Below are 72,089 nucleotides of genomic sequence, written 5' to 3'. Positions count from 1 at the left end.
CCTGACAGGTTATTGTGAAGCTGTGCTATAATATTATCCATCAACAACCAACAAGTAATAATTAAACTCCTCCTGGCATTGGTCAATGCTGTCCTTGAATCTGAAGAGATAATTTTAACCGTGAGTCATGGTCAATGGATCCCAATATCTCTTGGTGTATCGAAGAGAAAACAACTGATAATAAAACAAATTACAGAGAAAATAAGTGTGTGATAATATGCACCAAAAGAGTTGAAACAAACGCATAATATGGTTCAAAAGCTTGGAAAGTCTTTTTTGAAGAAGTAAAACTTGAAATGAATCTTGAAAAAAAAAATGTCTAAGAGCTATGTCCAAGAGACGATAAAAGATTTGTTTATAATAGTTTCATCTACTGAATGGATTCAGTATCATTCAGAGCAGCAAAAGTACATTGTATATCTATAAATGACACTATAAATGTCATATTTATTTATTTTTTTAATGTTTATTTTTTTTTTATTTTGAGAGAGAGACACAGAGAGTGAGCAGAGAAGGGACAGAGACAGAGACACAGAATCTGAAGCAGGCTCCAGACTCTGAGCTGTCCACACAGAGCCCCATGCAGGGCTCAAACCCACAAACCCCGAGATCATGACCTGAACCAAAGTCCGGACGCTGAGCCACCCAGGCACCCCTATAAGTGTCATATTTTAAAAAAGGGAATAAAATTAGAGAAACAAGAACTTTGCAAGTATAATGTACAGTTGTGTGGCTCACAAAATAGCATATTGACCACATGAAAATTAAGATAATATAAAAAAATAGATAATATATTACATTATTATGCATTATAACACTTATTATATGACATTATATATATGTATACATGTGCATGTGTCTTTGTGTGTATGTTTATTCTGATTTGAACATCTCAACGGCAAAGAAGATATCTTTTGCCTCTCTCGATCCATAGAGACCCGTATGAATTTAAAAATGTATTGTGTGTGTGTGACTCAGCAACCATAAAATCACTTTCATTTATTTATTTTCATTTTGATGTTTCAAAATAAATGCATTTAAAGACGGAGATATTAAACCACTGCCTCAGCCAAGAGAATTTCTGAAACCAAGATACAGAGGAAGAGATAATCCCACAGAAATGAGCGATCACTTCTCATGAAGCAGAGAAAACTGCTTCATTCAAGTGATGAACAAGAAGCTGAGAAGCTAGGCAGAGCGTTAAGCAGATATATGATAGTAGGGACCCAAAACAATGGAGTTAAGGACACAAGAAGAACACACTTTTCTAGTAAGATTATCTACTATGGGATGGACATAACTACAGATATGGCTTATACAGTGGTAAAGAAGGAAGACGGCGCTCTTCTTTCATGGAACTTTTCTCACTTGCCTGATATTAACTTCTTCAAAAATTAATGAATTTTAGCAATTAAAAAGTAATAACTTGTTAGCAAGAGATCAAAATAGCAAATCATATTCTCATATTTAAATCTCAATGCCTCTTTTAATCAAGAGAAAGAGAAAGTTAATAATAAGAACCATAGTTTAGAAATGTAGTTATTGTATCTTGGGGTGCCTGGGTGGCTCAGTCAGTTAAGCCTCCAGCTCTTGGTTTCAGCTCAGGTCATGATCTGACGGTTCATGGGTTCGAGCCCCACATCGGTCTCTGTGCTGGCAGCTGCTTGGGATTCTCTGTCTGTCCGTCTGTCTATCTTTCTATGACCCCACCCCTCAAAATAAATAAGTTATGTAATTATTGTATCTAAAGTTTCTCCTTCTTTTTACACTTTTCTGTTTAGGCTTTGACCCCCACACATTATAAATAAAAGTGAATATGATATAGAGCAATTTTCTCATAGGTCAAAGCCCACCTTGGAAAGATCTCCTGATTGGATTAAGGCAACTATGAGATTACTAGGGCGTCTCCTTGTAACAAAAGTATATATTTCTTGACAGAAATAAACACTATTTTGAGTCTCAATGTACCTATAATATTTTCACATAAAACTAAATGCTGATCCAGAAGTTATCAGACATACTAGAAGATCAGGAAAAATGGAAAACTATTAGCAAACGCAGACTTAAAGGTAACATATATTGAATGTGGATTTTGATATTGTGTTTATAAAACATAAACCAATGTGTATTCAAGAACTAAAAAAGTAAAATGGACTTGAATACTTAGTATGCGTTTAATAGCAGATCACACACGTGAAGAAAATGAACAGGCAGGTAGGTCAAAAGTAAATATTCAGACAAAAGCACAAGGGATAAAAGGCAGGAAATGTAGACTACAGAGTACACATGTAATACAGTGAAAAGTTCTACCATATATTTCATTAAGGGAGGAGGGGCACCCGGGTGGCTCAGTTTATTAAGTGTCTGACTTTGTCTCAGGTCATGATCTCACCATTGGTGGGTTTGAACCCCATATCAGGCTCTGTCCTGACAGCTTAGCTCACTTTGGATTCTGTGTCTCCCTCTCTTTCTTCCCCTCCCCTGCTCGTGCTCTCTCTCTCTCTCTCTCTCTCTCAAAAATAAATAAACATTAAAAAAATTAAAAAAACAATAATTACAGGAGGAGAGGTGAGAAGGAATCATTAGGAACCAATAACTGAAGAGGTTCTATCTGAGAATTGTCTAAAACTGGACGTGATATAAAACCACAGATACAAGAAATACAACGAATCCTAAGTAGGAAATTAAAAGAATACCAAACTGCGCAGCAAAACAAGAAAACATAAAAAAAAAAAAGATATAGAGAAAAATAAAAACAGCCACAGGTTGGGGCAAGGAGCAGAGGGTGGGGGAGTAAGGGAATGTTTAACTGTAAAGTAACACTATTAGCGTTTAGAGCTAGCATTTTATCGGCAACAGTGGAAGTCAGACGATAAGGAAAAAGTGTGGTAATTTGAGTGTGAATCTAGAATTCTCTATCCTCAAAAAAGTATCCCCATGGTTAAGTTCCCTTGGCTTTGGAGTTACATCTTTGTGCCCCTTCTACACTTAATTGGCACAGTATTTATTGAGCAGGTTTGTTTATATTTTTGATACACCATGAAAAATATGTTCTGTGTCTCTGTATTATACATAGTGTGGTCATCTATCACAAAGCACAGCTTGTCATAAATCCTAATAAGTGTTGTTAATCATATGTGTAAGTTCCCCACTATCTCTGGACAATGTTCCCTTTTAGAAGCTAGTCTTCAGAATTCATCTTTAAATAAGATTTAAAGGGAAATACTGATTACTTTCAGGTAAGTATTCATTTTTTTATATTAATAAAAATGTGCAGCAAATTAAATAAATACACAAATTGATGGCATGCCTTTCATTGATTCAGACGATTTTTGGCCCAATCTCAAGAACAAGAACCAGTTCCTGATAGGTAGTCACTAAGCACCAATTGCCATATGGCAGGCAATTGGCCGTGCAATTTTCTGCTTCTTCGCTTAGCCCCTTTTCCTATGTCCATTCACTCTGCAATCTCTGCCTTCCCAATTTAATCAACAAAATCAAACTCTATTGATACACATTTATTTCTTTCTAAAGTTTAACTTCTATGTCTTCCTTTTGAAATGAAATTTGACTTTACTTTTCCTATTTTTTAACTTTAAATAATTTTGTACCTACAAAAAAACGTAAAAATAGTACCCAGTCCGTTTACATATCCTGCTTCCTCATAGAGCAATGCATTATAAAACCAAAGTGCAATTCCCAAAAAGAACAAATTAACATCGGCGTGACAGAGTTCACCGATCCAGAGATTTTATTCAAATTTTACTAATTGTGCCATTAAGGTTTATTTTTCAGGCCCAAATTCTAAGACAGGATCATCCATTGCATTTAATTGTCATGTCTCCATATTTTCCTTAATCTTTCTTTTATGACTTTGAAATTAGTGAATTTTATTGGTCAATTATTGCATAGAATTCCTATCAATCTGGCTGTATCTAATACACACCACAGAAATTCTGCTGTGTTCTTCCCAGTGCATCGTATCAGAAAATATCTGATATGGTATGTCACTAGTGATATTTATAAGGTAGGATGGCATTTCAGGGGCATGAGGTATATGACTAAAAGCATTTTGGATTAAATTCTTCCAGCTTTGATATTCCATCAAATTTAAGCTATATCGATTGTAAGATGCATATTGGCTTGTATGCAATTTTTTATTCAACCCTAATGAACAGTGTTATATTATTTTCAGGGGTACAATATAACGATTTAACAATTCTATACATTACTCAATGCTCATCACAATAAAAGTATTCTTAACTCCCTTCATCTATTTCACCTATCACCCCACCCACCCTCTCTCTTAAGATGTATTGATTATAAGATGTATACATACAGTTTTTAAACAAAAAACATACTTCCAATCAAAGTATGACACCATAACTTTCTATCACCTAGAAATGTTAGATTATTTGAAAACCTATTCTGTTTCTGTGGACACAATAGATATGCTGACAAGAGGAGCAGTTATAACCAAAATTAGCAGGAGCAGTCAGGAAATAGTGTATAACCACAACTGTTGCCTCTGCCAGACCAACTGATTGTGAGTGTCTTTTTTGGTTCACCAATTCTAAAATGGGAGGGGGAATTTTGATCTCAGAATCAATGAAAATGAGGAGATAAATACCCTCATATTAGAGTAAGAAGTCACAATGGATTGTAGACGGTGGATATGCATTAAAGCAAGGGAAGAACACAGTCAGAATTAGGTACATATGCTGGAACATTCTAGTCCTCAGGAACGGCAGAGAAGGGAAAAGTGTCTGTTGGAGTTTAGAGATTATATTGCTAAGAAAGAAAAAGGACATCTGTTTACAGAATTATACTATTTTACCCACAAGCCGCAGCCATGGAACTATGCTAATAGTATCCTACTTTAATTTAAACATTGGGAAAAGCTGAGACAAGTTTAGAAAACAATCATGAAGGAAATCTTGAAGCCAAGACCTTCAAAGCCGATCATTTTGCATCTCACAGTATGGAGTCCCCATGGAGGTTTGCTTATATTCTTGACCCAATGATTGAATAAGCAATACACCACAGTAAGAAATCTGACGAGACAATCAAAACAAATTTATAATGATGGACAGCAACTTGCTAGAGTAACAGCTTTTTACCACTGAAAAGTGTAAAATGTTCATTTCCCAAAATGTACTGTAAAGTATTAGAAAATCTAAATGAATTATTTTAGACAATCCATTGGTTTATGTTAAAGAAATGAGGACATTTTTGTTGTACATAAACATAGATATAGATAGATATAGATATATAGAGACAGACATAGTTATATAGGGATATAAATATATAGATCCATAACTAAGGTGACTGGATAGCCCAGTTTGCCCAGGATAATCCTCATTTATGCCTATCAGCCTGGCATAATCATCAATACCATCCCCTCTCACTCTCAAAATTGTCCCAGTTTGACAATAAATTATAGGATCGTTGAACTGATAACAGAATTATCTATTCCAGAGGGGGTTTACAGTTGTTGGTTTAGGATATACAATGCTCAAAAACATAATCATTTTCACATTAATCCCAATCAAGGTATGAGGGATAAGAACCTGAAATTGTAGGTGTTATACTTCCAAAATATCTTTTTAACTTCAAAAATGCATCTCTATGCTAAGTTTCTTATATTAGCTTTATCTGTCATGGTATTTTGAAGTGTATGGGATGCCCAGGAACTTTCCTAAATAATTTGAATAGGTACAAAAGAACACAGATTTTATGAAGTAAGTTAACAGCATGGACTTCCTCCAAAGCATTTGAGTTCTGGCTGAGTGACCTTGATGAGTCACTCAAAGTCTTCTGTGCCTGTTTTATCATCTGTTAATTAAAAATCATTACTGTGCTTACCTTAAAGTGTTGCTGCAAGAATTAAATGAGTGATAAATCTTTATATATAAGTTATAGATAGTACCTGTCATCTTGTTGGTATCATATAAGTGTTTAGATACAGATAAAGAGGAAAAGATAGATAATGGTAGCAAAAGGGGAAGTTGCGTTCATTACTGAGTGGTCTATGCAAGTTGAAATTTTCCTTGGAGAAAGGGGGACACGGATGGATTTTCAACCACAGCACTCTGAGAAGATGTGCTTCAAGAGTACAAACCAAAACTTGACCATGGAAAAGATAATAGACTTCGAGCCCTTTTAGGACTCAGCATGGCACAGGTCTAAGATAAGCTGTAGGAATGTGACACGGGTGCAACTTCCAAAAGCTTTGAATATATGTCTTTGAGAAGCTGAAAATTAAAGTGAAACAAAAAATGTTAGCTTCCTTGTCTCTTCCTTTTATCTCTTATTTTAGCAAATCCCGTTGCCGCTACCTTTAACACATTTTGAAAGTGTGCCCATATATGTGATCACTTCCTGCTGTACCATCCTATTCTAGGCCACCACTGCCTTGATTCCAGTTACCTAATTGGTCTTCCTGCTCTGTCCTCGTCCCACATTCAGTGTATTCTCTCTCAACAGCAAGAATCATTCAGTTAAGGTGGAAGGCATTCCTTGTCTCTCAAAACCATCCCATGGTTTCCTGGCCAGTTGCAGTAAAAACAAACAAACAAAACAAACAAAACAAAAAAAAAACAAAGAACAAAACAAAACAAAACAAACCCTTATGGTTGGACACATGGCCTTATATGATCTGATCCCTGTAACTCCTTTTTAAATTATACTCCCTAATAATGTGGTTCTGCTTTACTTTTGTAGAAGCCACACTGACTCCACGCTTGTACATTTCTGCTTCGGGCTTGTTTTTCCCTGTACATGAAAACTCTCTTCCCACAGAGCCATGTGACTCAAAGGGTCTTTCCTAAACTTCCCACAGAGCCATGTGACTCCTTTGGGTCTTTCCTAAACTTTCTTCATTTCGTAACCTTTTCTTGAGTCTTCTGAGGGAAGGAATTTCCGCCTGGTTTGGTCCCTGCGACATGGCCAGTGTCTGGAATGGTTTCTGACATATAATAAGTCCTCAATAAATACGTGGTGAATGAATAAGCACTGCATTAGCTATTTTATCAGTTCTTTTGATAACTAGACGATAGCCGTGTTAAGTCAGTATGTCAATCATGATTTAAGTTAGAGTTCAAGTCTTCATTTCAAATCAAATTCCAATGTCAAGTTTATTCTTGCCGTGTAACACATTCTGCTGAAATAGTGCAGAAACTGGAATGAATTGAAGTGGAATATAAATATTATCTGGGCCTTTACTATGTATTAGCAGCTCAATGCTAATGAACAAAAGAATAATAGAAAGTGTTTTATGTAATCCCCTAGCAAAATATAGTATACTGGCAAAATGTGTTGTAAACTGCTAATGAAAAAAACAAGTGGTTAATTATAAAGCGATGGCTATTGACCTGCACATTTGATTGCTTTCATTTCAGCAAGTAATTGTTACCACCCCAGAACCTGTAATGGCACTTCACATTCTTAATCTGCTAAGAAAGTGCAAAACACATCCCCATTACTTTTATTGAGTATGAAATTGTTTATCTATTAAAATAAGGATTATAGCCATTAACTACAAATTTCTTTTCATAGGCCCTTCTCATGCAGAAGCACCTGTGCTTACTAAGCACCTCGTAGAACAGGCCTGTTTTTTCTCCTTGTAAATTAGCAGAAAGCATTTAGAACCAGGTAGAATGAATATATGTTTCTGATACTGCCTTAAGGCGTCTTAAACATTGTTCTTTTTTGTGATTAAAAATGTATAAATTGCTAAAAAAAAAAACAAAACCACACATACATTCTGAGGAGTGCAGCTTTATGGAATAAATGATTCCGTTTTCCAGGTTGCTAGAGCTAACTTCATATCTGAAGTTGGACAAGCGCATGTTTTGCATAGTTTGCAGGCTCTTCTCTCTTCAAGTACAGTATCCATCCTGGCAGCTCCCTATGAAGAGAGCCAGCCACCCTAAGGAATCATTTCCTCCTCTCCAAAAAATGTCTCTTTTCAAGAACACTTGGTCAGCGGCCACTTAGTATACATCATGTTGTTGACTGAATTTATGAACATACTGAGCCAAAATGTGCCGCCAACCTTCTTTGCTTCAGAAGGTCAAACTTCAATTTATTAAATCCAAAAGACAGGAACAATATCATAATTTAAAAATAATAGTAATTCTTTAGAGAGTATGTTCGTCTACAAAACAAATTTTGACTAAGCTCCTTAAGGGTAATTACTATATGATCATAACATGATTTCATAAATAAGTGAGAAGTAGATGTGTTGCTTCAAAATCTCATAAAATAATATCCTAAGATATATTTTCTAAAATAGATGGGTCGTAGATACTAATCTAAAATCTACTAAGTGAAAGGAGAGATCTTTGCATATTAATTGAAATGTTAGTTAATGTTAAATATGTTATTTTCTTGAATGAATATGTTTTTGGTCTTTTGCTTACTTCAATAGTGTTTTGTTTCTCTGGATACTTCCCCCTATAAAATGATTACTTACTTCCCTCATATACCATGTGTTAAATCTGAGACAAAAGTTGCCAGAAGATATTGAAGGCAGTCAGATATTCTAGGAGGTCAGCAACCTCTTTAGTAATGGCTCCAAGCATCAGTTATTTTGGTACTGTATTTTCTGCATTTTCACAAGATGAAAATAAAGAAATATTTATCCTAATAATGTAACTTAAACATTAGTGGTTGTTTTGGAATGTTAATTCATCTTCTGTATGAGTACATAAAAGGTTCAGTGACCTAATATGCTTTATTTTGGAAGATACAAACATGTTTATTGCAGCAAACCTTGCTCTGGTAAGAATGTAAATAACATAAGGCAAACTCGACTCAATGCACTACATTTACCCTCTACATTCATTACTAAAATGTCTTTTGAGTCTAACTTTCTTCATTTAAGAAACAAAGAGCAGTACACGAAAGACACCTTTTATTTCCCAAAAGTCACACCCTGGAAAATTCTGATGTAGGATTTAATTAGGTAAGATGCCTTCAAGTGAGTAATTGGTTCACCCAACAGATGATTTCTAAAGTGTTTCTCTGAAGACAGACCTATTATGTTTTCACCTTCAGATACCAGAGGTAACATGTCTTATTAATGCCTTGATGAAATTGTTCCGGTTCCACAGGCATAAAACCAAATAGATAGCTCATCAAATAAAATGGATCCTTTTTTATCAGTTGTTCAATAAAGGATTTTATACACAGTTAGGCACTTTATGAAAACAAGTTTCCATTTTTTATGGAGAGACATGAAAAATTTTGAATTCACTGCATCATTTTGCTAAGTAGGATGCCAACTTTAAGAAGTTACTACTAGGAAAATGTCAGAGATTGTTATTTTATAGAACACTACTAAACAAATAGCATTAGTTATCCTATAAGAGTTAATTTCTCAGTTTCTGTATGAGGCCCAGTCTCTTTTTGTATAAATAAATGCAATAGTAAGGTCATTTAATTGGAATTCAGCTTACCTCACAAGTATGGTTTAGCACAGAAAGAGATCCATGCATTCTTTTTTTTTAATTTTTTTTTAATGTTTATTTATTTTTGACAGAGAGACAGAGCATGAGTGGGGAGGGGCAGAGAGAGAGGGAGACGCAGAATCTGAAGCAGGCTCCAGGCTCTGAGCCATCAGCACAGAGACCGAGGCAGGGCTCGAACTCACAGACCGTGAGATCATGACCTGAGCCAAAGTCGGATGCTCAACCGCCTGAGCCACCCAGGCACCCCGAGATCCATGCATTCTTATTCCAATTTAAATAACTTACAAATTATAACACTAAAAGATTAAGGCATTTTCCCTTAAATCTCAGTGCCAAGACGACAAGCCTTGTCAAGCTGTAACTTAGTCATCTATGTCACTCCCATCTATATGCTGAAAACATCTACACGATGTCGTCAAAAAATTATACAGATTTTCATACCCATGAAAATGACATGTGTGCCCGCCAGGAAAGAAAAGTAATATATTCAATTTCACGGTATCCAAAAGTTAGTTTACAAGTGGGATAAAAATCTCAGACTCTTCACAGCTTTTGACAATCTTGGCAATGAACATGTGATACCAACAGACATGTGGCCTTCTAGAAAAGAAAGGATGAGTGCCTTGCAAATGGATTAAGAGGATCTGAAGGAAATCTGTGGAAATCAAAGGTGAAAATTAACAATGGTGAAAATGTTCTGAGGTCAACAGCGAGATAAATAATTAACTACATTTTTCCTATGAGGAAGGAGAAATCGGACAGGTGGTTGCAAGCTGAGTACCATGAAGCAGAATCAAAGATTGAACAGTATACTGGATTGCTGCTACCTTTTACTCCCTCTGAAGAGGGAGTCCTACTCACCAGCTGGAGGTCAATCTCTGGTCTATGCAACGTAACAACTAACACTGAGCTCTGACCAGGGTAGGTTGAAAAATCTGGACACTTTTCAGCTGTCGTTACAAAGAGTCATACCTAACTGAACATCAAAAAGGGGATTTAAGACTGCATAAAATGGGCAGAAACTAGGTAAATTAATCAATCTTCTGTTGGTTTTTTGAAAGAAGAGGGGCAAGGTATATAATGCTTATAAGGGAAAAATGGGAACAGCTGGAGCCTCTTAGGTAGGGCTCAGGACCTCCTACATCCTTGGTTAATTAGGAAGTAACACTAAGAGGACTCAGAATTTCTGTGCGGTAAATTATGGCTGCCAGAAGGACACTTTGGCTCTCTTGAGATTTTCCTTTAAGAAACAAATTCTCTTAACTGGTATTCAAGTCCTTGTAATCTTGGATTGGGTTTATGATGCCAATGATGGTGACCCACTACAGAATGTGAAAGAGCACAATCTAGACATATTCTTGTGTTCATCCCTGTCTGCCCCGGAACTCCCATAAATCTTATTTAGAAACCCAGCAAGAGTGTAAGAGATGTCATCTTGGAAACAGGGGAACAGATGCTCAGGATTAAGGTAGATTCCTAGGAAAAGGTCACAACTGCATGAACCAAAACTGGGTCACCCCGAGGGGCATAATCCCTGGCCCCAAGCCAGAAAACAGTGAGGGCTGTGATTATTGAATCAAGGAATCCTCAAACCTGAAACAGATAGTGTCAGTAAAGATGTCCTTACGGTATATATAAGGTTTCTTAGAAGTCTGTTTGAATGAGGCATTGGAAATTTAAAGTCAGTTCACCTTACCTACTGGCTGTAAGCCACTCTCTACTACTGCATTAACTTTTCACCCCAACCTCAGATGCTTTAAGAAAAAAAAAAAAAGATGATTACAGGTTGGGCCCAAGATCTTGCTAACTCCAAAAGAGACTGAAAGCTATATGCCCATCCTCAAGTATGCAGGGAAACTGTTACCTTGGAAACTGAAAGCTGAAGGTAAACTGCAGCGGAACATAGAGCAGGCTACACAGGAAATGATTTCAGTGAACTATGCATGAATCTTTCTGTGTGTGCCCACCTGGTGCAAGCAATGACTTAGCACATTTTCCATGATGCTCCTGTTAAGCGTAAGTTCAAATTGTAGGAAGGGCATGAACTCAGCCGAAGAAAGGTCAGGCATCATGAGCTGGGGGATAAAAAAAAAAAAGAAAAGAAAACAGCAAACGGTTACAAGAGATTGAAGCAGTCAATGAAGTTGTACGTGGAGGGGATATACAAAGAACCAGCAAGGCTCGAACTCACCACAGCAAAGGTGGAAAATCAGGGAGAGATTAAAAGAACAGGATGAGACTTTGGGCAAAGCAGCAGACAGTAGGGTGTGCAAGTGACAAGTCACTGGCACTGCTGCGATAAAATAATTCCCGCAGAGCTAAGAAAAGTGATTCTTAGGAGGTTTCAAAGCTTATCTCTATCCTTATTATCGCATAAACTCAGCCTCAGTCCCAGTCCCTAAGCACCATGATACTTACTTACGTCTCCCTTTATTCCGGCTTCCATGTTTTTTCCAGGATTGAGGCTATTCTCCAGTTTCCACTCTCTCTTTGTCCATGTATAGAAGTTGTTCATGGCCTTTTCTCCAGCCTTTATTCCTAGTAGTTAGCTCATGTTTAATTCATTTGGCATATCATTGCCTACAGAAAGGTCCAAATAAGAGTCTTTTACTACCCTCTCTCATTTCTCCCACAGAAACAGTCCTTCTACTTGTCCCCCATGGTGAAATGTTCGAAATATGAGGAAGAGAAACAAAATGTGACAGAACAAGTAGACCATGTTAATAAAGAGAGAACATTTGACTCAGACAATTTCACTTTATGTGCCTTTTGTGAGGACATTTACCAACCTTGTTTAGACCAAAATTGGGGCCAAAAATATCGGTACTCAATTGCAATTATAGTTAAGGGGGAACAACAGAGGGTAATCAATAACACTCTGGGTAGGAAAATTGGAAGATGCTTGTTTTTATTATATTTAAAAACTCCAGTCATGGACATAAAAACTCTCAGTTCACCTATCCCATGAACAATTACTGAATTATGCATTTGTATAGCATCTGTTTCCATGGAATCTAAGTAGTAAATGTTATGTACATAATATATAAATGCAGATTTTTGTATACAAAACATCTTTTACAAATACATTTTCTTTCCATTTAGGTAATAGCCCCAAACTTAGCCAGATATGCAATAGTATTTTGACTGAGTGTCTGTTTGATGTAGAAAAACAGTGCTATTTTCCTCCTGTTCAAAATATAATACTTTTTCTTCCACTTAATTCACAGAGTGTTTCATTCTTAATGAATATTCTTCATTCTCCAATGCTTCACTATATCAATCTATGGCAATGATGCTTATTTCTTCAGGGAAAATATTATTCACTCAGATATATTTAATTTGCCCAGTACCAATGAAGGCAAAAAGAAAAAAAATGTTTGATAATATTTAGAAGTAGATAAACTTCACCTCATTATCCCACATAGTTTAATGTGATAGACAATAATAAAGAACAAATTCTTACTCGTTGTCAGCTTGTTTGGACGTGTCTGCAGTGAATTTCAGAAATGAGGATAAACCAGGTTCTTAGTGTTAACTTTGGAATGTGTTAGAGAGTACATCATTTGGGTGCATTTTCTCTAGTAAATCTCCTAGAGACTGGAAAGGCCAACTGTGGATTGGCTCCCAATAGAGAAGATATTTTAATAATCTTTAGTGTTCATTGAACTTCATTGTAAATGCTCTACTAAGTTACTCTTATGTACCGGGCCATGAAAGATGGCACCAATAGGAAAGTACAAGCAGGGAAACAGGTTATTTATCATTTAAAAATTAAGTAAAGAAAGAAAGTATCTTCCAGGAAAAGAAACTAGTATGTAAGACAAACAAAAATGTCTTCCTCATTTATCTTGAAGTCCAATCTCTTGAATTTACCTCCCATTCATTTGATAGCACCCAGGAGAATTTTTTCTAACATATAAAACTGATGTTAGTGGTATTGAATCATTACCCTAATTTCAAAAGTTGTAGAAAATAAATTTAGAATGTATTTCTTCTTGAGTCCAAGTTCCTTTAAAAAGAAAGAGACTGTGCTGACAGCTCGGAGCCTGGAGCCTGTTTCGGATTCTGTGTCTCCCTCTCTCTCTGCTCCTCCCCCGTTCATGCTCTGTCTCTCTCTGTCTCAAATATAAATAAACGTTAAAAAATAAATAAATAAATAAATAAATAAATAAATAAATAAAAGAAAGAGAAACCAATAAACAGAGGATTGAGTTGAGGCATAAAGGGATTGATAGCAGAGATTTCATATAATGCTAACTTAACAGCAGGTTTCCTTTTTTCTATATGGGTAACTGCTTCTGCTAGGCAGAGGAAGGGTACACTTAATTCTATTGCAACAATTACAAGGGCAATTTGATGGTTATGGCAAAATTGTATCTTAGAAGCCCTCATCCCCCCCCCCAAAAAAAAGATAATTATGTGATGGGACAGAGGTATTAGCCAAGACTAAGATGGTAATCATATTGCAATATATAAATGTTTCAAATAAACACATTATACACCTTAAACTTACATAATGTTATATGTCAATGTATCTCCGATCACCAACAAAATAAAACATAAACACAGAACTCAGAGTCTGGCAGTGCAATGTTATCACAAAGTACTAATTATCACAAACCTATCACCATGGGTTTTACTAACAAAAGATCACAGATTATTATAGGAAAAGTTCTCACAAAGGTAATAACGGGAGTCTAAATATAAGCGGGAGACGAGAGAAATTTAATACTAACATAAAGCCAATAATATGTGATTACTTTAAAACATGATTGCAAGTTACATGGAGTCCTCATTAAGAGCCATTTCCTAAGATCTGAAAGGACTAGCAACCACGTCAACCAATTACATATAATAGAAGTTATGCCACATTCTTATGAGTTATTAGCATTACTATATTAGAATTCTAGGGCTGCCATGACAGACTATGACAGACTGGGTGGCTTAAACAACAGAAATCCATTTTTCCAGTTTGGGAGACTGGAAGTCTAAGATCAAAGTGCCAGCAAAATTGATTTCTTCTGAGGCCTCTCTCCTTGGCTCACAAAGAGTGCTTTCTCCTTTGTCTTCATGCGACCTTTCTGCTGTGACTAGGCAGCACCGTGTCTCTTCCTCTTCTTATAAAGACACCCGTCATACTGGATTAGGGCCCCATCCTAATGACCTCGTTGAACCATTATTGCTTCTTCAAATGCCCTATTTCCAAATGCAGTCACATTGGGAGTTAGAGCTTCAACATCTGAATTCAGGATGGAAGTAAACAATTACAGTTCACACCAATGGCTTTTGAGGCTATGTTATAAAGATTTCCACTTTTGTTGCTGGAAATATTTTTTAAAGTTTATTTATTGTTGTGAGTGAGAGAGAGAGGGAGAGAGATCAAGTACGTGCACAAGTGGGGGAGGGGAGTAAAGGAAGGGGGAGATGCAAAATCTTAGGTAGGCTCCAGTCTCTGAGCTATAAAGGCAGAACCCAACATGGAGTTTGAACCCATGAACAGTGGGATCATGATCTGAGCTGAAGTTGGACGCTCAACCTACTGAGCCACCCAGACTCCGCATGCTGCTGGAAATTTTTATTATATAGTCCTGAGTTTCTATTAAGGAAGTTCAGCTATTCAAAACTGTAGAGGGGCAATGCAGAGAGCAGCCATTTCACATTTTAAATGAGAATCTCGGTGCATTTATAGGCATACAGTTAAGTTTATGTGGATGTGAGAATGTTACAACATAATGTTATTGACCTTTAGACTTTCTACCTACTGAAACTATATAGTTGGAATGCCTGGATCCAAGAATTCAGTTAATGTAAGATTGAATTTGAAGATGAATGCATGAAAAAGTAACTGATGAATATTATAATATCCCACTACTGGATGCTGGGCCTCTTTTCTACATGATGTCCTCCAGTAATGTAGCTCTAAAAAAATACCTGTTCTGATGACAACCAGAACTCTACCTTCAGCATGATCTTGCCTCTTGACGTCTAACTTGTATATCAAATTTCCAGCCCATATACTGTTCCTCACCCAATCTTCTTTATCAAATAAATGGGAACCACCAAGTCATTTTTTTAAGAGACTTACCCCCTTCCAAGTCATTCTTCAGGAGATATCATTTCTCACATACATTCAAACCAGTGAGAAAGCTGATCTAGACTCACGCTAAGATACTTGGCTTCTTACTGTCTGCAAGGTGACAGTAATAGCCCAAGACATGATGTTTTCTTGCCTTAAACACTGCAATGTCATCCACGTCGGTTCTTCCCACTTCTTCTCTTGCCCTTCTACCAGCACTTATCCACTGAGTATCCAGAGATTTAAACACACACACACACACACACACACACACCCCACAAAATTTATGTCATTTCTACTTTAGTGACTGTCCATTTCATTGAAAACAAACTCTAGATCTATTACTTTGTTTTACAAAGTCTTACTGAATTTCCTTCTTGACATTCCCACCATTCCACCATGATCTTTATTTTCCTCTTTACACACTTGTATTTTTTCTTATCCTCATGATGCGAAGCATGTGTCTGCTTTAGGGCAGTTATGTCCTAGAAAAGCCCTTCTCAAAATGTGTAAAGAGCTGCATCTGACCATTTAGATCCCATTTAGTCCCTTCCTAATCCACGCCTTATCTAAACATACAGTCAGAGACATGCCATTCATTGTCATATTATGGCACCTGCTTAATTTTCACTGTAGCATTTATCTATCACCCTTATTAGTATTCCCTTATTTATTTACATTTTTATTATCTTTCTGTCCTCCATCACCACCATTAGAATATAAGTTCCATGAAAGTAGACCCCTGTCTTCCTTCTTTACCACCATATAACCCGTATCTATAATTATGTCCATCTCATAGTAGACAATCAATAAATATATGTTGAATAAATTAACATTTGAAGAGTTTAAGCCATCTCAGAATTTAGCATGAACCACTAATTTACTCTCCAAAGATCTCTAAAATTATACCTCTAAATGTTCTTTTTTTGTACTAAAAAGGATAGTCGAAACATATTCTCACTTGCCTGAATATTAACTTCTTTAAAAATTCATGAATTTTATCATTTAAAAAGTAATAACTTGTTAGCAAGAGATAAAAATAGAAAATCATATTCTCATATTTAAATCTCAATGCCTCTTTTAATCATCAAGAGAAAGAGAAAGTTAGTAATAAGAACTGTTGCTTAGAAATGTAGTTATTGTATCTTGGGGTGCCTGGGTGGTTCAGTCAGTTAACCCTCCAGCTCTTGGTTTTAGCTCAGGTCATGATCTCACTCACGAGAGATCAGGGTTTGAGCCCCGCATCGGTCTCTGTGCTGGCAGCTGTAGAGCCTGCTTGGGATTCTCTGTCTTTCTGTCTCTCTCTGCCCCTCCCCTCCCAAATAAATAAATATTTAAAAAAAGAAATGTAGTTGCTGTATCTAAATTTTCTATTTTCTTTTATAGTTTTTATAAAATATAGAGTAACATTCTCACAGTGGCCATGTTTGTGGTTAGACATGACGAGTGTGAAAAAATAGTAATTTTCCATGTGAAAATACTTCTCCTTATCCTTCCACCACAACAGAACTAGGAACAAATATATGGTAGCTATTCCAATTAATTTTCTAAGGATGCTGTAAAGGCTGATGGTGACAATGGCTGATGGAATAATGTGAGGTGGTTGATCTTGACCCTTGCTTTAGTAATCTTAAACATAATATTACCAAAAAGCAACAACGACGACAACAACAATAAACGCTGATTCTTTTCTCCTTTTTTCCTTGAAATGGGCTTAGCCTCACAAAAGCCTAGTTGGAGAAAATGCTGATTGTTACCTGTGTCATTACCAGCACCTAGAAGACACCTCAACATATAGCAAATGCCGCAAGAAATATTTGTTTTAAAAATGAATGGAATGATGGGTAAATGATAATAAATACACTCACATGTTTTCTTCCAAATCCGTTAGTTGTACTGTTTGGGTCCGTGATGTTAAGTATTTCATCTCTTAAACCAATTTTTTCATTGAATGTTATGGACTGAATTGTGTGCCCTCCCCCCACACACATAATTCATATATTAAAAGTCTAAGCCCTCAATAAGACTATTCGGGCATTTAAGGAGGTAATTAGGGGCAAAAAGAGGTTTTAAGGGTGGGATTCTAATCCACTAGGACTGGTATCCTTAAAGAAGAGAAAGAGACACTAAAGATCTGCCTCTGTCTCTGCCTGCACATCACGCAGAGGAAATTCCATGTGAGGACACATGCCTAGGTGTGGTCTGCAAAGGCCTCACCTGAAACCAAATCTGTAAGCACCTTGATCTTGGACTTCTAGCCACCAAGACTGTGAGAAAATACAGTCCTGTAGTTTAAGCCACTCATTCTGTGGTATTTGATTATGGCAGCCTGAGCAGACTGATATAGTGAATCTTAGGATAATCACAATTATCCAATCATACTATATTCTGATTTTGGCACCTGCGATGGATGACAAGTAAAATAAAAATAACTGCAGATGTATCTCATTCTTATCCCGAGTCATGCAACTTGGGCTGGGTCATCGAGTGGACATGACTGAGGTAAATCTGAACACATCTGTTGGATCCTAAAACTTACTCTCTGACTTCACTATACGAGACCATCTCCAATTTGTTAACATATTTCCTAATGGACTAATATAGAACTAATATATTAGTAACTATGCTATAAAATATATGTGACATTGGGAAGTAATCAGGGTTATCAGAAAGCATAGTTTCCTTTGCTAGTGTTACCACATGGTAGTTATGACATGGCCTTGAGGTTCTCTGAACATCGGTTCCTTTTGATGTAAAGTGATGAGTGATATCTTTCCAGTAGATCAATAAAGGACTTAAATGGTAAGTGGATTAAACGTATGACAAACCATCCTTGAATCTAAAGTACCGTGTAAATACAATGTATTTTATTATTTTAAGAATACTAATGCAGTATAATTTCGTTGAGTATTCGTTGAAAAGTGAAAGCAAGTAAGTATTTACATGACTTTCAGTAACTCTCAAAATAGTGTATCTTGAAATGTGCCTATGATTTATTTAGAATGTTTCATAGTTCTTTGCATTTTTTTGCATTTCATGACACCAATTTTTGTAATTCTTAATTATTTGCATAAGTCAGAAAGAACAAAAGCATATTAAATAATATATATGTCATATAGAACACACATATACTTTTAACACTTGTATTAACTAAAGAAATAGGATTTTTTAAAGTTTATTTATTTTGAGAGAGAGAAAGACAAAGAGAGTGAGCACAAGCAGAGGAGGGGCAGAGAGAAGGAGACACAGAATCCCAAGCAGGTTCAACACCATCAGTGCTTAACTGAGAGTGCCACTCAGACAACCTCAAGAAATTGGGTTTGAATTAGCCTTACAGAAGAATTCAAACTTTCTACAAATATTTCTGCATTATTTATTACATATAAGAACCACAGGGGTGCCTGGGTGGCTCAGTCGGTTGAGTGTCTGACTCCGGCTCGGGTCATGATCTCACAGTTTGTGAGTTCGAGCCCCACATCGGGCTCTGTGCTGACAGCTCAGAGCCTGGAATCTACTTCAGATCCTGTGTCTCCCTCTCTCTCTGCCCCTTCCCTGCTCATGCTCTGTCTCTCTCTGTCTCTCAATAATGAATAAACGTTAAAAAAATTAAAAGAAAAAAAAGAACCACAGTAGCAGAAAAGGGTGGTATATTGTTGGGTTTGCTTTAATATTAGTGGAAATTCTTAGAGATTAAAATATATATATATATATATATATATATGGTTAGGACTTAGCGTTCTGTTTGCAAATGTATTCATCATAATCTGCTCTATATCCTGACATATGGCAAAGACAATATTTTACCAAAATAGTCTTATACAAAACAGATATGAAAGAATAAAGACTAGAAACATAATAGTTTTTTTCTTCAGTCAAATGTACTAAAATTCTTTTGTAAAACTAAACATAAATATTCATGAAATTCCTAAGCACAAACTTGTATTCCATTTATTTTTATGAGTAACAATTTAGTAGGAATATTATATATGTACGACTTTGCCTATCTAAAAACTGATGATTTTTTTTAAAAAGTTTATTTACTTACTTTGAGAGAGAGAAAGAAACAGCATGAGCGGGGGAGAGGGCCAGAAAGAGAGCCACAGAGAGAAAAGGACAGAGAACCCCAAGCAAGCTCCACACTGTCAGCACGGAGCTCAATGTGGGGCTTGATCTCATGAACCATGAGATCATGACCTGAGCCGAAATCAAGACTCAGAGGCTTAACTGAGCCACGCAGGTGCCCCTAAAAGCAGATGATTTCTATGTGATAGCGTTCAAATGAACAATTCTTAACCTCATTTTTTAAAAGGACTCTCTGTCACTTAGATGAATCTTTAAATATAACAACGTAAAATAAGGTTGCCAATGCCAAGCATTTAGGGTGAAGAATACTAATGAAGTAAAGGGGAAAGAAACATTTTTCCATTACCTATCTGTGTTTTTCTTTATCCAGAGTAATGTTTTATTCAGTGATACTCACTAGAAATAATTACCTTAGCCAAGAATGAGAGAGTTAACAAATAAGAGTTAACAACAGTAATTTAGAAATACTTCATCTTCCTTAAATGCTTACAAAGGTTAATAACAATGGAATACTACTTGGCAATGAGAAAGAATGAAATATGGCCTTTTGTAGCAGCGTGGATGGAACTGGAGAGTGTTATGCTAAGTGAAATAAGTCATACAGAGAAAGATACCATATGTTTTCACTCTTATGTGGATCCTGAGAAACTTAACGGAAGACCATGGGGGAAGGGAAGAAAAAAAAAAAGAGAGGGAGGGAGCCAAACCATAAGAGACTCTTAAAAACTGAGAATAAACTGAGGGTTGATAGGTGGGTGGGAGGGGGGAGTTGGGTGATGGGCATTGAGGAGGGCACCTGTTGGGATGAGCACTGGGTGTTGTATGGAAACCAATTTGACAATAAATTTCATATTAAAAAAATAGTAATAATAAATAAAATTACCACTTTCAAAAAAATGTATATTCAAAAGGCAGCTAAAAATCATTCAACTCCATGTGGTAACTGATCCCAGAGATCAATCCATTTACTTTTCTCCAGCAGCCATTAAAAAAGATTATTTTTGACTAATATGGATGTTTGAGAAAACCTTAATATTACCAAATCTAGCCCACAGACATGCATTGCTTATGTATGTAAACAATCTATAAAATGTAATATGGAAATTTCTATACAACATTAAAGAAAGTGGAAATGTACCATATTCTCCAACGGCATCTTTAAATTTTCTTCTTTATGGCTCTTTGGAAGAGAAGCTTCTGGTTCTCAGTGAAGGCTTTGTTCCCAAGATATTAATGGTAAAATTAAGGTGGGGGCAAAAATTAGTGAGATGTTATTTTTCTTACCTTTGACATAAGTGACCTTATTTTTTTATGTACTTTCCCAGCTTTTGGGGGGCTTTGTGTATTTATCTAGTTAATTACATTGACATATATTATTGTGTAAGTTTAAGGTATAGAATGTGATGATTTGGTATACTATGTATTATAAAAATAATTACCACAATAAGGTTAGGTAACACATTCATCACCTCACAAAGTTACCCTTTTTTAGGGTTAGAATACTTAATATCTACTCTCTTAGCAAATTTCAAATTAGTACACAGTATTATCATCTATAATCGCCATGCTGTACATTATACTCCAAGGTTTTATTTACCTTGAGGTAAATAAATGGAACTTTGAATCTTTTGACCAGTATCTTCCCATTTTCCTCAACACCCAAGCCCTGACAACCAATCTACTTTTCTGTTCAATAAGTTTGACTTCCTTAGATTCCATGTATGAGATTATACAGTATTTGTTTTTGTCTGTCTGGCTTATTTCACTTAGGATAATGTTCTTCCATGTTGTCATAAATAGTAGGGTTTCTTTCTTTTTTATGACTAATAATATATTACATTTTCTTTATCCCTTTCATCTGTGGATGGAGATTTAGGTTTTCATGTGTTGGCTATTATGAATAATGTTGCAATGAACATAGGAGTGCAGATATCTCTTGAGACAGTAATTTCCTTTTCTTCACATGTATAACCACTGGAACAGATAGTAGTTTTATTTCTAATATTTGTAGGAAGCTCCTTATTGTTTTCCATAATGATTGTACCAATTTACATTCTCATGAAAAGTGCTCAAATGTTTCCTTTACTAAACATCCTCATCAACACTTTTTATGCCTTGCTTTTTTTAATAAAGGCCATTCTAACATGTGTGAAGGGATATTTACTGGGTTTGATTTGCATTTCCCTTATGATTGGTGATGCTGAGCATCTTTTCATAGACTTGTTGGCATTTCTATGTGTTTTTTGAAAAAAATGCTTATTTCAGTCCTTTGCCCACTTTTTTTTTTTTTAATTTTTTTTTTTTCAACGTTTATTTATTTTTGGGACAGAGAGAGACAGAGCATGAACGGGGGAGGGACAGAGAGAGAGGGAGACACAGAATCGGAAACAGGCTCCAGGCTCTGAGCCATCAGCCCAGAGCCTGACGCGGGGCTCGAACTCACGGACCGTGAGATCGTGACCTGGCTGAAGTCGGACGCTTAACCGACTGCGCCACCCAGGCGCCCCCCTTTGCCCACTTTTTAATCAGATTGCTTCTTTGTTTTGCTATTAAGTTGTATCAATTCCTTATATATTTTGGATATTAACCCCTTTTTAGAATTTTTTTTATGTTTTTCTATTTTATAATACTTTTCAAAAATTGTTCAGTTTTTTATGTTTAATGTTAAAACTTTTGTCATAGGATAATTAGTGAAGTTCTATGTGAAAGAAAACATTTTTATTCTTACCCCTCATCTTTTTTACATTGCATTTTAAAGACTCTTCTATAAAAGCCTTATATTTGAAAAAAAAATAAAAGCACATCTGTTCTCTTCGGTAGTACCAAAACTAAAATCCATTGCAATTTGCAGGAAGCTAATTAACGTGTGAGGGTGTCAATTGTAACACCTTGGGTACTAATTTTCCTATTTATTCTTCAGGAATCCTCTCTAAATATAGTCTTAGTGACCATTTACAACCGTATTGAGTGATGGTGGCATGTTAGTCTCTATGGTGAATATTAGTAAAGTTTAATTTTTTCTTCAATTTTTTTTTCTTTTAAGCAGAAAATATATATGAAAATTCTAATATTTTATCCTTCCAAACTATTGACTTCTCCTGCACCCACTTATTCTCTTTGGAGACTATTACATTAGTATGTTGTGTATCTACAATACTGCTCTAGAAACCACATTAGCAACTTTAAGTATTTTGATAAATGTATGTAATGTACATACACAAGTGTATTTAATCAATAAAATACATGTATTATGTTTTCTGCAGTGTATGTTTCAAAATGTTGCCTTTTAGCTGTGTTATTTGATTACCTTTAGTTCCAATTCACTTAAAAATACCACTTGACTAAATAAAATGAGCACTCTAGACTAATACTCCCAGGTTTGAACTTTATTTTAAGATGGGGGTGTGGTATGTAAGTGTTCAATATAAGATGTCTCCAGAGAAAAAAGCTCACAGATCCTTTCTCCCTTTTTTCAATTCGCTTATTTAATTAAAGAAGGTGAGGAGGTTTGACAGTGGAAAGAGTTCTTCTGGTTTCCTCTAAGAAATCTTCATCTTTTTGGTCACTCAGCTACCTCCCTCCTGAGCAGAATATCTTTCATATTTTGATATATCATTTGAAGTTTCCTTTTAAAAACTAGTTAAATGTATGAAACTAGAGATGTTTCTCTGTACCTCTTTGCAAATAACAAATATCTGAAAAATTGTTTCCCACAAAATTAACTAGGCATCTCTGATGGGGGGATTTTATTGAGTCTTATATTTTCTTTTACTCTTAAATGTGAAATAACATTTCTGGAATTGTATGTTTTTCTCTTTTAACCACTATAAACTATGTGACTATTTTCTTTGTGAAAATAAAAACTGGCCATAAAAATGTATAATATCCCTGGAAGAGCTTTACAGTAATTAAACCATTTCTCAGACATTATTTCATTTAATTCTCCTAATATACTGAAAGCAAGTAGGATTATATTCATCCAAACTTAATATATTTGAAATAAAATATGTCACTGAAATTCAAAACAATAATTATTGCCTCAGGTTACTTATATATCATTTTATCTTTGGCTGGTCTTGTTCTGAGAATACTACAGAAAAACCCAAGCAAAGAACATGAACAATGATAAAGTCATGATTGGGAACCTTGTCCCTTAACCTGGCCCTTCTAGAATCTAACTCTGAGGAAACATTAGTGAAGGTTCATTTTACTTTATCTTCCCTAACATTGTTGTGACAACCACATCCTAACATTTAATAAGAAAAACTGTTACCTAATATGATTCTACCAACAGCCTTTTTATTCCCCTGAAATGTAGTTAACTTCTTGTCTTCACATATTACCTCCTCCTTGAGAGGAAAAAAATAGTAACACCAAGAAATTATTTCTATTAAAAGTTAAAAATGAACCCTGTTGTCATGAATGATCATGACAAAACATACATCACCTTTTCCCCTCTTTCTCATCTACCTTGTATGTGGGAAATTGAAAAGTTACTGAACCTTTGTCTATTTTTACTTTCCTGTCTCCTGAACGGACTGGAAAAAGATAAAATTTCAAGTAAATTCCTTCTGAAAAATCTTTAGTGAGACAGACATTTTATTTTAAAAATTAAGGATATAAATTATTCAAGCATCAGGTGGAGACCCTATTATATACTTTAACAAGTTAGGGGCAATTTTTAAAATTAAAGTATAATATTCAAATCTGAGGTAGTTTAACCATCTGTTTTAATTATTTTTGCCACATGAATTACAAAACTAAACATTGCTATCAAACTTTCAGAATTTCATTTCTTTTTAATATGGTAATCCAGTTGCAAAGAATTAAAAGTTATTGACTACCAAAGGGAAGTTAAAATACCTGGTTTGGATTTATTACTTCAAAGTCATAATAATGAAAAATGCTGTTACATAATCTTAAGAGAGGCCAAAATGATATTCAGTGTTATTATAGACCACAAACAGCAGTGATGGTTTCAGCTTTCTCTGCTTCAGATGATCTCCAGAAATATTGACCATTAAGTCCAAAACAAGACCAAGAAATACGGAAATGTCTGAATTAACCATCGATTACTGTATTTCTCTCATTTTCCTTGAGGATCTTCTTTTCCCCCAGTTTCTCCTGCATTTACATAAAGCCAAGATTTCTAGACACATGCTCTATTCTCATAATTATCTAAACTGATCACTTTTTCTGACTAAACCCTAAGTGATGCACATGACTTCTTTGGAAATATAAAAAATGTTAACAGGTATCTGGGTGAGATTTAACAAATGCAATAACACTTTTAGATTTATCACTTACTACAGCACTGTCTTTTAAAATTCTAATTTCAAATATATATATTTAATAACAAAAGGTCTTGACAGCCTTGAGGGCTAAATTAGACCCTTCAAGTTATTCAGGAAATTAAAATCTTAGCTAGGAAATAACTGTAGGCTTCTGATTTGAGGACAATGTTTCTTAAATTGTTTAAGAGAATTGCAGACATCAGAATCCCCTTGGGTACTTATTAAAATTACTAATTTCTGGTAATTACTTATTAAAATGACTTAGTCCTGTCTCAGACCTAATAAATTGGTATCTTAGAGGGGTGGAAGACTGAGACTATTAAATCAGCACATATGCCCAGATGACTTTCCAGATGCCTGAAGTCTAAAGAACATTTAGGTTTGTTATATTGCCTAATTCTGTTTTCCATATTTTTAAGCAAGCCATACATAAGTATTAGCAAGACATGACATTTCTGTTTCCAATAGGGTTGAAAAACTTTCCATTGTGTAAAACACAATAGAGTAATGGTTAGCACTCTTTTCTCCTACAAAGAGTAGGCTCCTACAACTAAATATTTTTCTTTATAAATATTGATGGGTTAGTCAAGACTGTGGGTGATAATAATTCTTAGCACTCTTGTTAGGAATCCTCTTATTCAATTAATACCTTATTTTTACTCATGATATTGTTTTAAAAATGTATGTATGGAGGCGCCTGGGTGGCTCAGTCGGTTGAGCGGCCGACTTTGGCTCAGGTCATGATCTCGCGGTCCGTGAGTTCAAGCCCCGCGTCGGGCTCTGTGCTGACCGCTCAGAGCCTGGAGCCTGTTTCAGATTCTGTGTCTCCCTCTCTCTGACCCTCCCCTGTTCATGCTCTGTCTCTCCCTGTCTCAAAAATAAATTAAAGGTTAAAAAAAATTAAAAAAAAAATGTATGTATGTTAGAAAAAATATATCACTTAAAATGTTAATAGTTTCCTCATCATTATTGTAATTTTCATAAACAGGGCTTTTATATTAAAAATGATTGAATTTGGGGCACCCGGGTGGTTCAGTGGGTTGAGCATCACACTTTGGCTTTGGTCACGATCTTACAGTTCACATGTTTGAGCCCCACATGGAGCTTGCTGCTCTCAGCGCAAAGCCTGCTTGGGATCATCTATCTCCCTCTCTCTCTGCTCCTCCCCCTCTCACGTTCTCTCTCACAAAAATAAAACATGTTTAAAAAAATGATTGGATTTGATTATCACAGAATTTCGGAAGAAATCAACCCTCAACTTGCCGCTAGGTTATTCTTAGTTGTTACATTCATCATAAAGAATATAACAAAAACTTAAATAACAGGCAGAATTCTAAGATGGCAGCCAAGATTTCTGCTCCCTGGTGTATATGCCCTGTCTAGTCCCTCCCGGGAGTGAGATGGACTTGTGAATATAATGTAAGTGTCTGGCCACAAGTGTCACCCATAGGCTGTTTGCAACATGGATGTGCACTTTTTTCCAGACCATAAAAAGACACCCTGAGAATACAGATAATCCATGCTTGTGCTTCTGACTCACAGAATCCTTGAGGTAATACATTTATATTGTTTAAAGCTGCTAAATTTGTGACAACTTGTTATGTAGCAGTAGAAAATTAATACACCTGATTCTAAAAATTATATTTAATAAGATTATTTTCTTCAAAATTAAACCAAAGCCATTGTTTTGTCTTAAATATTTTCGAAGGGTAATACTTTTATCAACATGAATGATATGTTTTCCCAATCAGTTCAAGTGGGCAGAAATTAAAATTCATAACGTAGAACAAGAATTTAAAAGAAGACTAGCATCTTAAAATAAGTATTGTACACTTAAGCAACTTAAAAAAACACGAACAATTTCCAGCCCAGAAATCCACACGTCTCTAGCTAAAATTTAAGTTCATGGGGTTCCTGGGTGGCTCAGTCGGCTAATCTTCCGACTTCGGCTCAGGTCATGATCTCATGGTTCATGGGTTCGAGCTCTTTGTCAGGCTCTGTGCTGACAGCTCAGAGCCGGGAGCCTGCTTTGGATTCTGTGTCTCTCTCTCTTCCCCTTCCCTGCTTGTGCTCTGTCTCTCAAAATACATGAATAAAGGTAAAAAAAAAAAAAAGAAATTTAAGCTCATAAACCATTCCTTCCATAAAATAATTTGAAATCATTTAAGAAGTATTAATACCGTTGTATTGTTTTGATGATATAAAGTTTGGGAATTTATTATATATTCAGCATTGAAATATTATTATTAGGAATCTATGATGTGACTGTCATGTTACCAAGTTCATATTTGTGCGAAAGTAGTTAAATAGATTAGCACTTCCCCCTGTTTGATGAGCATTTAGGATTTATTCATGGTGTGTTTCTTATAAAAAGCTATGATTAAAAAAAAATTAAAGACATCCAAGGCTACATTAGTATCTATTTGTTTAAGGTGTAGGGAAAATACAGTGCAGTTGGCTAGATATATTATATATATAATATATATAAAATACCTTAAATTTGTTCTTTTTCAAGGTGTAATTGACTTAAATTATTATTAATGTATATCTCAGCATCAACTATCTTTAAGTATGTTTCTGTTGAAGATTTTTTTTAATTTTTTAATGTTTATTTATTTATTTATTTATTTGAGAGAAGGAAAGAGAGAGACAGAGCACAAGCAGGGGAGGGGCAGAGAGAAAGGGAGACACAGAATCCGAAGCAGGCTCCAGGCTCTGCGCTGTCAGCACAGAGCCTGAGGTGGAGTTTGAACCCATGAACCATGAGATCATGACCCGAGTTGAAGTTGGACGCTTAACCGACTGAGCCACCCAGGTGCCCCTAAGTATGTTTCTGTTGTATAAAACTCTAGCAATACATTAAAATTTAAATGGATTTATTGTGTTTTGGTCCAAATACACTCAACAAATTAATGTTGGTCGTAAGAGCTATAGCCACACCATGAATACTTTGCAAAGAAAAGGGGAAGGAAAGACATTCTCATAGGCAGGTAGTGTTCATAAATAGAATGGTTAGTAAAAGATATTGATTGCTTAGCCATCTATGAAAAGAAAGGGTTGTAATATCAGAATTAAAGAAAGAAAACTAAGCTGAGAATTTGGGTTTGGGTTGGCGGAGGGGATTGTTTGCTAGACATTACAATAACAGGAAAGAAAAGAATGATGGCATATAATCTTTCTTTCTTTCTTTCTTTCTTTCTTTCTTTCTTTCTTTCTTTCTCTCAAGAAAAGAGTCAAAAGATTAAAGACGTAAAACGAATCATTAACTGGAAATACCGACTCAATGAGAAATGAGTATTACCTGACAGAGAAATGTTTCCTACCACCTGTGCCTCTTAATTACAGAGACAAAAGTAACACCTCGTTGTGAAACAAACAAAACAAGAGAAAAAACTAAGACATTCAAAGTTAGGGTCATCCCAATCCCAGAAATTTATAATGGAATGGAAGTTCCTTAAAGCATCAGCTAAACACAGGTGGGAAATGTGCTACTAGCAATGTTTTCTCACCTTAAGGATGGAGGAGAATAGTCATTGGAACACAACCTTCTTTAACATCTTTAAGTACATCTTTAGTACATCTAAAGTACATCTTTAAGTACATCTTTAAGTATATCTTTAACTTTCTTATAGGAAAGAGTAAATTAATACTTTAGTGTAAAGAAACATTTCTATTCTGGTCAGTAAATATCACTTGCAAAGATGCAGCAAACCATGTTTGCAGAAAGGGTTGAAAAGCCTTCCATTCATTAGCAACAACTTAAAGCAAAGGCACTAAGTTTTCTTGAACTTCTATAACAAAATACCATAGACTATAGCTTAAACAAAATAAATTTATTTCTCACAGTTCCAGCAGCTGAAAGTCATGGTGCCACTAAGACGGATTTCATTCTGATGCCTCTTCTCTTGGCTTGTAGGCAGTGGCTATCTCACGGTGTGTTCATATGACCTCTTCTTTGTGTAATCTTAGGAAAGGAGAAAGGGGTGAGGGGAGGGAGAGAGGAGGAGAGAGAGAGGGAGAGCTCTCTGATGTCACTTCTTTTAAGGGCACTAACCCCATCATGTGGGTCCCACCTTCATGATCTCATCTATTTACCTCCCAAAGGCCCCATCTCCAAGTACCACTACACTGGGGGTTATAGCTTTGTGAGATCATAGAAATTATATATATATATATATAAAATATATTATATATTATTATATTATATATTATTATTATATTAATAGATGCATGGAAACTTGGCAGGGAAAAAAATCCACAATCACCACTACCATCATCGTCCTTGTCATTGCCATCAAATTAATCCTTTGAACAATCTCAAAAGTTTTCTCAGTGAAGTATGAAGACAGTGATGAAGAACACTGATTTCTAGTTGTCTTGAATTCTGTGCCATCAAATGATCAGCATGAAATGGATTCAATGCTGAAAATTTCAAAACAACATTCCTAAGTGTGTGTATGTGTGTGTGTGTGTGTGTGTGTGTGTGTGTGAATTAGGATGCTCAAGTCAAATGGAAACTCACCCCTAACCCTTTGTAATTTCCTGCTTTGGTGGCTGTGATGATGATAAACATTTATCCTGGCTTCAGGAAATAAACAACTATTCAATCCTAAAAAAAACAAAAACGAAAAAAAATATATATTATATTATATATTATATTATTAATATATTATATATTATTATTATGATATATGTGTATATATATATATATATATATATATATATATATGTTTCTGCCCTCAATTCCTGGCACAGAACTTCTAAAACCCAGATAATTTCCTAAATGACATAAACACTAGAAGCATCTTTTGTTCTATATTTGATCTTTGGCGCCAGTCTTGATGCAGTGTTCGTAAAAACTTTGGAATTTCCCAGGTGATAGGAGTGTCTTCTGTTCTAATGAATGTCTTTTGTCCATTTGAAGTGGTTGCGGTGGTGGTGGTGAGGGGGACAGTCTTGTAGGACTGAGCATTTACCCTGTGGGATGTGATGCTATTTTCAGGTAGATAGTGTCAGAATTGAGTTAAACTGTAGGACACCTAGCTGATGTCACAGAGAATTACTTGGTGTGGAAAAAAAAAAACATACATATTTGGTGACTAGAAGTGTCAGAGGATTCTGGATGAGTAGAAAAGGAGAAACACTCAGAACAACACAGGATTCAACATACAAATTTATGGGAAACAATCATTCAATCCATAACAGGCACTGTCTATAGAAGCTATTAAACTTCTAGAAATATGTTTTCCAAGATTAAGATTGCCATAAAAATATCTATTTTTGGCACTTAAAATTTTAATATCATTATTTTAATCCATTTCATTCTGTCTATCCCATGACTGCTCAGGTCTAGAAAAGAAAGAAGGTGGTAGAAGTGACATCCTAAACGTATCATGAGTGAACTGGATGCAAATTAAACCTGGAAAAACCAATTCTAATTTCAAGGGTATGAATTGAGAGATCCTACCGATGTGCAATGGGAAAAAAAATGGAATCAATACATCTCTCCTGTGGTGAAAGAAAATATCAGTCTGGCCTTAAGTAGGACTTATGTCTTATCCTCAAATCTGTGGACACAAAAACACTTCAGTTCCTTTACGATAGAAACGGTATCAGATCATGAACTATTCACAAAATGGTGGCTAGCTTTAGATGGCAAAACGGTTCCACTTATAGGTAAATGTGTTTTTATTTTTAATAAGAGAGGAGATTATCTCTGTCACAGAGAATACAAATCTGTGTTAGGCTGTCTATGCATCTCCGCATATTCTAGTTGCTCTTTGAAACTTAATAGTTCCCTGCAGGGTCCAGGATAGATTCCCCAGCCTGTGGGATGGGTATAGTGGTGAGCATAGCTGCTGTCTAAGACGACTGCTCTATTTTCAGCCATTGCGTTAACATTTTGACAACAGGAAAGAGTAACAGATAGAAGAAAGAGTGGCCTATCTCTTATTGTTTTACTAAAAGAAAGGGCTTTATTTTTTTTTTTAACATTTGTTTATTTTTGAGACAGAGAGAGACAGAGCATGAACAGGGGAGGGGCAGAGAGAGAGGGAGACACAGAAGCTGAAACAGGCTCCAGGTTCTGAGCTGTCAGCACAGAGCCCGACGTGGGGCTCGAACTCACGGACCGCGAGATCGTGACCTGAGCCGAAGTCGGCCGCTTAACAGACTGAGCCACCCAGGCGCCCCGAAAGTGCTTTATTTTTTAAAACTAAGGTATGTGATATGCAGAAAAGTGTATAGATTCAAGTGCACATTAAGGGATGACTTATGACAAAATAAACATTTAAGCGTAATTATTTTCAAGATTACTAATAAAATATTAATAGTAACCAAGAAGCTTGGTTTATGCCCCCTCCCAAGTGCTAATCTCTATCATTTTATATATATATTTTTACAACTCTGAATGTATTCTAACAGCATAGATTAGTTTTGTCTGTTTTTACACGTTATGTAAGTGGAATGATACAGTATTTTTTAGTATCTGGCTCATTTTAGTCAAAGTAATGTTTGTTAAGATTCATCACAATTTTACACACAGAAGCAGATGTATTATCATGCTTATTAATTTTTTAAACATTTATTCATTTTTGGAAGCGAGAGAGACAGAGTGTGAGCGGGGGAGAGGCAGAGAGAGAGGGAGAGACACAATCAGAAGCAGGCCCCAGGCTCCGACCTGCCAGCACAGAGCCCGATGCAGGGCTCGAAATCATGGACCGCGAGATTATGCCCTGATGCAAAGTCAGATGCTTAAGCGACTGAGCCACCCAGGCGCCCCTATGATGCAATGTTATTAAATTGCACAAATATATTTGTCATTCCAGTGTTACAGAGTTGTTCTACTGCTGATGAATTGGATATCTAATTTTTTTTAATTTGAATAATTACAAATAGTGCCACTGTGAATATTCTTGTACCCACCTTCTGACCATATTTGGGGTCAGAAGGTCGTATTTGGGGAGTAAGAATGAGTATGCATGTGCATGTGAATATATAAATACACGAATGCACACACGTACATCTGTGATATGTGCATATTTACTCCAGTGCTCTCAAAAAAACCCCAATGAGATAGTTGCAGAGAAAGTGAATTCTGACGGGCAAGTGTTGAATTTGTTTTTCCACCTACAGGTTTGGGTAACTCTGCTGAATACAATGAGTGAACCCACAGCTGTCACTTCATTCTATTGATGAAATGCTCTGCAGCCTTGAGGAAATCAGCGTGGACAGCTTCTCAGACAGAACTTGTAAAGGGCAAATGTTTCCAAATGTGCACTTATGGCGAACACCCACCGCACAAAGCAAAGTGTGATCATCCACGTGGATTCTCTGAGGCGTCTGATCCAAATTGTACTTTGGCTTCAGCTTCAGCACGGTGATTTCTGAGTCACGGTTCCCTGTCTGTTACACTTCCATTCTCTGGGAGTCATCGTTCCCAAATCGCCCATACACGTTGGGAGGAACTGATGTGGTTGGAGAAAATGTGGCTATCACGATTTCACCTTTTAGTTCAAAATGGTACAAATGTAAAACCTGTGAGGATTAAAAGAACACAATCAATCCGAAAGAGGTAGTAGGTATTTCATCAAATATTAAAAGGTCAAATAGGGTGACATCCCTACATTAGGGAAATTTATTTAAGAAAATTCAACCTACTGAGAACTCTTCACTTTGAAATGTGATAAAGGTCATAGAATAAATTATTTGAAAGCAATTGCAGAAGTACCACTTGTTTAAAGCCCACTAACATTTTGGAGGTTTTTATGTTTGCTGCGCTCTCTTTTTTACCAAATAGTCCCTCCTCTATATGCAGTATCTCTCTCCCACTGCAATAAAATCACATTTCAAAGATAATCAATAACCTATTTACTGAGTACAACATCCACTCTAATTTCTCAACCACCCCAATCTCTCTGCAGTATTTGAGACTACCTGCTATCACTTTCTTTTTGAAGACCTTACATCCTTGGCTCTTTGATTATCTTTTTAATCTCTGAAATGTATCTCAAGTCTATTTGCTGCAACCTCCCAAACCCCCAGCGTGTATTCTAGGGTCGTGTCACACAAAACTTGTCTTACTGCTTCCCCTTGGTAAATCTGAAACTTTTTCAAAGTTGTTGATTTCTGGGGTGCCTGGGTGGCTCAACGGTTGGGCATCCAACTTCGGCTCAGGTCATGATCTCACGGTTCCTGAGTTTGAGCCCCACGTCGGGCTCTGTGCTGACAGCTCAGAGCCTGGAGCCTGCTTCGGGCTCTGTGTCTCCCTCTCTCTCTACCCCTCCTCCGCTCATGCTCTGTCTCTCTCTGTCTCAAAAATAAATAAACATTAAAAAAAATAAAATAAAAAGTTGTTGATTTCCATGAAATATATTCTTCCACCTTCTCATCCCTATACACTTTTGATGACTTTGTTTACCGGTAAAATCCCTAGGCATTTTCAATCCGGATGATAACTTTTCTTCTCTCGATGACTTACACTCTGAATGTAGGAGAATTTGATCACAGGGTCTCATTCGCAAGGCACAGGAAAGTCCGTGGCAAATAAGAGACGTTCGATTTATGCAGAAGATCAAATAAGGGCTTTAGATTCAAAAGTCCTATATTTAAATTTTAGCTCCCTGATGTATTTGACATTAAACTGATAAATCCTTCTCTGGAAGCCTTACTGCTTCATAGGAAACAGAGCTAATAACAACTTTCTTGTAAGACTGACATGAGATGACGTAAGAAAATCACCAAGGATGATGTCTGGCACTTAGCAGAATTTCTGCAATTGGTTGTAACTGCTGCCACTACTATTATCATTTCTCTGTTCCTCCACCTCTTCTTAAGAGTACTCAGCAGTTGGATAAATGAAAATCTTAAAATTTCCTTTCTTTGTGAAGTTATATCATGAGTCAAGATAATTGCTTTTCTATATAGCGAGCTGCATGGGCATAACGAACTCTATGAAATCCACTTGGAATTTGTTTCTCTTCTGTTAGAGGAGGTCATCAGGAGAATGTCACCACCGATTAACTAGTGAGCGGGATCTGGGCGATCAGACCTCACTGCATCCCTTATCCTTGGAAAGTGTATTCTGCCCACAGGGAACCATTTTCAAATATGTAGCTTTCATAGAGCAACGTGTTGTTGGACCAATCAGGAAGGTCCAAACCCAGGTAAGACCTGTATATAAGCATTTAAGATTCTGGCAGGGGGCTGCAGAGATCTACTTGACTTAAGGCAACAGAAGACAAGCCTCATCTGTAAGTTCCTTTGCTTATTAAACCTGCCCGCTAACAATATGGGGGTGACCTGCCTCTTTCTTCAGTCTCTCCTTGCCTTCTGTTCAGAGGCCAGTTTCAGATTTCACTCGGAAATTCCTGTGCTTGTGAGACAAAACTCCTATGGTGTATTTATATACTTACTGAATACCTTTCAAGTCAGTAATAATGAAACTGTACTAGCTTCTCCACAGATCATATTATATTATATTCTCCCACCATAGCAACATGACGATCCATATACAATTTATATATGTATATATATATATATATATATATATATAATCACTGTGATAAGTAGCAAAAGAATATTGATGCTTGCTTACAGATGTGTCATTCACCTACTTTTTTTTTTCCTTCTCTTCTCCCCTTCCCTTCCTTGGGTGTCTGAGGCATTTCACAGTTTATAAGAAAGCCAATTGAGCCGTTAAAATTCAGGCATATTTTCCAGTTCCTATTCTAGACATTTAGTAAGACCATTAAATTTAGTGTTAAGTTTTTCTTCCCCAGTGACCACTAGCCAGGCAAAAAGAAATCACATACTACAATACCTATTGTTTAACCTCTAGGAAAAGATGGGCACAAATCTTTGATCACAGATATTGGCCGCAACTACCTAAGGAGAAAGATAGAATATTGGAGACTGTATGCTTGTTTTAAGTGTCTAACTGGAGAAACAAAAGGATCGGAGGAGAAGTAGGGTGAGAACAAAAGAATAAGAAGAGATAATTAAATAGGCTTAGGAAAAAAATCATGGCTGTCTCTAACTGAAGGGAGAAAGAGAAGTCAACATATTCAAGAGTCTTTTGCCTTCCGGAAAAACCACACCTTATTTGAATGGAATAACAGTCTTCTGCAATAATTGTGGTCTTTTTCAACATTATCCATCTGTGACACTGCTTCTGCAAACCAACCTGTCAATTTCTCTTATTTCTTTTCATATAAATAAATGCTTTACCCATGGACATCTAAATATGTTAAAGACCCAAATCAAGGCCATGAGGAAATATGAGGATTCTTTAGCAATTAGAATAATTCCCTAAATGATTAACATTAATAAATGCCAAAGTCCAATGCTCTATTTACTCCTTGAAGATTAACTAGCAATATTTTAAATATCAACTTCCAGTACACTAACTCTCAAGTTGTGAGAACCACAAATTTATGAAGAAGTAAATCTTAATAACTTGATGAATAATTAAGGCTTAGTAGTTACCAGCATTTTTATCTACTGGTGAGAGTAAGTGATTTTGCAAGGTTAATGAATTTTAATTTGGATGCCATTATGTTACTCTCTCTGTTCTTGTCTATCTGGTGCACAGAAAATTCAATCTATTAAACTCAGTATGGGGCAAAGCCACAATGACCTGCTGGTAATTGCTGGTTAACAATGTTGCACAATAGTTAGTTCAGGAGAAGGCTCTCTTTGGCTGATCTGGCATGGGATCCTAGTGCATTATCACAAAGGTTACTGAAGAATGCTGATCAGAATTTGAATAACAATTAGTCACTATAGTAATAGAACAGTGAAGTTATGTTTATTCAAGTGGTAGCAGCATGGTTATAGAACCAAGCACAACCCTCATGTCAGGCAAATTAATTAGCTTACGCTTTTCCACAGCCACTTGGCAAAAATTGCAAATCGTTGGAGAATCCAATTATACCACAATAAAGGAGCCCATGCTGATCAGTTTGCTCATATATTATAGAATGCAGTGTCTCCCAAGCCTTTTCCCTTTGTGTATATCCACATGATCTAAGATTGATCCTGGCCAGGATGGAAAAAAAGAGACACTATTGAGACTCATTACAATGAGTTTTATGTATGGCATGTGGAGATGTAGTAAAATACTAACAATTTGTCACCTAGGTGAGGGAGTACAAGGGTGGATTTTACTTTTCTTGCCACTTTTATGTACATCTGAAATTATCTCAAAAGAAATACTGAAAACCATTTAGATCCCAAGGAATAAAAATAAATTCAAGCACTATGTAATAAAATAATATAGTAATGATAATAATAATAACAAATAGTGTAACAACCAAACTGCCATAATAGTTTTATTTTTAATCAAATCAACTAAAAATCAAAGAATAAAGAGGAACATGATGTATATTTACATTTATTATTGACAAAGCAGCTCTCAGTGAATCCAATACTTAATGAAAGCATAGTAATAGAAAAAAAAATAATATATTTAGAATATTTGAAAAACAGGTCTTGAATTAATTTATTAAAAAGGTTAAGAAAACAGATGCCTGTGTGGTTCAATTGGTTAAGCATCTGACTCTTGATCTCAGCTCAGCTCTTGATCTCAGGGTCATGAGTTCAGGCCCCACAATGGGCTCCATGATGGGCATGAAGCCTACTTAGAAAAGAAGAGAGAGGAGAGGACAGGAGAAGAGAAGAGAAGAGAAGAGAAGAGAAGAGAAGAGAAGAGAAGAGAAGAGAAGAGAAGAGAACCTAAGACTCATATTGTGGAAGCATGTACAATCATGTACAGTTAAGGCAGTGCATGACACAGAATACTTTTTCTGTTTTGATATTTCTTATACAGCTGACCAGCACTTAAGGAATGTAGATCAAGCATCTTTCAGGGTAAATCATGAATGTTAGGCATAAAATGTGAGCAACCGAGAAGCTTCTGTCTTTGATGCTGTTCACAGCCTGGATATGGGCTCATATGCCCTACTCCTCCCAGAGGACATGAAAAGCAGCTTGAATGACTTCTGAACGAACACTGGCGCTCTCCTCTGTAATCATTTTCCACATTCAGACCATCTCAGGAAGAGAAGATGAGCAAATTAGATGTTCAGTTAAGAGGAAAGAACAGGGGCTCCTGGGTGGCTTGGTCGGTTAAGTGGGGGACTTGGATCAGGTCATGATCTCACAGTTTGTGGGTTCAAGCCCAGTGTCGGGCTCTGTGCTGACAGCTCAGAGCCGGGAGTCTACTTCAGATTCTGCATCTCCTGCCCCTCCCCTCTCATGCTCTGTCTCCCTCTCTCTTTCAAAAATAAATAAACGTTAAAAAAGTTTTTTTTAAAGAGGAAAGAACAGACAACAGATTCCATTAATGAATTGCGATGAATATTTATAAAAAATCAAATCAGTTATTTTGTTGCAATTTCACTCTACTTTGACAAAAATATGTCACTTTCTTATATTACTATCATTCTTATGAAGATTTTCTCTCACACCCATACACGTACTTATTTGTTGAAAAATACGAGTTTCTTTTATTTCTGCGGTTAAAAAGTCTACATTTTCAAAGTAAATTTCATTAAAAACAAGGACAACACTTAAGTTGCATGATTCTTTTGCCCGTCTAATTTATGAAATGTTTATTAATTAATCTGTCAATTGTGATCACAGATTTTATTAAATTTAGCCCTAATAACCTCCTCTTTATTTCATCTGGGCAGCATCTTAAAACTTTCTCAAAACCCAGCTCAAATCCTAATCCTCCATTAAGATCACAAGAGCATGCTCTCAAAAAGTGACCATTCCAAATAAATGGTATCCAAAATCTATAAAGAACTGATCAAACTCAAAATCCAAAAAATAAATAATCCAGTTAAGAAGTCGGCAGAAGACATGAACAGACACTTCTCTAAAGAAGACATACAAATGACTAATAGACACATGAAAAAAATGCTCAACATCACTCATCATCAGGGAAATACAAATCAAAACCACAATGAGATACCTCCTCACACCTGTCAGAATGGCAAAAATTAAAAATCCAGGAAGTAACAGATGTTGGCAAGGATGCAGAGAAAGGGGAACCATCTTACACTGTCGATGGGAATACAAACTCGTACAGCCACTCTGGAAAACAGTGTGGAGGTTCCTCAGAAAGTTAAAGACAGAACTATCCTATGACCCAGCAATTGCACTACTAGGTATTTATTCAAATGATACAAAAATACTCATTTGAAGGGGCACATGCACCCCAATGTTTATAGCAGCACTATCAACAATGGACAGATTATGGAAAGAGCCTAAATATCCATTGACTGATGAACTGATGAAGATGTAGTGTGTGCATATATATGTATATATAATGGAATATTACTCAGCCATCAAAAGGAATAAAATTATGCCATTTGTGATGATATGGATGGAGGTAAAGTGTATTATGCTAAGCAAAATAAGTCAGTGAGAGAAAGACAAATACTATGCTATTTCACTCATATGTGGAATTTAGGAAACAAACAGATAAACATAGGGGATGGGGAGGAAAAATAAAACAAGATAAAAAGAGAGAAGGAAGTAAATCATAAGAGACTCTTAACTATAGAAAATAAACTGAGAATTGCTGGGGGAGGGGAAGCGGGGATGGGCTAAATGGTGCTTGACATTAAGGAGGGAACTTGTGATGAGCATTCAGTATTTATGTGAGTGATGAGTCACTAATTTCTACTCTTGAAACCAATGCTACACCGTAGGTTAATTAATTTGACTTAAAATGAAATCTCAGAGGGGAAAAAAATAGTAACCATTCCTCTTCTAGAAACAGAATGATTTCTAAAAGTTTGCTTCACAGAACATTCTGATCCTTGAGATGATTTTTCCAATTAATTTTATTTTTAATTAAGTTTGGAAAGTACTGTATATTATATCCCTCTTTTAAAGATTGAAAAGGCAGATTAATTATTAAAAGTTCTCAAATTTCCTGAAGTAATAATCTAAATTGGTTTGATTAAATCCAGGTATCTCTAAACGTATTTGGCAATGGAAGGTTTCCCCCATTGTCTAAGATTTATTAACAACTACCTAAATGGTATTTCACGTATCTCAACTTAAGAAATGCAGTATTATGGAAGGTAGATAACATTGGTTGGTTATTAATTTATACACTTGTCACAATCATGCCATAATGGAGCGCACATGAGATATCATGTTCCACAAAGGCAGTTTTATTCAATCATAAAGCAAGGTTAGCATAATTGCAAGGCAGCTTCAAGATTCCAACAGTGACTCTTCACTACACATTTAACTTGACTTCATTCATGCCACACAAAACAAAGCACAGCACAAAGTCACACAACAAACACGATTCAAGAAGAGGTAAGAAGTTAACAAACCAAGAGAAAAGCCTGTGTTAATGCGCACTGTAGGTGAGGCCTCTGTCCCATCCGGGTCAGCTCTGGGCTCACGCTGCTTATGTCCAGGCAGTGGGGAATCTCTGTTATGTTCAGAGATCAACCGCCCAGAGCCTTCCGCTGCAAGCTGCCTTTTTAATGCAGGCAGGAATGGCAGGGTCAGCATCTGGAGAGTCTGACGGTTTGCTGCAAAAGCCCTCCCTTTATAGAGGAATTTAATCAGTCCTGGGCCTTTGCAGGCTTCTTCTGGCTCTAGTGATTATCGGCTCTCAGTTCCTGCAGGCTCTTTTGGTTTTGCTGATTATCAGTTCTGGGTGCCATCAGCCTGTGCTGGTTTCAGTGATATTTGGTCTCAGCTGCAACGCCCTTGGCTGCCTACGTCGCTGCTTGACCTGAGCGACTCCATCTTGATGTCTACAATACCACTTTATGACATTTTTTTATTACACTGGAATTGGCTGCCTTCTTGTTTAGCTTTTTACACATTTATGACTACCTGAGTATTGTCTTTTTTCTTAAGTTTCCCAAATACCTAGCAAAAAGTCATATAAAACAACCGTAATTGTGGTTGTATGCACGCATATTATGTATATATATATATATATATATATATATGCAAAAAGAAGATACAGCAAAGCTACAAATAAGAAATAATGCCATATGTCACATTCAATCTATTAAAACTATTGAAATATTTCAGACAAATGGCATAAAGAATAATATAGGGAACAATATATCCATATCACCTTAAAAAATATAACTTTAGACTGAAAATTGAAAAGCCCTATATATCCCTCCCTGGGGGCATTGTATGCTTTCTCTTTAGAGGAAACCACTCTCCTGAAGTTATTATTGTCCATTTTCAAAAGCTTTCTTAGTAGTTTATTACAAACCCTATGTTCTTTTTTTTTTTTTTAATTTTTTTTAACATTTATTTATTTTTGAGACAGAGAGAGACAAAGCATGAACGGGGGAGGGTCAGAGAGAGAGGGAGACACAGAATCTGAAACAGGCTCCAGGCTCTGAGCTGTCAGCACAGAGCCCGACGCGGGGCTGGAACTCACGGACCGCGAGATCATGACCTGAGCCGAAGTCGGCCGCTTAACCGACTGAGCCACCCGGGCGCCCCACAAACCCTATGTTCTTAAATAGCAGTGTTAATTTATGTATTTTATAGTTTATATAAATTGTTACACTGTATACATTTTATTAGTTATCTTATTCATAATTATATTTTTTGATACTGGGTATACTGAAACTACTCATAAAATTCATGCATATTTAATGCTAAATAAAATTGTATTACATAAATGAAATATATGTATTCAATATTCAGTTGACGTATACTTAAGTATTCCGATTTGCTGGTACTCAACATAATACTTCTGTGAATTTTTTTAAGTTTATTTATTTATTTTGAGAGAGAGAGGCAGGGGCAGAGAGAGAGAGAGAGAGAGAGAGAGTGAAAATCTTAAGCAGACTCTGCAGTCAGTGCAGAGCCTGATGCAGGATTCGATCCCACAAACTGTGAGATCATGACGTGAGATGAAATCAAGAGTCAGATGCTGAATCCACTTAGCTACCCAGGCACTCCCTTCTGTGAATATTCTTTTTCTTAATGTTTGTTTATTTTTGAGAGAGAGAGCATGAGTGGGGGAAGAGCAGAGAGAGAGAGACAGAATCCGAAGCAGGCTCCAGGCTCTGAGCTGTCAGCACAGAGACTGAGGCCAACTTGACCTCAGGGACCATGAGATCGTGACCTGAGCGGAAGTTGTGTGCTCAACGAACTGAGCCACCCAGACACCCCCTTTCTGTGAATATTCTTAAACATAGTGCTGTTAGCACTGTGGAGTGCATGCCGTTATACTTATGGTCGTAGAATTTCTGCACCTTTATATATGCGTACCATTAACTTTGTTTACTGGTATTTATTGAGTGACAAATAACCTCCAAAATATGGTAGCCTGAAACAACAACCATTTGTATTCACTCACAAAATGGCAAACTGGGATGACTTGGGAGAGATAGCTACGATAGCTTAAACGCTTGGATCCTCTGGTTTGTGGGCTCAAAACTCTAATCCAGGAGTCAATAAATCACACATGGCAAACGAAATCTCGTCCATGGCCAGATTTTACACGGCCAATAGACTGTGCATATATTTCATTTCAGAGTTGTTGAAAACAAAAGCAAAAGCAAAAAAAAGAAAAAAGAAAAAAAAAAAGCAAACACAAAGTAGAACAGAGTTTTTATGTGATCTTCAAAGTCTTAATTATTTACTGGGTGGTCCTTTGCAGAAAACAAAACAGAGCAAAGCGAAAACAAAACAAAACCTTTGCTGACCCACCATGGTCAGCTAGCTGGGGCTTCCAAGGGCAGTGTCAAGGTCCTCAAAAGCAAGGGAGAAGGCCAGCCCCAGTGAACATTTTCCAATGTTCTGCTTGCTTTAAAATTGCAAGTGTCTCGTTGGTGAAAGCACTCACTAAGCTACCCAACAGAGACCCAGAGAAGTATGGTTAGTTGAGTTATTACGGCAACATTCTAGCACAAGTGGGCATTGCCAGTTGACTCTCCAAATTTCTTATAATAGTGCGCTTACCCATGAGTAGTAAATAAGGCTTCTTCTTGTTCCTCAATCTCTTCACTACTTGGTAATTACAGAGTGAACAATTTTTGCCTAACTGATATGTATAGAATTGTAACTCAGGATGCCTGGGGGCTCAGTGGGTTAAGCGTCCGACTTCGGTTTAGGTCACGATCTCATGGTTCATGAGTTCCAGCTCCACATCGGGCTCTGTGCTGACAGCTCAGAGCCTGGAGCCTGCTTTGGATTCTGTGTCTCCCCCTCTCTCTGCCCCTTGCTCATTCACACTCTGTCTCTCTCCCTCTCTCAAAAATAAATAAACATTAGGGGTGCCTGGGTGGCGCAGTCGGTTAAGCGTCCGACTTCAGCCAGGTCACGATCTCGCGGTCCATGAGTTCGAGCCCCGAGTCAGGCTCTGGGCTGATGGCTCGGAGCCTGGAGCCTGTTTCCGATTCTGTGTCTCCCTCTCTCTCTGCCCCTCCCCCGTTCATGCTCTGTCTCTCTCTGTCCCAAAAATAAATAAAAAACGTTGAAAAAAAATTAAAAAAAAAATAAATAAACATTAAAAAAAATTAGAATTGTATCTCATTGGGATTTTTCTTTGTGTTTCCTTGAATAATAGGTAATTAGTATCTTTTCATATATTTATTCATAACTTGTATTGTCCATTTTGTGAATCTTTGTTCATAGCTTTTAATTTTTTTTTAATTTTTTTTAATGTTTACTTATTTTTGAGAGAGAAAGAGAGACAGAGTATGAGCAGGCAAGTGGTAGAGTGAGAGGGAGACACAGAATCTGAAGCAGGCTCCAGACTCTGAGCTGTCAGCACAGAGCCTGACGCAGGGCTCGATACATATACATCATTATACATGTATAACTGTATATATGTCTATTCTGGTTATTAATTGTCTGATATATATGTTCCAAATAATTTATTTCTATTTTTTTCTTTTCATTTTTAACATTATAGTTTATATAGGTAAGTTTATAATTGTTATGAAGGAAGATGTATGTTTTAAGATCTTATTTCCCTCCCCAAGTTTATAAAAATAGTTTTCTATAAATCTGATATTTTTAAAGTTTTTCTTTTTCATGTTTAGATCTTAACTATAACGAGAATACATTTTTAAGGCATCCCTTTGGGATTTACAGGAATCCCATTTTTTTTCTGAAGAAGAAAAAACTGACCAAACATTAACTGAATATTCTGTTAATGCTACATTGATTTACAAAAATGCCAGTTTTGTCAAATATGCCCTTTTTTGGTAAAACTGGGTCTGCTTTAACTCTATTCTGCTCTATCAGACTATATTTGCTCTCCATTTCTATATATCCTAACATGCCACTTAAGTAGTTTCAGAATATTTCTGGTAAGGCTAGTCTCTGTATCTCTTTTGTTTTTATTTCTGTTTTTCCCAGAATTTGCCTGCCAATTTTGTTGGCCTATGGTGTTCTTTGGTCACCCACATGCACACAAACACAAACAGGTGATTTTTTCAAGTTTTGGGAAACTCTCATTGGCTTTATGATTAGAATTGTAATGATTTACGGTTTACGGTTTAACTTAGGAGACATGTACATATTTATGACAAATATTTCTATGGGTGAATATGATGCCTTTATGCAGAAATTCTTTACTGTCTTTTACAAAGTTTTATAATTTTCAACATTTAGGCGTCATACTTTGTTACTTCTGGGATTTTGTGGACTATTAGCTTGTTGAGTTTTAGTAAATTATTCATGTATATTTTAGAAGAATGTATACGTATATATAAATCACAGGTACAAAATTTCATACATATTTATTTGGTCAGATGTTGTAATTGTGCTATTGACCTCATTATTTTTTTCTTATTTTTTCTCTACTGAAGTTAGGAACTGGTAGAAGAATATTATAAAACTACCAAAGTGAAAGCCTGACTGTGAATGTATGAATGCCCCCTTGAGTTCCATCATCGTCACTCATGTTTCTTTATGCATTTTGAAAGAGAGAGAGAGGCGGGGGGGGGGGGCGCGGGGAAGAGCAGGTGCACATGTGCACAGGCACATGCGAGCTAGGGAGGGGCAGAGGAAGAAGGAGAGAGGGACTCTCAAGTAGGCTCCATGCCCCAAGCAGAACCCAGCACCAAGCCTGTTGTGGGGCTCAATCTCACAACCATGAGATCATGACCTGAGCTGAAATCAAGAGTTAGCTCCTTAATAAACTGAGCCACCCGGACAACGTTTTTTACAATTTTGAAGCTCTGTCACTAGGTACATTGACGTTTATTGATAATTATAGCTCATGAACTGAACTATACACTATTAAGAAGAAAACCTCCTTTTACTTAAGGATGATGGTTTTTGCCTTCAAATCTAATTTGTCTGTTATTAATATAGCTTTTTAGATTACTTTGTGTTCATATTCATTTGGTATATATTTTTCTTTTGCTTTATCTTGCATTCTAGGAATATCTCTATTATGGCATGTGATCGTTTTTTTAATATAATATATGCTCTGTCTTTACTGGTAAATGTTTTTAAATGTTTTTTTATTTCTTTTGAGAGTGAGAGAGAGAGAGAGAGAGAGAGCACGTGCGCACAAGTGGGAGAGGAGCAGAGAGAGAGGGAGAGAGAGAATCCCAAGCAGGGTACCCAACATGAGACTCGATCTCACAACTGCAAGATCACAGCCTGAGCCAAAACCAGATCAAACACCCACTGACTGAGCCACCCAGGCATCCCTTTTACTGGTAAATTTAACCCCATTACATATATGGTACTTACTGACCAGTAAAGAGTCTTTTCTGCCATCTCGTGTAGTGATTTTTATTGCTCTTTTTTCCTTCCATGTATTTGTATTTTTAGAATCTATTTTTGAGATAATTTACAAAACAAAAGAAAATTTCTTCAATATTCTCTTTCGTTTAAGGGTCAGAGAAAAGCCCCTACTGTTTCATTTCAAAATAATTTAAAACCCAGCTTATAATTTTGTTCCATTCAAAATATAAAGCCAAAATTAAAATAGATTTGTTTTTAACTCAGGACTGGAGAAAAAAATTCTAATAGTTTAACCTGGGACTAAACCCAACTCCTCATTTTTTATCCACCAATTTGTTTTTCTCTTTACATGCTGCAAAATTCTGGTATTTCATTGTCTAATATCCCATCCTCTAGGAAAAATACCAATTTACACCAATCTCCCTCTGATAACAGCCATGTGGGGCTACAAAGCTTGATATCATTGGGTTATTCAAGTTCTTAGCTCTCTAAACTAAACCATGTAGTGGGGGAGGGGAGAAGGACGTTGGATCGTGACCAATGGCAGCTGTGGGAAAAGGAATAGAAGAAAGTGATCTCGAAGGGACAGCCAATCAGTATGATGATACTGGGATTCACTTTGGGGTTCCTTTGCTCTTTCCCATAAATACTTTCTATATCTACTCTGCCTTTTCTACTATACCTTTGTGTTCTCTCCTTTCTTTCTTTGGATTGGTCAAGTATTCTAATTTTTTTTTCAATTAGAAAATTATTATGGCATACTTTTATTTATTCATGGACGTCTGTTAAATTTTAACACTCATACTTAATAGAATAGCAAGAACTTAATTCAGCCAACTAAATCCTCCTTCCAAATATTAATATAATAGCTTATTTAAATATACAACTATTGGTTGATAGCTAGTTATAGTCTACCAAAATTTTGATGATAATGATGTAACATCTTGTGCTTACATTATTATTATGGAGATGTCTGCTTTTTTATTCCTTAAGAGGTACCCTCTCCCTCTTAGAGAGAGGGGTTCTGGTGTTTAATTATAAAGTTCCTAAGAATGAACATTATATCATTTTCTATGATCCATTTGGGAAATGTAGTTATTTCTCAATCTTGATAATTCATGTACTATCTCAATTTTAGAAAATCATCAGCCTAAATTCTTTGAATTCTACCTAACACTATGTTTACTCAGTTATTTTCTTCTAGAACTCCAATTGGACACATATCTGTGTTCATATTTTTTCATATTTGTGCCACTCTGTCCCCAATGTCTTTTAACTTATTGTTCTTAACTCCCTATCTTTTTTTGTGCTCAATCTATGAGGCATTCTGTGCACGTCCTCATATATATTTCTGGAAGTCCACTAGTTCTCTTTTAGGTTATATAAATTATCTAGCTGGTATGCAAATTACCTTTTGTCATTTGTCTTTTATGTAAAATTGCAATGCATTTTAATTGCACTATTAGTAAATTCTAGAGGTTGTTTTTTTTTTTAAGTATGAGTTTTGGGACAATATTATATTGTCTTCTCAACCTTTTGCTTTTTTGAACAACCTATTTTATCTTATTTATCTTATAATTCAAGTTTCTGAAAATATTGGGATCCATTTCTGATATTTATTGTCTCTGCTGACTCTTCCAATTTTGGCTGATTTTCTTATGTTTGAAATTTTGACTATGCAATCAGGCAGTCTGTTTTAATCTATGGAAAATCTCAGTGGCCCCTGTTAAGGATGTTTCTTCACGGAGGAATTTTGTTTGTTTCTGCTATACACCCTTGGACCCCACTCACTCTCAATCAGTAAAACTAAATTCATTATCAACTCCGAGATACTCAGCATGCTGGGAGTTCAAAATCTAAATACTTGTAAGATCTAGAATTTTCAATAGATGGGAGAAACTTGATTTTTAGCCAGAAATCAGGCAACCTAGGTACGCTTCCTTCTAGTCCACCTTTCTAGTCCCCCCTTTCTTTTGTGTGGATCTTTTCTAATCCCTACTTTTCTTGAGTGTGTGACCTTTCAAGAACGTAAATGAATGCGAGACCTCTCAGATCCACCTTCCCACTTTCTTCTGGCTTAAAATGAGAGCCTCCTTTAAAATCAAGTTTCTAGGGGCGTCTGGGTGCCTCGGCCGGTTAAGTGTCCGACTTCAGCTCGGGTCATGATCTCGCGGTTCGTGAGTTCGAGCCCCGCATGGGACTCTGTGCTGACAGCTCAGAGCCTGGAACTTGCTTCTGATTCTGTGTCTCCCTCTCTCTCTGCCCCTCCCCACTCGCTCTCTCTCTCTCTCAAAATAAATAAACATTTAAAAAATTTAAAAAAAAATCAAGTTTCTAGGTGGAAAATTTGGAAAATATCTCTAAGTCAGCTTATGCCTTATATACACATTATATTTTATGAGTTTATATGTGCATATATATATATATATGCATTTCTTTTACTTGTCTTGTATTTCATATATATAAACATTTCTTTTACATTTCATAATTTCGTGTGTGTGTGTGTGTATTCAAAATAGAAAATGCCTCATATTACTATAAACAATTTTCATTTACTATTCAAAGGAATTTTTTTGAAAGTCATGTACTACTTTAAAAAAGGCAGAACTTTCTATCTAAAGAGTGGTATTTCTATAATTTATGACTGACAATGATTCAAAGGCAAATCAATAAAAATAAACTCATTTGCAAACCCCAAAAATATAATTTTTACTTATATGAAACTGATTTATCAGTAAGATAAAAAACTCTTTAATTAAATATATTAAAAAAATAAAAATATATTCTCCTAGATTTAAGTAAAAATAAGAAAAAACTAAATATATACACATTTTTCACATTTTTATTAAAGTTACTACCATGTGTAATTTATTATTTATAAGTGCTCAAAGATAAATAAATGAAAGAACTTTCATCAGAAAGCTGTATATATAATGGCTTTAAACCATCAAGGTTAAATAATAAACAAAAAGAAAAGTTTTCAAGTCTAACTTTAATAATATATTAAAATATACTAGTTCTGCATAAAGTTAAAAGCTGCCTACGTGAAAATACTTTTTAATGTCACCAGAAGACATTAACAATTTTCAACACTATTATTATATTCCCTTGTTTGAATTCCACAATACCTCTACTTAGATAGAGCTTCCTATTTATGTGGCTAAGTAAAACAATACATTTGTGGAGCATTTGCAAAGCAATAATAACTGTGCACGTATTAGCACCTCAAGAAATTTCTAAATCTTTAATAGCATGCCTAGTCACATGTAAAAATCATTAAAATGCACACATTTTAACTGCAGATTTTTAAAAAATAAAAAGAGTTGTTTTTAACTCAGGACTGGAGAAAAAAATTCTAATAGTTTAACTTGGACAAAACCCAACTCCTTAGTTTTTATCTACCAATTTGTGTTTCAGCCCGTGTTCCAAACCCTTGCCCCATCAGCCAAAAAGTATTTTTTAACATTTTTTTCCCCTTGGATAGGTTGATTCCTAGGTACTTGCTTAGTGATAGGACTTCATAATAATTTGGTCCCCAAACCACGCAAATTTCAAAATTCCCTGAGATTAATTAACCTCTTATTCCCCAAGTGATGCACCATCAGCATATGAACAAGGCTTAAGGCAATTTATATGCAGGCTAAGAAATGCAGAGTGAGGCAATTATCCCAGTTAGTTATCTACATTGATTAAATTCACCTTCAAGCTGCTCTCTTCTTCCAATCTTTTGACGAACATATGCAGGTAAAGGATCTAGTTAAAATTGTAATTCTTTCTTCATAGAAAGAGAAATCATCCGAAAGATTATGGCTGGAAATGAGTAAAAGCCTGTCATTCAGGTAGGGCAGTGATTCACAACTTTAACAGGCCTTAGAATCATCTGGAGCCCTTGTCAAAAGAGAGACAGCTGGACCTCACTTCCCAAGTTTCTGATTCAGTAGGTACAGGATGGGGCCTGAGAATTTGTGTTCCCAACAAGTTGCCAGGTGATGATGATGGTGATGCAGCTGCTGTAGGCATCACACTTTAAGAGCCATTGACCTAAGCTGCTCTTTGAGAATGGGTCAGGTAGCAACATTCAGAGGAAATAAGGAATATGTACAACACCTCCCGTTTTTAGCCTTGCAATTCTTTAGTATGTTGCATCAGTTCTATTAAATACTTTCTTCATTAAAAATATTTTTATAAGCCAAAAGTGTCCAAGAAACTCTACAAGTTAGGTTTTTTGAATCGACTGGATATACTGATAGATCATCAAGTCAACATTTTCAGCTGTCTTCTTGACAGAAGTAATTGACCCCATGGTCTGCGTAAGAGGCGCAAAGCTGATGCTTAGAAACAGGTAATGGCATGTTTATGTTTGTGAAAGGAGGCCGAGGACAAAGGAAAGGGCACAATGACGCATTCATGTGGTATTAGACAATAGTCTGGATTTCGTAAATTCTGGGACTGCTCAGATTTCTTCCATTTGGGGGTCAACACATAAAATATATGCCCAGTTTATCTAGTTTCCAATAAACAAGTATTTTTAAACAGGTTTTTTTAAGCTTAATTATGTCCCAAATATTACATGGGGCATATCTTAGTAGAAATGATTTGTTATTTATGAGATCCTCAAATTTAATTGAATGTTTTTATTTGCTAAGTCTGGCAACCATATTCTAATTGGATTTACTCAAATCAAATGTTGGAAGAAGCAATGTGGGTATATACATAATATATGGATATATATATAATAGTTGGATATATATGTGTGTGCACATATACTATATATATATATAGTCATAAGAAACTGTTTTCTTTCCCCTAAATGTATCATTGTATCATGCAATGTTTAATCAAGAAAGTAAAAGTTTTTTGAGTATTAACACCTTACACACCGTTGGAGAAGCTGAGGAAGAGACGGTCCAAAGGGAGGAAAGTTACTAACCAACCTCCGGAAACACTAGCATGGTTGAAAAAGTCGGAACTAGCAAGAAAATCTTGGAAGCCAGTCATGTCCAGCTGTGAACAGGATTGGGACCATGAAAGAAAGCGAGTGAAGAAGCTTAGGAAAGCTCTTGCCCCTCTGCTTCTGAAGATGAGCTTATGAGAACCAAGGATATTATGGTCAATTGATTGTTGGGTATACAGGATAAAGATTAAGAGGTCAAGAGCCAAGTTGGAAGTGGAGATCTAGATTTAACAATGGTGCCTTCTAGGGGTGCCTGGGTGGCTCAGTCGGTTAAGGGTCTGACTTCAGCTCAGGTCATGATCTCACAGTCTGTGAGTTTGAGCCCCATGTCAGGCTCTGTGCTGACAGCTCAGAGCCTGGAGCCTGCTTCCGATTCTGTGTCTCCCTCTCTCTCTGCCCCTCCCCCGTTCATGCTCTGTCTCTCCCTGTCTCAAAAATAAATAAAAATATTAAAAAAAAAATAATGGTGCCCTCTACCACGGTGCTCCTATTCCTGGTCTTATCAGGCACTGTTACAAGTTGTTGAATTGTAAACTCCTTAGTAAGGAGGTGGGCTGAACTGAATCTCCATAGCGGTGACAAGGTTGGTCACTTCAAAACACTGACTTTTTGCTATACTCCATAGTGAATAGGTTTGATTCAAATTCAAACCTATAGGAGTGCCTGAGTGGCTCAGCTGGTTGATCTTCAGACTTTGGCTCAGGTCATGACCTCGCAGCTCATAGGTTCAATCTCCACATGGGGCTCTGTGCTGACAGCTCAGAGCCTAGAGCCTGCTTTGCATTCTGTGTGTGTGTCTCTCTCTCTGTCCCTCACCTACTCATGCTCTCTGTCTCTCTCTCAAAAATAAATAAATAAATATTAAAAAAAACAAATTCAAAACTATAAAGGGAAAATAAAGAACAGAGAGCCAACAGCCTTCTTAAAAAAGGGAGAGAGGACACTTAGTTTTGTGTGTATGCATTTAGTTTTTAACCCATACTTTCTTATGAAAACAAGATTACAGGAGTTGACACATTTAACCTTTGCATTGCCAGGTATTTATTATTGATGAAAGCGAGTGCCCCTTGGTATTTTCCACATCTCCTATCCCCTCCAATTAGGCATAATGCCAAAGAGTATTTTATAAAATCATAGAACTGTGTTTTGATTCGATGGATTCATATGTAGATAAATATAGATATAGAGATCTACCCGCGGGGCAGCTTCACGCCCCACACAGACATACAGACAGACTTAGGTCAACAGAAGCTGCAAAACCTCCTTACAACCAGGCAGGAGAGAGGAGGTTAGCACAGCATTTGTAGAAAAGTGACTGGAATGTTCAAAATTACAAAGCCACAATTTTACCCACAGCTGTACACACAGTCAATATAAGGTACCCTTCTGTCTGGAAGTTTGAAGCTGAAGGACGATTCAGGGTAGAACAACAAACCCCGCCCCACCGGGGCCCAGCCTCCTGAGATAGCAGATCAGTCGGTGTTCTCAAGAACGGCCAGGTCCATTCTTCACAGTCCGAGATGTGAACATCTGGGAAAGTGTAGTTCTGACAATTTGGTGGGGCCAGTGATGCCAAACGCGGCCTTCCAGGGAGGGGATGGCCGACAAACAAGACTTTGTTACGGACAGCAGAACTTCAGTTAGCTGATTAAATCAGCCCTTCTTGGGAAATGAGGCCACGCACATACGATAATCTCTCGTTTACCTTACCAATAACATTTGGACTGGGCAACGAACAATAGAGAGAAGAAAATTTAAAAACTTAGCAAAATAAGTAAATATAATTTTATGTAATGGTTTTCTTTTTTTAACGTTTTTTGAAAAGTTCATTTATTTATTTAGGGAGAGAGAGAACATGAGCAGGGGAGGCGCAGAGAGAGAGGGAGAGGAACGGAATCCCAAGCAGGCTCCTCAGTGTCAGCGCCGAGCCCGATGAGGGACTCCATCTCACGAACCGTGAGATCATGACCTCTGCTGAATAAACACTTTCTTACTAATTCTTACTGGATCATCAATACCTTGAACATTTCAGTGACTGTCCTAAGTATCCTGTTCTCAATGCTTCCATATTATTTGCTATATTTCTGTTAGATCAAGAAGCACATTCATTTTCATGCCTGCCTTTACTTTGGGGTTATAGTTGTTAGTTTGCATTGATCTCTTTGGCACAAATCAAAGACCATAAGCCAATGCAGAAATTCACTAGATGTTATTAAATAGGTAAATACATTTCTCCAAATTTTCACACTTATTCACAAGCAGCTTTTACTTTCAAGCATATTCAAAAGGATCTACAAATCATTGCCCAAAGGCCAAATCTGTAACTACCTCCATCCCCACTAACCTGTTTTGTTAAATAATATTCTACAGGGAAACAGCCATTGTTGTGAATTTTCACACTGTCTATGGCTGCTACAATGACAAAATCGAGTAATTGTCGATGAGATTTGCAGGCCAGTTACACCTAAAACAACCATTGTCTGCCCCTTTGCAGTGCTGGGGAGGAAAATTTGTCCTCTAGTCTTTTAAATTAAATACCAAGGGGTCTGCAAATTAAACGAACCAAAGACAAATTAACAGGAGAAAAGCACACACTAATAATTATGTGCACAGGAATTCATAGAAAAGAAACTTACAGGAGAAGTTAGACTCAGAAGCTTATTTAACAAAAGAGGGAATGTTCCAGCCTCAAGGGATGATGCATCCTGGGGAAATGATTAGGAATTATATGGAGGAACTAATAGGAGATTAGGGTTATAAAGGTAAGATCTGTTTATGCAAACTCATCTTGGTAACCTCCTGTCTTCAGCGATAAGGGCTGTTCTTTTCTTATGGTGGAGTGGGGAAGGGGGTTGGAGGGGTAGGGACTGGAAGGATGGGCACCTTCCTCAAAGGGAAATGTATGCCCTGCTTTTAGGCAGATGAGGGTAGGGCAGAAAACTCTTCCTGTATCTATCTCTTGATTCTTGATTCTTAATTGTCATCAGCTCAAAAGAGTCGTTATGCCAAAGAGGCATATTTTGGAGTGGCATATTCTGGACCCATTAGACAAAAAGAGCTTGCTGACATCTTCTTTAAAACATAAAAGCCCCTTATTAAGGGAATACAGCATAATATTCATAGGTCTCTAGAGTCAAAATAACTTATCTCATCTCATAGCACATAACTTAATTTCTTAGCATCCTCTTCAAAAACCTTCTTTGGCTACTTTAAAGTTTAGCTTTGTTCTTTGTAATTTTCTTATTACATGATTTAGCCTGGCGTATGGCACTCTACTATATCTATTGGTACATTTTTCTAAATAATTTGAACATGCCATTTCCAGCTAAAGATTGTCTTTTAGCCTTTCCCTACAAAACTGATTCAGAGGGGATCAAAACAAAATGAAACAAAACCCTGAATGTATACATTGACACTATAATGGGAGTGCAATCACAGGGAAGCAGGAACGAGTACAAAAGAGAAATGAGGCAGAAATGAGGAAAATAAATAAAAGAAGGGACATCACCAACCTAGCCATGACTTTGTAATGAGCGTAGTTGATGACTCTGTCCCCCAAACTACCTTCAGAGAAGATGCGCAAACCATTGCAATTCTATGCCACCTTAGAGGAGGGGCAGGAAGGGAAGAAGCAGGAAGACCATCTTTTATTGGCCACAGTTCCACGATAGGCTGTCAACCCTCATGAGCTCCATTTGTACCAACTGGTCCTCAGGGCATTCACCATGACAGTTAGATCTCAAGACGGCAGCAGGGCCTCTGTGGCACAAGCAGTTCATTGTATGTTTAAGGCAAATGAATAAAAACAGGGAAGAATCACTTACACGAAATGTTAATAGTATTTTCCTAAACAGTCAGACTAATTAATGCTGTAACTCTTACGGCTAAAAATATCTCAGAATACACAACCGTGAGGGAAAGCTTCAAAATTCCTCCTCTCTGCCTTTCCTTAGAATGTTCTATCACAGTATCTTGAGGCTGAGAATTGCGTATAGATCTAGAACTGTGTTTTGTGGAACTAATACAAGAGCCCAAAGAGTCAGACAGAAAGAAGTCAAGTCAAATTGACCCTCGACTTCAAATGAATTCTCAGATACCTATGTGTGTTAAACGTCATTGACTATTTCACAGTTCAATCATTTGGGGAGGAATAAGTTTTTAATGGATATATTTACATTTTATTTCTGGTTTGGGATTTTTAAAAACTTAAACCATTCAATATTATAGAACTCTAATCTGTAAATAAGTTAACAAATGTTACATGAGGGATTTACTTTCTTTGCAAAAGGACTTTTATCCTATAAACATTAATAGGGACGTGGATTTTATCAAACACCAAAACCCAAGAACACTGCCTTTCAGTCCATTTCTTTTGAAAGCTAAATTTAATAGAGCACCATGATCACCATTTTTCTGATAGTAGACAGATAAATGAATAAATAACTACTGGGGCCACTGGGTGGCTCAGTTGGTTAAGCATCCCGTTCCTGAGTTTCAGCCCTGGTCTGGCTCTGTGCTGACAGGTAGGAGCCTGGAGCCTGCTTTGGATTCTGTATCTCCCTCTCTCTGCCCCTCGTCCACTCTGTCTCTCTCTCTCAAAAATGAATAAACATTAAAAATATTTAAAAAAATAAATGACTACCTATTTAAACATTAAAATATAAAGTTATTCCCATGGAAACTTAACAATTTATAATTAGGAATAAAACTGACTTCAGAAGTTGATGTGATATAAAACTACAATAATTATTTTTATTTCATAACATTTTAAGACTAATAAGCATATGGCATAGGTTTCTTACATATTTATACAATTCTAGATTTAGTTCTTTTCATGATAGTGCTGAATTCTAATCTTATGCTTTTAATTTTAATTATTATTCGTGGAGCAACAAAATGCCTTATTCTCAAATTCATAAAAGCAGAAACATACAATAGTCATTTGAATTTTGGTGTAAAATTTTGCAAATTTTTAAGTTTAAGGGATTTAATTTTTTATAACTCAAAGCTGTCTGTAATTGGAAGGTTACTGATAAAATGCTTTGTAGAAACAATTTTTATGTGTACAAATACTGAATATGTGTTCTAATAAATGCTGCTTTATAGTCTATAACCACTCAGAAGAAAATCTGGGATAGTTTACAGATTTTAATAATTCATCTTATGAATACATAAGCAGATCAAATTAAGCAGTATTCTATTGACTTGATGTTTCGATCAAAAATGTTATGGCTTGATATTTCAGGCAAAAAGACACATTTTAATGATATCAAATGCAAGCAGATATCATATTGGCTGTACTAGGTAAATAAAGGTAAATACATCTTTCCTTGTATTTTGAGTCATGACAGAACATAATCTATAATACTATGTTTAAAAAATCAACATATTTCTCTTTAAAAATCAACAAAAGATCTTTAAAACTTTGATGGATTTACTTATTACAATTTGACCTGATCTTTATGGTTGCTGAAATTATTAACTAACCAAATAACACCTCTTTTTCACCTTTCCCTGACAAAATTCCTTGGTGATAATGTCATAGATGTCTCCATCACTTTTCAATTGGCATCATACCTAGATAAAAATTTATTTTTCAAAATGGATGCTTCTCAACATCACATAATAAATACTGAGAAATTATTAGTTTATTTGAGTAATTTAACTATGCGTACTCTTGCTCATCAGATGAGGAACATGTTTACCTTCAATGCTAAATGCTCATAGCTTGAGTCTAACAGCTTTAGAATTTCTGAACATCTGCACAATTACTATAGTGGTCTTTAACAAATAGATTTGGGGTGTTTCTGTATCCCAGGCCCTGTGCTAGACACAGGGGATATGATGATGATGATGATGATGTACATAGTTTCAGGTCCTTCTGGCTTCTATTTACTATTTTTATATATGTTATGAAAGGAAGAAAGAAACAAGACTTGAACTAGAGAATGATGCGGATGTGCTTACTTGGGGAAGGTGATTGGAGAAGGCCATCAGACATGAGATAATATTGAATGAGAGATATAAAAATTGGGAAGGGAGTAGACATAGGAACCAAGGAGGAAAGAACAGTGAAGAAAAGTGGGTAGCTTAGGTGATGTGAGGGACTGAACTGTAATACAGCGAAGATGAGGAATAGATAGCCCTGGATGATACTGGAAATGTAGACTTGACTTTGTATTTTATTTCAAGCAGAGTAAGGAAACACTGGCAGTTTTGTAGGCGTGAAAGTTAAACGATCCTATTTATATGTTTAAAGAGTCACTTGCGTTGTGGTTGATACTGAAGAGTTGCAGTATAATTAGGGAAGCACTTTACAAGGCTGTTGTAATAGAATGAGAAGTAGCAGTGGGTTTGACTAGGGTGACAGAGAAGTTTATGAGAAGTAATCAATAACAGCTACTGCGATAGTAATACCAATGATACTATTACCTCAGCAGGATTGAAGTTACATGAAAGAATAATCCTAATGTTACGTATGAAACCCACGATACAATAAGAAGACAGTGATGCCATTTGATACCCAAATTATCATCAGAGAGTGTAAGGATAATACCTGACAGTCCAAAGAAATTGAATGATTGTTGCAGTACATTTCTTGAGCAGGTGTTGTGGTTAGAAGACATACTTCTTGAAATAAAAGTTCAATGCTACCCCAAAATGTGGAGCTGACAAATATAAATGGTGGCCATGGCAATAGATAACTAAGTTAGAGGGGAAGGAAAGAAGATGGGTAGACCAAGACCAGAGTATTAGTTAGTTAATCCCTGTAAAGGTTTAATGCACAGTGATTAGTGACAGGTGTTAGAAGGGAGAAGCACAAAATCTTCAGTGAATCAAGTGAAGTTACCATGAAGTTAAAAGTATAGGGTTATTGGATCTTTAAATCAAATCATTCAGCTTTAAAAGCAGTCTAGAAGTTGAGCTGGTAAACAAAATAGCAATTGCCCATTGAAGAACTGTAACACGAAGCAATCTCCTCATCTCTAATGTGGAGATCATTATATTTGATTTGAGATTATGTAAATGGAAGCATAATTACTTCAACCTTAGCATGATAACGCCCTTTGAAAGGCTTCAGAAGGAAATGCTGAAAATACACAAAGTATTACCATTATAAAAAATCTCCAAATCTCTACCTGGAGTACAATTATCTTTCTGGTTTTGTTTTTGTGAACAATTATAGCACAATACAAAATTTCATTTAAAGAGATATAAAGCATTTGATATGATTTTGGAATTGTTCACTACACTTTATCAATGTAACACAAAAATCAATGTTTTCCTTAACAAAACAATGGAGTTGTTGTATAAAGGAAAAATTGCTTCAGCTTGGATTCCTTGCCAAGTCAGGTAATTAAAACATAGAAACAAATTGCTAAGTGTTTTTCATGGAACATAATACTGATATAGAAGTCACACATCTTTGGAACTGCTATCATATATCAAGAATTGGGGGAAAAAAAGAGATGCCATCTGGTGTTTTAGGTTTGATATATAAGTAACCTGTGATTGAATTTATCACAGAAAAATCCATAAGCATAGGACTTTTAGAAAGTTCAAACTATGGGTGACCATAAAGCATTGGCATTACCTGTGAACCAGACACTTCTGCTCTAAGAGCCTCCTAATTCAGAACCTCTCCAATTCTCTACTTTGTTTTTCCTTCTCATGGTTTTCATTAGTCCAGCACAAGCCATCACAAATTTAAAGGACACAAAGTAGAATGAGGACATCTTAGAATACAAACTCCAAAACAAATGAGTGAACAAAATTCACTGTATCTTACATTTTGGTTATTTTCTTTGGTTCTTTCCCAAATATTGGCTAATGCTATGCACATTATAAAATGAAATATATAATTAAAAATTTGCTTTCATTGTTTACCATCCATTCTTGGACTACTAAGCTGAAAGATAGTGGTTATTTTTTTTTTATATTCAAGTAAAGCACTGCTAGAAAATACTTATAGATCCAGGGAAGTGATTTTGAAAATACCATGTTATTTCCATAGGTTTATAGTCCCACTGAAGACATTCAGTCATTTCTTGACATTGTGAAATCCTTTAGCTTTGAATCCTTCTTTTTTCCCTTCCATGTGGATGTTGATGAATTTCAATGCAGCAAAAGATGATCTCTCCCATTCTTTATCTTTGAATTACAGTCATGAAACTTAGTTTAAAATTTTATCAAAGAAGAAGAAATACACTGTGAAAACGTGTAATAAAAATGGGAAGAGATTATTTGCAACTTTGATTAAAATAGGGTTAACATCATATAACTCTAATTATATTGGAAGTAATTTATCTGACAACACCATTGCTTTAATCCATAATTATAAGTATGAGGGAGAGCTGTCTGATACATGTCTGTCAATCTTAATGCTTTATGATTGTTACAAAGAGTAATTAGGTAAAGAATTGCTAGTCTGCTTTTGTGGTTAGTAGATCATAAAAATAAAATAATATGGAACTGATTTGACAGAATCTAGAAAACAATACCATACTAGTTAAGAGCTCAAGCTCTGAATCGGGTAAAATTGGATTTAAATTCTATCTTTCCCACTTATAAGGCACATAATTTTGAGACATTCAGTTAGTTCCTTTCAGCCTCAGGTTTTTTATTTATTTTTTAAGTTTATTTATTTATTTTTAGAGAGATAGAATAGACAGAGAGAGAGAAAGAGAGAGAGAGAGTGGGGGAGGGACAGAGAGAGGAGAGAGAGAATCCCAAGCAGGCTCTGCACTGACAATGCAGAGCCCGACACGGGGGCTCAGTTCCATGAACCGTGAGATCATGACCTGAGACGAAATCAAGAGTTGGATACTAAACTAACTGAGCCACCCAGGCACCCCTCAGGGTTTTCATTTGTAAAATAATATTATCAGACATAGATCTGTGGCAATTAAATATGTCTCATGTATAAAACTTAGCTTGCATGTAGCAAACCTCAAAAAATTATATATACATAAATAGTATGTGTATTCATATGTATATTTTCATATACATATATAGAGAGAGAGAGGGAGAGAGACAAAGGTAGAAGCAGTCATATAACTAAATGGATATTAAAAACAGATTTTGCCTTTAGAACTTGTATCACCAAATAACATTATTCTACTAAATAGCTTATTTCATTTAAAATATACATGCAAATCTCAAATTGAGAGAGGTGTTATTTAAATACGTATATGCAGGAAAAACATCATCTACATTAGATTTTCTCTTCCACTTTTCGGAAAATCATTTGAAATTAAGTTGGCAAAAGAAATTTAATTTACCAAGTAAATACATTGTGAAGCTAATCATTTAATTTTTTTATCTACTTTGCTGCATGTTTTTCATATTATACATTTATATGTCCCTGGGTCACTACAAAATATATAAGTGCCTGCAAAACCACATTGAATTACCCTCAGTATGGTTTTAGAATATGCTGTGATATTGCCTTAATCAGACTATCTCAATAACCTTAGCAGCTCACTGTATAGCTATTAGATAAAAGGTATTTTACTCAATTGCCTTAAAGTTTAGTTGATTGGATAACTGTGAATATTCAAGTCACTGGTAATTTTCTAGAAATGATGTCTGTAAATTTTCAAGTTCCCAGACTCACCATGCCTGTAAATTACTTATGTTTGAGGTATCTAAATCTAATTTAAATAAGTAGCTGCTTTCCTCAATGAGCAATTTCATGAAGAAACAACTATTATATTAATGCCGATATGTGTAAGAATTATTTAATATCACTACGAAGTTTTTAACAACTTTTCCTAGAGTACAGATGCACCAGGACTGAAATAACAAATTGAATAAACAGATCCCTCTAACACTTGCATTTCACATAATAAAATTTGACATGCGCGTGATTATTTTTTATTTCCTGCAAGATAAATTATTTCACTCTATAGTATGTTTTGAGAATAATTGCTAAATGATAATCGCTTCCACATTCCATACTTTTCTTCTGTGTGAACATTAATGGTTTCCACTCTGGTGAAGAGATGTCCTCCCTGATTAATCAGCGGCAAAGTATGAACTGAAAAATATGTCATCCAAATCGGAGAACGGTAAGTGTTCTTCAAGTTGTATCGATACAGGAACTTTTGTACTTTCCTTACTGTTTTTCTCATATTCTTCTCAGGGGCAAAATTCTCAAGTTTCTAAGCACCAGAATTCCAGCATTTGGCACCGGAAGAAAACAGCAATTCTAAGAAACTTATGATATGGAAAAAGAAAAGTATGGAGAGAACTATTGTAACAAACAAAATATGGGGGATGTAATTCCCCTTCTTTATTGCACTGTATGCAGACTCTCTTTAATTTATTAATTATTAATAGGTAAAACATTAATCTCTCATTCTTCCGATATCATGTGCTCTCTAAATTCATAGTGGGCATCATTTGTTTAGTATCCAGGTAAGAATATTTGCCATGCACCCTTTTATGGTTACAAACTACAAACTATGCATTTTCTATGCATCCACTAAAAACAAATACTACCATCCCCAGTGCCATTAAAATATCTTGTATATGTATTTATGCCTTAATTTCTACAAAGGTCACCAGCCCATGAAAATACAGTCCAGCCTCAGTCGTGTGTAATGTGGAGAATTGGGGGATGGTCGGGGGGGGGGGGAGGGTAGATTTGAAAACTATGCATAGGATCCAATTTTTCACAAATGCAGTAAGTGCTTGCCAATTAGGCAACATATTTCACTTGCTAGTTAAAATGAAATCCTTCTGTGAAACTGTACAAAATAATTGTTCTAAAGTCACCATCCCAGTGACCTTATCATTAATTTGCCTTATTACTCTGATTTGTCCTAGAATGTTAACTAGGATCCTGGTGTCTGCAGCACAGCCAGAAATCCCATATGACGGGGCTATTGTGGTTCTTCATGTCATGGATGTGTAGATCTTTCCCATAAGGAAATTCAGGAAATAATTCATGGCCAGGGTACCATAATCCATAACCTAGGAGTTAGACAAATTGCCTGGCAACCAGGGATAAATGCAGGTTCTACAAATAAAAAATTAACCTTCTCAGGTTTACCATAATTTATATATGAGGTATAATTCAATATACTCTGCAAACATTGAGTTTTTAGTACAGCTTAGGTTTTTTTTGAAACCTGGTTTTCTGGAAACACAGTAAAATCTTGGTGTAGCAAAATAATCCAGGGACAGGGACTGTTAAAGGAAAGGCATTTTTTGTGTAAGTGTAGTCTTTTTTTTTTTTAATTTTTAATTTTTTTATTCGAGAGAGAGTGCAAGCAGGGGAGAGAGGCAGAGGGAAAGAGAGAGAGAGAATCACAAACATGCTCCACACTCAGCACGGAGCCCCATGCAGCACTAGATCCCATGACCCTGGGATCATGACCTGAGCCGAAATCAAGAGTTGGACACTCAACCAACTGAGCTATCCATGTGCCCCGAGGGAAGACATTTCTAAATGACTCATGTGAAGTAGGAAATTACCACTTTGTGCGAAGTAGACCTAGTTAATACTGATCATTTTAAAGAATACGTTTTAACTCCAGCTGTCCCAGTGCCAGACATGTCATACCAGGAGCTGTCATCTGTACTAGGGATTTTCCCCTCGGTACAATTTGGTAATAAGAGCAAACTTATAAAGCCTGAAGACATTTAGTTTTTTGCTGGATATTGATAACAGAGAAATAATAAATTAGCATTGTATCTTTGCACTCTTTTAGGCAATATTGCAGTGACAATAACTAAGCAATCTCTATTGATTTCAGCGGGAATATTCTCACTGTTAGTAATTCTGAACCAGAAGTCCAAAACAGAAATTTCAGCTCAAACAGCGCAGCAAATAGCACTTTTCGAGACACGTGCTTACCGGCATAACTGCTGATGGTGGCCATTAGGTTGTTTTCTTTAGCGGAGGGGAGAAGATTAGCCATCTTGCTCAGTCCCCCATTGTTTCCAGTAAGGAGGCTTTTATGGTGAGAAAGTCAGCTGTGTGCTGTGACTAGTAAATGAGGTAAATAAGACACATTCTTAGTATCTGGGGAGGAGTGAGAGGGAAGACAGAAGGAAAAGAAAGTACAGTCTCCTGTTGACCAAGAAGCAGGAACGCTGTCCTGTTGGAGACTTTGCTAACCACACGTTATAGGACAGAGCTCATTTACAAAATGTTTGAAAAATGAAGGAACGATTCCGTAGCATAGAGCTTAATTCTCCTGTTAAATGACAAGGTCTACACCCTGCTACCAGGGTCTTTTATTCAACCATCATCACCGGAGTGAAATTCAACTGAGAAGTGGGTTGCTGATTCAATTTCTAAGAAGAAAAAGAGAACTTAATATTATGAAGTTGTTTAATGGGTAGAACTTCTACATAGATCATCAAAATGGTACATGCTGGCCCTTAACAATCCCTCATTCTACAGCAAGCCATGACAAGGCATTTCCAGTGAAGGTCTAGTGATGGTTCCAGCTTCAGGTCCTTACCATGAACCCAATGATCAGACATAACCTTGACACTGTTCGTTCCAGTCAACCTGTGAAAGGAATTCTGTTGACTCACCCCAAAACTTCGGGAAAATACAACACAAAATCACTGGGTGGCAACATTCCTAACCTTTCCATGTCAGTATACACAGACAAAATAACAATATTTATATTTGTATTTGTATTTATATTTATATTTATATATTTACATATATGACATGCTGGTGTTGCCCAGGCCAAAGGGGAGTGGTCAGGGGTTCCAAGTAGCCTTGGCTTCTACCCAGCCACTCTCAGGTGGCTCCTTTACATCTGTCTCATCACACTACTGGGCAAAATCTGCTCTGATCTGATCTACCAAATGAAGAGTCCAGCCCACACATCAATACGTTATAGACATTGAAGAGAATTCATAAGTCTTCTTTTATTTATTTATTTTTTTGCGGCTGCCGCATTTATAAGGGCTATCAGCAGAACATCTGGCCACTTAACGCATTCTACGGAGAATTTTAAAATGTTGTTTTGGAATCTCTGAGTTGACATTGCAGATGCTCTAGGCAGTGACAGTGCTTATGAATCCAAGAGAGACTATAACCTTCTCTACCATCAGACCGGTGAAGTATTGTTAAAAAGTTTTCAGGACACAGATCAAAAATATTTTAGAAGAATCTTGCGAACGGTCACTGTGTCAGTTTTTGTTCGTGGGTATGATTTATGCTTTATTTATTCTGAATATCGTAAATGCACTCCAGATTTTTCAGGCTAGTAATGGGCCCTGAATAATTTTTCAAATAATCTCCAAAAGGTGAAGGGGAGGAAAACGAGCCACTTTCTTTGTGTTGAGAGTCCTCACCCCCAACACACGGATTGTGTAATTGACATTAATGCGTTTCTTTCATTACCACGGAGCTGTGCTGCCGAAACTTTGGGACACATCCATTATGTTCAGTTCCTCCTAGCATCATCGCTTTGTACTCTGTGCTGAGTAAAGGATTACAGCATGGAAATGAGGAGTGACTACTTTGGTATTTTGAGCAATTACCCAAGGAGCACCAAAGGTGATCTGCATGGGGGAAAAAAAAAAGATAAGACTGCCTTTAAAGTTTCTTTGCCTTTCTTTTTCCCATCTTTCTATTTGTTTTTAATTTAATTAGAGGAGGGCAATATCCGAAAGAGTTACTAGGGGAGAGTGCCCTGTTGATGGAATGGTGCGAGAATAGTTTGAGAATAAGGAACGACCCCAGCCTCGGCTGTGTTATTAGGCAGAAAACAATATTTTTTAACAGCCTGCGTAGAAGGTAACAGAAGTACCATTAACAGTTTAGCTTCTCCAGAAGTAAAAAAATACTCATTACTTTCGCAATTTTTCTCGGCCAAGAGGTACCCAAGGGCATTCTGAAAGGGACGATAACTGATGCTTTTTAATATGTGAGTGTATACTGTCCAGGAGAGCTGCCCGTTCTGCCACCTGAGCAGAAGGCGGAGGCAGCCAGGACACCTCTCCGCCTCATGAACAGACCAATTTTATTTCCTTTCCGACCTATCCTACTTTCCCTTCTTTCTTATTCTATATGGGTTTCACTAAATTTTAATTTTTTTTCAGTTTATTTATTCATTTTTGAGAGAGAAAGAGAGAAATGAGAAGCAGAGAGAAAGGGGGACAGATGATCTGAAGCAGGTTCTGTGCCCACAGCAGAGAGCCCAACACGGGGTTCGAACCCACGAACTGTGAGATCATGACCTCAGCTCAAGGTAGATGCTTAACTGACTGAGCCACCCAGGTGCCCCAGGTTTTACCAAATTTTAAATACATTGATTTATACCTATGTACATCATACAGAAACATAAATAATATTATTTATAGTTCTAAAGCATAAAGGTAAGAAGGGTATCAAAAGATAAAGCATATCAGAGCTTCACAATATATCCATTAAGGTTATTATTTTCAGTGTCATGACAAAGTCCAAGAAAATAGATAGAAATATGGATAAATACGTAAGGATTTTACTTTTACTTTCTTTCCTTTGAACTTTAATTTCCTCAAAAGCTTTTTTATAACGTAACTGTTATCAACACTTTACCATTAACAGTACCTTACAGTATCTGTTCAAACTCTCAAAGGAATTAGAAATTTAAATACAAAAATGCATTATAGTTACTTAAGTATATATTTACACCCATAGTTCTTTCTTTTAATAACGTATGGCTATCAATAAGATGCCAATTTAGTCTTTTATTTAATATACTCCATTTAATGTCAGTAATTAATTTCTGAAAGCAGACATTCTGCATAGGACTGTAAATAGGGAAACTATTTCCCACTTTTTAAAAATTTTCTTAAATTTTAATTCCACTGTAGTTAACATAGAGTGTTGTACTAGTTTCAGGTGTACAATATAGTTATCCAACAAGTGCATACATTACTCAGTGCTCATCATGATAAGTGTACTCTTACTCCCCTACACCAGTTTCACCCAGCCCCCCACCACCTCCCCTCTGGTCACCATCAATTTGTTCTCTATCATTAAGATTCTGTTTTTGGAGGGGCGCCTGGGTGGCTGGGTCGGTTAAGCGTCCGACTTCGGCTCAGGTCACGATCTCGCGGTCCGTGAGTTCGAGCCCCGCGTCGGGCTCTGTGCTGACCGCTCAGAGCCTGGAGCCTGCTTCAGCTTCTGTGTCTCCCTCTCTCTCTGCCCCTCCCCTGTTCCTGCTCTGTCTCTCTCTGTCTCAAAAATAAATAAACGTTAAAAAAAAAAAAAAGATTCTGTTTTTTGATTAGTCTCTTTTTGTTTCCCCTTTTGTTTGTTCGGTTTGTTCATTTCTGAAAACAGATGTTCCGTAGGAGAGCGTAAATATGGAGACTATTTCCCATGATCTTAAAAGGAAAGCAATTATAATTCATTTACATGTCAATCCTCATCAGTTTCTTAAAATATAACCAAAATACAGAGCCATATTTTCATGTAAATTATAAACTATCATACCAAAGTATAATATTGTTTAAAACATTGCTTTCTGGTCACCCAAAATTCAGTTGTTATCCACTAACTGTAGCGACCCAGCAGCATCCAATCAAAGTCAGCAGTACTTGACATAGGACCCCTTGGTTGGGTCTTAGGGAGCTGTTCCAATCGTCCAAATGTGATTCTGGCCCTTCTCCAATTACATTTGAAATAGACCTTACAGGGGCTCCTGGGTGGCTCAGTCGGTTAGACATCTGACTTCAGCCCAGGTCACGATCTCGCAGTCTGTGAGTTCGAGCCCCGCGTCGGGCTCTGGGCTGATAGCTCAGAGCCTGGAGCCTGCTTCTGATTCTGTGTCTCCCTCTCTCTCTGCCCCTCCCGTGTTCATGCTCTGTCTCTCTCTGTCTCAAAAATAAATAAACGTTAAAAAAAATTTTTTTTAAAAGAAATAGACCTTACAGCCTTTCCCCACTGGAGAGTTTTATGTTCCGAGACATTTACATTAACAACATAGCAACGTTTCCCATATAATTTTTGACTGAAATACTTGTTACTAAGAGTTAGATACAGACTGCCTAGGTGGCTCATTCAGTTAAGCATCCAACTCTTAATTTTGGCTCAGATCATGATCTCAGGGTCATGAGATCGAGCTCCATGTCTGGCTCTGTGCTAAGCATGGAGCCTGCCTGGGATTCTCTCCCCCCCTCTCTTTCTCTCTGCCTGTCCCCTGCTTATGTGTGAGTGCAGATGACCTCTCTGTCTCTCAGAATAAATAAATAAACGAACATTAAAAACAAGCTTTAAAAAATGGGTTAGAAAGATAAGTTAGTATCTTAAAAACTAAGAGGAATTCGGAGTGCCTAGGGGCTGAGTCAGTTTAGTGTCTGACTTTGGCCCAGGTCATGATCTCCCGGCTAGTGGGTTTGAACCCCACCTTGGGCTCTGTGCTGATAGCTCAGAGCCTGGAGCCTGCTTTGGATTTTGTCTCTCTCTCTCTCTCTCTCTCTCTCTCTGCCCTTCCCCTGCTCGCACTCTGTCTCTCTCTAAAATAAATCAACATTAAAATTTTTTTTAAACTGAAAGGAATTTTACCAGATAAGTGTTTCTTCATGAAAACATAACTATTTACATTTTTTTATTATATTGCCAATTACCCTGGGGGTATACTGGAAAGACAGAACTGAATTCTCATCCTTCTGCCTTTCTTCCCAGACCAAAAAGGAAAAAAAAGAAAGATCCAAAAATGTGAATGTCTTTCCCAGATGGTTTGAATTGTTGGACTGTTAGATGTCATTCCAGAACTACAGTTCCTGAAATTGAGTAGTTCTTTGGTATGATAAAATTAAAGATATCATATTTGATGATTTCCCAAATTTTCTAGCCATATTCATGTAAATTTGAGTCATCTCAACTTAGGATGGGTGACTATGTCATGTTTTGACCACAGTGAGTGATTCATTGATAGATATTCTTTTCCTATTGTCCTTGCCAGTGTAGAAATAAATATGCCTAGGACAGGGGAGGAGATCTCAAGACAAACATTACATAAAACAAAGTTTTTTCTGTTATAAAAAGGAAATCCTGGGTGGCTCAGTCAGTTGAGCATCCGACTTCAGCTCAGGTCATGATCTCCCCATTGGTGGGTTTGAGCCCTGCCTCGGGCTCTGTGCTGACAGCTCAGAGCCTAGAGCCTGCTTGGACTTCTGTGTGTGTGTGTCTCTCTCTGCCCCTCCCCTTCTCATGCTCACTCACTCACTCTCTCTCTCAAAAATAAATAAACATTTTAAAAAATTTTTAAAGGGAAATCCTCCATCATTTACTTGTATTGTTACATTTCAACATTTTATAGCAAGAAAAATAATAGCATGGAAAATAATGATACCCTTTTAATTGGTATACTTTTTTCCATGATGAAATAATATTTCATCTCTAAGTAGAGCCACATCCATAAAGTCAGGTAATCAAATACCAATTAATTTTTTTCACGTATATTTTTTGGAAGGTACATGAGGCAAGGCTCAGAAGATGGAACAATGAAGAATGTGTGGTGACATGTTAAGTTCTGTTGAAAAAAATAAAATAACCGTGTAGGTCAGTAAAACATAACAAGGGTCATATCACAATGACCTTTGTGAGAGAGAGAGAGAAGAAATTGAAGAGGAACTCAAACTTTCAGTGTTTAAGAAGGATCCTGAGGCTTCACACACCATAGGAAGATGCCAACTATAGATTACAGAAGAATGCAATATCAAGGGCATGATTCGTATTGGCTATAATGTAAAGAGACTAGTCATTCAACGTAAGACAAATACCATTTCTCTCCTATGTGAAATTTAAGAGACAAAACAAATGACCAAACAAAGAAAAAAAAGAGACATCCAAAGGACTCTTAAATACAGAGAACAAACTGCTGGTTGGCAAAGGGGAGGTGAGTGGGGGAATGGGTGAAACTGATAAAGGGGATTAGGAGTACACTTACCTTGGTGAGCACTGAGTGATGTGTAGGATTATTGAATCATTATAATATACACTGGAAACTAAGAACACTGTATGTTAATTATACTTAAAAGAGAAATAGTAAGGGACTAATCCATTAAGCCTCATAGCAAGCAATTCTTTTCAAAACAGATTTCCTATCTATTTATGTTTGCATTGAACTTGGAATATTGTCACAATTTGTCATTTTCTGCAACATTTTTGGTAATCAGACTTCTTGACTCAGATTTTGCAATCAAACTTAATTTACCTATAGGAGCCCACCAGCATTGTTTTCTTTTGGTTTTTCACTTTAACCAAATTAGTCTTTCTTTTAACAGGTTCCTTAGTTCCACACCGTATCATTAAAAAAAATAATAAAAAATATATGCCATTAAAAATCACGGCATTTGTTAATTTTGTGATGTTACGTGATATTTGTTACTATGTGATTAAGACACTTTAATTCGTAAGAATATATAGATTAGTCATAATTATGTAGTTAAATCATATTTAAAACAACAAGATCGTATGTGATGCCTGAACGGTTTTTATCAGGTCCCCATTATCTCTTCCTCTGTGTATGATTGAAACAAGCAAAGATGATCTGGAGCAAGAAAACATAACTGTGCTGACCCTCCATGTCGCACGATAGTATGAGAGACAAAGAACTCGAAGAGGCTACGTGTCCACCAATCACTCAAAATGAATAATAATTGTCAGGACAATTGCCATCACCTTATCAAAGATTTAGTCCAACTTATTTCGACTTCATTTTCTTTTTTATTTTAGAGAGACTGAGCATGTGAGGAGCGGGGGTGGGCAAAGGGTGAGAGAGAGAGAGAATCCCAAGCAGGATCCACACTCAGCATGTGGCACCCAACATGGGGATCAATTGCATGACCCTGGGATCATGACCTGAGCCAAAATCAAGAGTCAGACACTCAACCAACTGAGCCATCCAGGCGCCCCATCTTCTTCCGTTTGATTTTAAAGACTTTATTATTTTAGAGAAGTTTTAGATTCTCTAAATTTTCACAACAAAAGTTAGAGGAAAGGACAGAGATTTCCCATAAACCCTCTGCCCCTGCACATGTAGGCTCCCCTACTATCAACAACATCAAAAACATCAAAGACGTGGTGTACACACACACACACACACACACACGGTGATATTATTCAACCACGAGAAAGAAGAAAACCCTGCCACTTGTGACAACATGAATGAACCTTAAGAGAATTATGCTAAGTGAATACATCACAGAGAAAGACAATACTCTACGGTACCACTTATCCGTGAAATCAAAAAAGCTAAACCTTTAAAAACAGAGAGTAGAATGCTGGTTATCAGGGACTGGAAGTTGGGGAAATTGGGGAGATGTTGTTTCCTCTCAGCAACCAATGGATAAATAAGTCTTAGAGATCTAGTGCATAGCACAGATTATAGCCAACAATATTATAAATTTCAAAGTTGCTAAGAGACTACATCTTAATTGTTCTCACCACAAAAAAGAAATGATAATTATACATGATATGACAGAGGCTAACTAACACTGTGGTGGTAATTGAAATATATAAATGTATCAAATCAACGCATTGTACGCCTTAAACTTACACAACATTATACGTCAATTATTTCTCAATCAAAAAAATTTTATTTACCAGAATAGTACATTTACTACCAAAGATGAGCCTACATTGGTACATCATAATCACCCCAAGTCCTTAGTTTCACTCTTGGTGTTGTGCATTCTGTGGATTTGGACTAATGTATATAATGACATATGTTCATTATTATATATCATGCAGAGTATTTTCACTACCCTAGAAATCTCTATGCTCTACTTATTTATCCCTCCCCCCTCCCCCACCCAACTCTTGACAACCAATGAACTTTTTATTGTGTCTATAGAGTTTTTCCTTTTCCAGAATGTCATATAGTTGGAATCATACAGTACATAGCCATTTCAAATTGGCTTCCGTCACTTAGCAATATACATTTAACATTCCTCTATGTCTTTTCATGACTCAGTAGTTCATCTCCTTACAGTACTGGACAATATTCCAATGTCTATATGTCCTGCTGAATTGTCTAGTAGGGATATGTTTAGTTTTGCAAGAAACCACCATACTGCCTTCCAAAGTAGCATATCATTTTGCATTTTGGTATTGTCAGTGTTTCAGATTTGGGCCATGCTAGCAGGTATATGGTAATATCTCATTGTTGTTTTAATTTTCATTTCCCTGAGAATATTTGATGTGGAACATTGTTTCATATGTTTATTTGTCATCTGTGGATCTTCTTTAATGAGGTGTCAATTAAGATGTCTGGTCCGTTTATTAATCGGGTTGTTTGTTTTCTTATTGTTGAGTTTTAATGGTTGTCTATTTTGGATCACAGTTCTTTATCAGATGTGTCTTTTGCAAATATTTTCTCCCAATTTGTAACCCGTCTTCTAATTTTCTTGACATTGTCTTTTTCATAACAAAAGTTTTAATTTTAATAAGGCTTCTCAATTATATCTTTCATAGATCATGTCTATGGTGCTGTATCTAAAAAGGCATCATGATACTCAGGGTCACCTAGATTCTAACCTATGCCATCTTCTAAGAGTTTTATAGTTCTGCATTTTATATTTACATCTATGATCCATTCTTGAGTTAATTTTTGTGAAGGGTGTATGGTCTGTGTCTAGTACCTTTTTTTTATTTCTTTTGCATGTGGATGTCCAGCTATTCCAGCACTGTTTATTGAAGAGACTAACTTTGCTCCATTAAATTGCCTTTGCTCCTTTGTCAAAGTTGAGTTGACTATATTTACAGGGGTCTATTCCTGGACTCTCTATTCAGTTCCATTGATGTATTTGTCTATTTTTTTGCCAATACCACACTGTCTTGATTTACAGTAAGTCTAGAAGTCAAATAGCATCAGTCCTTCAACTTTGTTCTCCTTTACCCCATTTCTTTCGATGTTTATATTTGCACAAAAACCATTCTTAGAGAAGGGGCTAATTACTCAGATTTAGACAATGATGTTTTGCTTTTGAAAACCTGTCTTCATTGGGAGAGATGAATAGAAGATGTAGTTGGGAATTGTGGTGTTTATTTTTATGTATCCATTGGGCTATAGTGTCCAATTATTCAACCACTAACATAACTGTTACTAATCTAGGTGTTGTTGTAAAGGTATTTTGTACATGTGTTTAATATCTACAATCAGTAGACTTCCAGTAAAGGAGATTATCCTCCATATTGAGTGGGCCTTATATAATCAGTTTAAAGGCCTTAAGAGTAGTTTTCCCTGAAATAGAAGAAATTTCACCCATGAAGTCCAGCCTCAAATTCTAAGAGTATTCAGCCAGCCAGCCTGCCCCATTGATTTCAGCCTTGCCTAATGAGACCCCACAATCAAGTAGGCCAAGATCAGATCCTTGAAATAAGTTTCTTTATACACACACACACACACACACACATTATCTCATACTGGTTCTGTTTGTTTGATGGATACAGGACTCATATTAGCTATTCATTTCACTCTTGTCATTTATAATTGATCTCTACCTGAAAACATACTAAACTGTTCCCTCTCCCTGAACTAGGGAGAGGCGCAGAGTTCTTGATACGTGGTGTCTATGCACATTAACTACTTCTATCCAACAAATCTAAACAATGATTATTTTTAAGTGAAAGATAACTAAAGTTGGAATAGGAATCTCAAAAACAGTTCTCTAAATAGGAAATATGAGATAATTTACTGAAGGCCATCTCTAAAATAGCTTAATTGTAAGGATACTTGTTTTTTTCCCTCATAACCATCCTAAATAAGCACCAGGACAATTTCTTGAACTCTGGGGTTGTTTTTATCTGTCCCATCCCATCCAGTATGCATTTAGTTGTAGTTGCTGTTATGTTTGGTACTTCTATTTCTTGTTAATGGACTGGTTCTGTTAGGGTCATCTGATGACTTCTGCGCTCTCCTCTTAGTTCATGGACTCATTATTTTCTAATTACTATTTTATGCTTCTCTTTGATTCATTGGGTTTTAATATTCCACTTAATTGACTCCGTTGCTTAAATGATGTAAGAAGAAAATGGTGCTAAATTTATCACTTATCTTATAAATTCTTATTTAGGAAAGTTGAATTTCGTTGTCCCATTTTCTGAGTAGAAAAGCTAGGGAAATATTTTCTGTATTCTATTCAAATTTCCATCACTAAAGTCATTCTTATAGCATGACCTTTCAAAATGTTCTTCAAAGACTTCAGAAACATTTACGTGCATACTGACATTTGTTTATTGTGAAATTGACTGCTCATTTTTTAAAATCTGTAAACTTTCATATGATACATATTTTTAAAATCTTCACTCAGATCTTATTTTGTACAGTTAAGCCAAAGATAAAAAAAGAAGTCAAAGAATTGGTAATAAAATGTCAGAATATGTCAGAGATATGTCTTCAGCTTAAAGGTTGAAAAAATTACTAAAGAAAATTAGGAAAATATTTTTAAAAATCCAATTTCTGTAACATTTGATATAATCCTTTTCATAAAAGATAACAAAATTTGCAAAATGTGAGCAG

At 36.3% G+C, this 72,089-nt stretch overlaps 1 long non-coding RNA gene across 1 annotated transcript; it reads right to left on the bottom strand.

Moving 5' to 3' along the window:
* Positions 1-29,478: 29,478 nt before the first annotated feature.
* On the bottom strand, positions 29,479-39,411 carry LOC122230715. The gene is made up of 3 exons (XR_006207764.1): positions 39,284-39,411; positions 32,223-32,462; positions 29,479-29,535 (listed from the first exon to the last, which is right to left on the bottom strand). It is a non-coding gene; the product is annotated as an uncharacterized LOC122230715 (long non-coding RNA).
* Positions 39,412-72,089: the final 32,678 nt, after the last annotated feature.

Source organism: Panthera tigris, chromosome C2 (genome assembly GCF_018350195.1).
Source record: "Panthera tigris isolate Pti1 chromosome C2, P.tigris_Pti1_mat1.1, whole genome shotgun sequence".
Lineage (NCBI taxonomy): Eukaryota > Metazoa > Chordata > Mammalia > Carnivora > Felidae > Panthera > Panthera tigris.
This window is presented reverse-complemented; position numbering and strand designations above follow the sequence as displayed.